Source organism: Vigna umbellata, chromosome 1 (assembly GCF_029865625.1).
Source record: "Vigna umbellata cultivar VRB3 chromosome 1, Vumbellata_1.0, whole genome shotgun sequence".
NCBI lineage: Eukaryota > Viridiplantae > Streptophyta > Magnoliopsida > Fabales > Fabaceae > Vigna > Vigna umbellata.
In genome coordinates, this window is record NC_142165.1 from 21291191 (window position 1) to 21350113 (window position 58923).

At 31.3% G+C, this 58923-nt stretch overlaps 5 protein-coding genes and 1 non-coding gene across 9 annotated transcripts; 3 read left to right on the forward strand and 3 right to left on the reverse strand.

The window, feature by feature from the left end:
* Positions 1 to 1464: 1464 nt before the first annotated feature.
* TRNAI-UAU (transfer RNA isoleucine (anticodon UAU)) lies at positions 1465 to 1538 on the forward strand. The gene has a single exon. It is a non-coding gene; the product is annotated as a tRNA-Ile (tRNA).
* Positions 1539 to 10805: 9267 nt separating this feature from the next.
* ASP5 (aspartate aminotransferase 5) lies at positions 10806 to 16058 on the forward strand. Its single transcript, XM_047297850.2, has 12 exons — positions 10806 to 11014; positions 11097 to 11178; positions 11253 to 11321; positions 12320 to 12514; positions 12903 to 12941; positions 13030 to 13119; positions 13221 to 13329; positions 13417 to 13526; positions 13893 to 14036; positions 14185 to 14351; positions 15203 to 15467; positions 15638 to 16058. Exons 2-12 carry the CDS (start codon positions 11101 to 11103, stop codon positions 15767 to 15769), a joined length of 1398 nt encoding a protein of 465 aa, XP_047153806.1. The 5' UTR covers positions 10806 to 11014; positions 11097 to 11100; the 3' UTR covers positions 15770 to 16058.
* A 501-nt stretch (positions 16059 to 16559) lies between these two features.
* LOC124825266 (putative receptor-like protein kinase At1g80640) lies at positions 16560 to 21451 on the reverse strand. Its single transcript, XM_047297851.2, has 10 exons — positions 21061 to 21451; positions 20461 to 20631; positions 19851 to 20101; positions 19644 to 19776; positions 19490 to 19553; positions 18707 to 18803; positions 18489 to 18591; positions 17517 to 17635; positions 17346 to 17435; positions 16560 to 17045 (listed from the first exon to the last, which is right to left on the reverse strand). Exons 1-10 carry the CDS (start codon positions 21209 to 21211, stop codon positions 16869 to 16871), a joined length of 1356 nt encoding a protein of 451 aa, XP_047153807.2. The 5' UTR covers positions 21212 to 21451; the 3' UTR covers positions 16560 to 16868.
* A 4528-nt stretch (positions 21452 to 25979) lies between these two features.
* ALF4 (aberrant root formation protein) lies at positions 25980 to 31986 on the reverse strand. Of its 3 annotated transcripts, XM_047297852.2 has the most exons (14): positions 31745 to 31986; positions 31325 to 31501; positions 30511 to 30660; positions 29930 to 30002; positions 28780 to 28952; positions 28614 to 28673; positions 28333 to 28483; positions 28183 to 28239; positions 27818 to 28089; positions 27622 to 27693; positions 27422 to 27499; positions 27123 to 27326; positions 26687 to 26738; positions 25980 to 26408 (listed from the first exon to the last, which is right to left on the reverse strand). In XM_047297852.2, the coding sequence occupies exons 1-14, from the start codon at positions 31832 to 31834 to the stop codon at positions 26188 to 26190; spliced, it is 1830 nt and encodes a 609-aa protein (XP_047153808.2). In that variant the 5' UTR covers positions 31835 to 31986; the 3' UTR covers positions 25980 to 26187. The 3 variants fall into 3 exon arrangements, with proteins under 3 accessions (XP_047153808.2, XP_087956210.1, XP_047153809.2); XM_088100084.1 differs by lacking the exon at positions 28183 to 28239; XM_047297853.2 differs by lacking the exon at positions 26687 to 26738 and having other exon boundaries at positions 26212 to 26408.
* An 84-nt stretch (positions 31987 to 32070) lies between these two features.
* On the forward strand, positions 32071 to 41196 carry TRS120 (transport protein TRS120). 2 transcript variants are annotated; one of them, XM_088100076.1, is made up of 10 exons: positions 32071 to 32627; positions 33417 to 33623; positions 33777 to 33959; positions 34842 to 34945; positions 35105 to 35164; positions 35524 to 35812; positions 36853 to 37148; positions 37779 to 38656; positions 39037 to 39978; positions 40649 to 40803. In XM_088100076.1, the coding sequence occupies exons 1-10, from the start codon at positions 32217 to 32219 to the stop codon at positions 40666 to 40668; spliced, it is 3390 nt and encodes a 1129-aa protein (XP_087956202.1). In that variant the 5' UTR covers positions 32071 to 32216; the 3' UTR covers positions 40669 to 40803. The 2 variants fall into 2 exon arrangements, with proteins under 2 accessions (XP_087956202.1, XP_047153810.2); XM_047297854.2 differs by having other exon boundaries at positions 32085 to 32627; positions 40660 to 41196.
* Positions 41197 to 51715: 10519 nt separating this feature from the next.
* On the reverse strand, positions 51716 to 52141 carry LOC124825263 (uncharacterized). Its single transcript, XM_047297847.2, has one exon. The coding sequence runs from the start codon at positions 52139 to 52141 to the stop codon at positions 51716 to 51718; it is 426 nt and encodes a 141-aa protein (XP_047153803.1).
* Between the last annotated feature and the right edge of the window lie 6782 nt (positions 52142 to 58923).

The window sequence follows — 58923 nt, forward strand, 5'->3', positions numbered from 1 at the left end:
TGAAATAAAAAGAATAGATAAAACAATAAAATTTCTGGGGAAACAAGAAGTTGAATCTGGCAGAGCCGGTTAGACAACTTCACATCCTTCCAAAAATACAATATAAAGATATAAAAAAAAAACAACAAAAGCTTTGGGGAAACAAGAAGTTGAATCTGGCAGAGCCGGTTAGACAACTTCTCGTCCTTCCAAAAATACAATATAAAGATATAAGAAACAACCAAAGTTTTGGGGAAACAAGAAGTTGAATCTGGCAGAGCCGGTTAGACAACTTCTCGTCCTTCCAAAAATACAAAAGAAACAAATAAATGTTCTCATTCAAAATTCAAGACCATACAGCAACAAAATACTACATATTCAAGATTTAGGATTAGAGAAAAGCAAAGTATAAGAGTGGCTTCCCTTACCTCTATTACAGACTTAATCTCCTCGCTCTCTGAAAACTTCCAGAATATCCCCTTTACAGTTAGAAATTCTTCCAACTCTCTTCTCTCAACATTTTTCTAAGTTCTTTGGTGTAAATTTTCAGCCTCCCCCCTTGGCTATTTATAGTAAAAAAATTTACTATTCATTTGTACTATTCATTTTTACTATTCATTTGTACTATTCATTTTTTTATTCATTTTACTATTACAAAAATAATTTTTTATTTGCAAATTGGTGAATTCTGATCTCAAAGCTACGTGTAACACTTATCCTTTCCAAAAATAATTTTATTTATTTATTTATTTTTTATTTATTTATTTATTTTTTTTTATCTAGTATCTAACTTACAAATATTTTCAAGGATCTTACACTCGATGGCTATAGATGAGGCTCGATTTGGGTTTCTTTAGGTCTCTATGGTTTCTTGCAGGTTTTGAAGGAGGAGATTGGTGGAGGAGCTCGCCTTTTTGTTTTTGAGTTTCTTTTTAAAGTCTGGCGGAGAAGATGATGGTGATTTTTTGGTTTCGTTGCAGTGGCAGATGAGGAGGAAAAAGAGGACAACTAATTAAGTTTTGGCCAAAGAGACAGTTGCACTGTTAAAATTATGACGTCGTAACTAAAAGAAATTAACTTGGTCTGATTTTTCATAAGTTAAGACTTTTTTAAAAAAGGTAAGACTACTTTGAATAATTTATCTCTTTCCGCGAGATCAAAAGAGGTATTAAGTATATAAATATGATTTTGTAATGAATGCACCAAATCCTCTTGCAACCTGTCATTAAGCGACTACGGGGATGAAAGTTTGGAATTAGGACTAACTAAATGCGATAATTAAGCAAAACAAATCTTGTGAAAAAACATATCTTTGTTTGTTGTGCACGGATAGATACGCGTCTTTTGTGCCGTGCGAGTCAAATTGTCACATATAATTATGAATAGTACTGTTTTTCTTTTATTAATTGTATTCATACTAAATATTTATCTTGATAACTTAATGTTGATAAAACAATTTTATTTTGAATTTGCAATGCACGTAATGGTTCCGTAGCTCAGTTGGTTAGAGCGTTGGTCTTATGAGCCGAAGGTCGCGGGTTCGAGCCCCGCCGGAACCATTGCCAAAATTGCTTCATGAACTTTTGATAAAAAAAGACTTGTAGTATGCTATTTTTCATAGTTACATTTTATTATCTATAATATTTAAATCTACAATTTTATTCAAAACTAAATTGTAAAGACTTTTTTCTTTAATGTATTGTGTAAATGAAAAACAACTTTGTCTTGTTTTAATTTAAAGGAAACGTGGGAAGTAATGAATTGACATTGAGAAGATGAAAAAAACAAGTTCAATTGAGAAAAAAAAGGAAATCCAGGATGTCTCTTGTTTAACATAAGCCACAAATAAACACTCAAAACACTACTATCTCTTCATTCTTTTAATTAAAAAGTTAAAATAATTTTTTTATATATATTATTTGAAGAACGGAAATATTAAGAATAATGTAGCTTTCAACATCTTCATGGATGTGTCAATTTTTACGAAGGCTTCTAAGTCACAATTTTTTCAGTTTTTGATTGATGAGATTCGTAAGAAGCTTGTTTCCTAAAAAAAGAATGTTGTTTAATATGATGAGAAGAATTCAACTAGTAAATTTAATAATTGTTAACTTGTGTTATAGCTTTCTGAGTTTATAAATAACCTATTAAACTTTTTTTATATGAAATAATAGATTCAAATTTTTGTTTGGTACAAAAATGAAAACTGCTCACGGTTAAATCTTTTATTTCGTGTGGTTCTAATGTGAATGATGGTTTACATATTACTATATTTAGTTAGAAAATAAAACATATCTGTTATGTTTAGCTTGAGAGTTTGGTTACGTAAAAATGACTTGAGCGGAACTCATGCATATTATATTTCTTAAGTCTATATATAAGAAATATATGTTATTTAACTCATTGTCAATTTAGCATGGTATTAAGGATGCATATAATGTTGTTCTTGAAAATACTTTTTTAACATTAGGTAAAGGTGATTGCATTAATCTTTAAAATGATTGTTGGTGTTTTGACATTTGCATATCTAAATCGGTTATAATTTTTTGTTTTGACAGAGTAAGGTTATACTATGTTATTAGCTTGACTTGAACATGTACTCATTGAAACTTTCCTTATTTTATATCAAGAATGAGATAAATTGGCCATTCAAAAATTGTTTGATTTGAAATTTTATGACAAAGGTTTTCTCAAAGCATATTGACCACGAGATATTCTTGGACCAAACATTTTAATGGACTAAAATTCAAAATGAACAGATTAAAATTCAAATAATGAGCCTTAATATTTTCACACAACAATTATATGCTGATTTGATTGATTTAATATTAAAAAATTATCCTAAATTTATTCAATATAGTGATTTGTTAATTGATTATACAATTGCATCAATTATGCTATGAAAGATACAACAAATTAGTTTTTTTGATGAAATCAACCAAGAATAATAAATTGTAGAAAGAATAAAATCAACACGCACAAATTTTATACTAGTTCACTCTAATTAAGCTACATTCAGTTAGTCAAGAAAATCTTAGCTTGACTTTTCACTAATTCAAGATATTACATTATCTTGACAATTGAACTTTTGAAAAAGAAACAATACATAAGACAAGTTTCTTAAATCACACAAGAAAAAATCAAAACACAACAAGAATCACTCTCCCAAACTTTGACTCACACTAGGAACACCACACAAACACAAGTAAAGACACAAGAAATATCAAACCTCAAGATTAACCCTCCCTAATTAATCAAAAACCTTCTTCTACTTGTCAAACAAGGAGCAATCATAGCTCCAACACATCTTGAATGATTAACAAACAACAACATAATATTTCTCTAAGAGAATGAGATTAAGCAAATTTTTAAAAGTGTTTTCACATTTTCCAAATCTCTTATAATCTCACATTAAAAAAAGAAGCTTATATAGTATGTAAAGTGACATATTGAATCAATTGAAAGCAATTCTCAATCAATTGATTTCACACACTTAAGTGAAATCAGCTGGTTGATTTGATATGTTATTCATATAACTATATGCACTAGCCACTTAACCTGTTAAATACCATTTTAACAAATAAAATAATTGTAAGACACACATTAAGACTTCTATCCTAAGTCAGATTTACGCATAAATTTTCAATCTTCATCAATCTTCAAGCTTCACAAAATTTTTATTCTTCAAGACTCTTTTTGCCAACAGATGATATTGGTGTGTCTTCTCAAAAAGTTTCTAAGAAGTATTATTCTTCTGGTATGAAATGGAGGGATTGGGGAAATTTGATTTTGTTGGATGTCATGCCACTAGCTAAAACTGTAATTCTTTGGAAGTTATTGTATGATTGTTTAACTATTAATTTTGAGGTTCAAAAGAGGTGTGATTTTATGTTCTATGTGTTCTTTATATGGAAATAACGTTGAATCTCTCTCTCTCTCTCATTCTTTTTTCACTTTCTATTGTTATGCGGTTTGAGGATAGTTGAAAAAAGTTTTTCAGTATTTGCAGTTTTCCTCTTTGGATTTGATTGTTCATTTTATGAAGTCTTCTTGTAGTCCTTTGCTTAAAGTGATTAACTTGACTTTCATTATTGTAGTTATTGAGATGGTTTAGAGGATGAGAAACTATAGTGGATTTCATGTTCCAATTGCTTTTACTTTTGTTATTTTTCTAATAAAAGCATATAAGTAATATTATTCCTAATATTTTGGCGTTGAAATTTTTTAATATTTAAACTAGGGAGGATATAGTGGTTTCAATAATGGATGTAATATAGAGAGTTCCATTTAGTTAAGGTGAATATTGATGGTACAACTAGTGGTTATTCTAGTTTAGCTACATGTGATGGTATTTTTAGGGAAATTTAGGGTGAATACATAGGTAGTTTTCAACTTTTTTAAGGGTACAAATTTTTATTTATGTTGAATTTATTGTACCATTTATGCTCTGGAATACAAGCTGAGAAGGAGGACTTTTAGAGGGTTAGAGAGTGATTCTACTTTAGTTTGTCACAATTTTTTAGATCAACGATTGACTTCTTGAAAGCCTTAGAGAGAGATGTGTCGATGTTTGCATTTTTGTGAGCATACATTGTTTAAAATTTCTCATATTTTTTATGAGAGAAATAATTGTGCTTATAAGTCAGTTAATTTGACTTTTATTTCTAAAATAACTATTTATTTACCTTTATCTATTTATTTAGTTTTTTTCATAATAGATGTAGTTTGTCTATATATTTTATGGTGTGTAATTTTTTTTGTCATGAATTTGGTGTGACCTCTCATGTTTTGTATTTTTTTTTTCTTTTTTCTTTTAGTAATATTTTAAGTAATGACAAATAATTGATGGAGGTACGATGACAAATGCATTATTTTGTTATCTTATTACGTGTGAAATGAAACTTCTTTATTTTGAAGAAGTGATATTGGAAAGATTAAACACTAATTAATCATGAAAAAAAATCAACATATTATACTCTACTTCCAAAAATTTGTGAAGCTTTTTTATTTCTTCTCAACGTATTCAACTTCATATTTAAATTTCTAACAGAGTCATTCATCAAGTATTTTAAAAAGACTAAAAAATTGAAAAATTATTTTTTATAGGAACAATTTATAGTGGTTTTAATAAAAAATTGAGACATTCTGAATTTTGTTTTATTTTTATTACATATTGTGTTAGATGAATTTAACTCTTGTTTTAATAGTTACGACAAAGTGGGTTAAGGATTGCGAACTAGCTCGCTAACCGTAAATGTTTTCAATTTATCAACACTTTTATCCGTCAACCTATTGTTTTTTAAAGTTAAAAATAATTTGAAAATTAACGTTTTTATATAAATAGAAACAACAATATTATAACGTAAATTATTAGCCTTTACAGATTAAATTTTAATTATGAATTATAATAAAATAATTTAACAAGAAAAGAAATAATCATTTTATTTTATTCATTAAAAATATTAATTAATTAATTAATAACTTAAAAAAATTTATAACATTAAATATTTATGTATGTATTAAAATAAAACATTTTGAGTCCATCTAATCATATCGGACGAGTTCCCCTCATCTCTGGAGGACCAACACCGGCCCAAACCAAAAGTTACCATAATCCTATATTTCAGTGTCCTACAATAGTGGGATTACATCACTTTCAAATGTGGTCTCCAATATCGTTTACAAGTCTAAAAACTATTAAAAGTTAAAGCTAAAAAGTACTAATTCATGCCTAATTTTAACAATTAAAGCTGCATTCTGACAATACATTTTTTTTTCAATTCAAATTATTGAAATCTTATTTGTTAATCAATTTAGTGTGTTTTTTAATTTAATTAGAAGTGCTATTTTTTTAGTTCAGTTTTTTTAACCTTGAAAAATATAACAATTTCTATTTGTTATAATTAATGATATAAAATGTATTTGTAATTCTTTATGTTAAAATTATTGTGTAGTTACTTTATATTTTCTTTCGCACACTACGTATTTTTCTCATTTTTTTATATGGGGAATGCATACCTCTATGCTAAATGCAAACATGTCTCCGTAGTATTTTCTTAATCAATAGAAATACATCTTGTATTTTTTGTCGAAAAAATAAACTAATAAGTAGGGTATACTTAAAAGAAAAGTTGGTGTATTTAATAATCCCCTCGATTAAAACACTTGCACTTATCCCTACTCTTCAATTAGTTTTAAGGCTTATTCTTTTTACACCCCTATAATTTTCCTTTATACCCAATGAAAGGTTTAGAAAATGAAAGTGCTCTTCAGAAAAAAAAAATGTCGTCGTCTATTGTTCTGTATCATTTGTCATTGTTGAATAAGTAAGCTTCTGAGCTTTTATGTAGTTTCCGTTTAAATATTATCAACAACTATTTTAGATTAAGTGTTTTGAACTGTGATATATTTCAAAACATATACTGAATTGAATAATGTAACATAAATAATATTATTATTAAAGTTTTAAATAAATATTGTGAAAGTGCATAATAGAAGTGATTTTATGTTGTATATGTTCTTTATTTAGAGCACAATTCGAGTCTAATCAATATTTTATTACAATTGATCCATTTAGCATAATTGACTTTTACTGTTTGGATGATATGAAAAAGACAGAATTATGACAGATTTCATGATATAATTTCTTTGCAAGCTGCGATGCAAAGTATAAAAAGCTATGTTCGACAAATTGGAAAGTATTCTAGGAAAAATATGAGTAATGATATAATGAAGTTTTATGTCTTGAAATCTTTTGACATTAATACTAGGTTGGGAAAGCACATTATTTACAAGTGTTGTAGATAAGATTTCCAAAAACATATTTCAAATAAAAAAAGTTGTGAACTTTATTTTGGTATTGATTTATCCTAATAAATGTATCTCTAGATCAATCAATTTGAAATGTATTTTGCGATTGAATAATCTTAAATGCTTTTTTACATTGGTATATTTTGAGTACTAGTTTACTTGTTGATGAGTATCTACTTTCACATTTATATATTTGAAGTCCTTTGTTAGTGCTTTCTTGTTTTAAATTGTTACACATACTTCGAACATTTCGAACAAATTTCTAATTTTACAAATACCAACACTTAATACAAACAAAAACACTTAATAAAAACAAAAGGATGTGAAAATTTGATAAAAAAAAGTTGAGAAGAGAGTAATTGGAGAAGTCAAAATGTCACTAGAAATAATCAAATTATAATATATAAACAATATTTTATTTTATAAGTTAATTTTATGAGATTAAATAAGATAATAAAAAAAATTCAAACTTTACTCCAACCATACAAGAGAAAAAAATAAAATTCAATTATGATGGTCTTTGTTCCATAAATAATTACGTCCTAAATTTAACAATTTCTAATTCATTGATGAAAATATAAGGTTAAAACAAATGTAAAAATAAAAGAGAGATGAAAATGTAAAATGAAAAATTGTTTGTCTAAGATTTCCTAATTGATTCATACTTACAAATTATTTTATCTTAAATGTAATGGAATATAAAAATCAAGGGCACAAAGATTTTTCTAAGTAGTGTATAATTTGTAAAAACTCCTTCATAAGTGGATCTTTTCTATGATCTTATTGGCTATGTCCTCGTGAAATAATTTCGAGTGATGATCATTCACTAAAAGTTTTATCAATCTCATACTCTAAAATTTGCAGTAATTAAAAATAATTTTTTGGTCACAATGTAAGGACCAAGTCATCTACAATAAAGATTATGAAAAAGATTTTTATTCAAAAATTGTAGAGAAACACTTTTTACACAATAAAGATTTCTTTCCAAAGAAAAATCTTATCATCATAATGAAGTTTATTTTTCCTTTGTACATGTAGAAGTTTGTATAAGCTTTTTCATTTGAATTTCTTTTGATTACTAAATTAGAGTTTTTTATATAACCTTACTTTCTTGAATAAAGGTTGCATTTCTTAGCTACCTAGTAAGTCATGTGCTCAATCTCCATCGGTAGATAATATGATTTACCAAAAGAAATCATATAGGAATACATCCACAGAAGAGTCTTATAGGAGTATATAGTAGGCCAATAGTGCATCTTCAATCCTCTCGCTTGAATCTTTTGTCATCACTCACTGAGTGTCATTGGGCATTAATCAGTACTGTTGGGCACCATAAAATAAAATTAAATCTTGAGAGCTTCAGGGGTCCTCTCGTTGGACGAACACTAAGCTTATTGGGCACCACCTAGTTGTAATTGAGCGCAACTTGTCCAAGATCTTCTCTGTTTGAGTTGTGCTATGTGATAATGACTAGCATTGGTTGGTAGTTGGGTGACTTTAAATATATTTTATAAACTTCATAATGATTTTGTTTGAGGTATATATATGTATAGATGCTTGTGTATCAATGTTATGAATGTTTGAAATCTGTTAAGTTATGGATTGAAAGGATGAATGGATTTTCAAGGGGAGAAGTCCTTGTGAAAGATGTGTTTCTTTAGGTTTGCATTAAAGTAGGGATTCAAAAATTGAAGTTATTCTTATACTCTACTAATCATTCAAACTCATGTAGAGGAGAATGAATTAAGAGTTGGGAGTAGTAGGATGTCCTAGTGTAAGGAAGAGACCTGTATAGGATTAACCTTGTCGGTGGAGTTTATCCATCATAAGTGCTAAACTTCCAAGTAGTTTGACATCAATACATTTATCCAGATGATTGAGTCTAAAAGAGTTATTATTGATGTGACTTGTGTTTTAAAACAGTTTAGATTATTTAGTTTGTCAATACTACATGTTTAATTGATATATATGATAATTCTTTTGTATATTAGCTTACCCTATTCTCGTTATTGGTATGTTTTGTGTTTGTATTCTTCTTTTACAATAATCACATTTATTGGTGTGAGCAGATGAGGAAATAGAAGTTAAACTACCTTTAGAGGGAGATAGTGATGCAATTGTGTAATTCTAGGACTGTAGTTCATGTTGTATAGGGCCTTTTTGAAAAACTTTCAATTATATGTATATTGTTCATAATTTCCTTGCGTTGTAGATATATCATATGTTGTTATAGTTATAGGGTTGGAATAATTGTAGTAGCATACTCTAGATTTTGGATTATATGTCTTTGGTTTATTAATTATGTATTGTTTCATTTAATAATTTATACTATTAAATGAGATGTTACAAATATAGTCACTTTACTAACAAAGGAATACCAATTTGACCCTTTGAACATATTCTATTTTCTCCAAATCACAGAAATTCATCTACTAATATTTGATGATACAGCCCCAAGCGATGGTAGGGTGGCACTGAGCGTTAGTTCAGTGTGCAGGATTGAGAGCATTTTAGCTCCAGGTCGTTGAGCAACATTTTGTACCGTTGAGTGTCCTAAAATGCAAAATGTTGTGCTGTTGAACAATAGTAGGGAACCACTGAGCGTCATCTCTCATTGTAGGTTTGGAGCAATTCATTTCCAAGACGCCGAGTGGTAGAAAGGTGTTATTGAGTGCGACTTTTTGCGAGAAGAAAAGCACTAAGCGCCATGACTAGCGTTGAGTGCCACATTTTGCTAGAAGTCTAGTGTTGAGTTCTACCTTTGAGTGTCAGTCTGTATATTTGATTTATTTTATTCTTTAGCTGTTTGAGATTGATTTAAATGAACTTTAAGTATGTTTATGAGTAATATGACTTTGTATTTAGATGAGGATTTTGTTGTAGATATGTTTGATATTGTTGTTGAAAGAATTTCAATGAGAACTTATGTGCGGTGATGATATTTAGTGTATGCATTGACATATGAGAGTTCACTAAAGAGATATCTTGATATTCTATCAATCATTCAACTCATATAAAGATGAATGATGGTGAAAAGAATTACATGGGGTATCTTGATATTTTACCAACCATTCAACTCTGTAGAGCATAAATACTACTACAAGTGCATGCCTACCGTGAAACTCTATGTCAAATGTATGTATCCAAATAATTGAGTCTAATATCCATTGGTTATGTATGTTTATATGATTGTATTGTATTTAATCCATGTTTGACTTATATTTATTATGATTTAATTGGTTTAAAATAATTATTTTGCACACTAGCTTACTTTATTATTTTTGTGTTTTTGTTATTCATTTGCGATGATTACTTTAAATACGAACAAATAATGATGTAACGGATTATATTCTTTTGGAAAACATAGATGCAATAATATATATATATATATATATATATATATATATATATATATATATATATTACGTTATTATGTTGGATAACTATGTTAATATCATGTTTCTAATTATTTTTAATTATTTATTTTGTGTTATCAAATTTTACAATGTTTTTTTAATAATTGTATGCTGTTAAATAAAATATTACAGTAAATATTTTGCAGAATTAATATTTTTAACTTAATACATATTTAAACTGATAATATACAAGGATTTTCAAATTTATGTCAACGCGTAATCATTGAAAATTATTTTTAATATGACTTTTAAAGTAAGAGAAGAATTATTATTGTTATTATAATGGTTGTTATTGTTGTAGTGAAAAATAATTAATATCTTCTAATGCTTAATATAAAATACTTTAAATAATTACCCATATCAATAAAAAAATTTAATTTAGTTAAATTTAAAAAATGTTGCTAATATACTAAATTAACCTATATTGGTTTTTAAAATTATTTTTTGACTATTTATTACTACAGCATAGAAAACTCATAATATTTTATAAAAGTTAAAATATAAATACTTGTAATAATAGTAAGGACAAAAAGAGTGTAAATTGATTAATTTTAACTATTTTTAAATCATACTTATCTAAACTGAATCCGATTGAAGTTCTCGTCGTGACAAACCAATAAGGGAAGAACTTTTCTCCCTTTCTCCACTTTCTTCTCTTTCTTCCCGTCACCCACTGTTTCCCTCAGTTCTATCTCTCTACACTTCTTCAACTGATTCACACACGCAAACGAATATACTTCATCTCATCACCATCGTCTTAACTACGCTATTCAACTTCCGCAGCACTCAAATCCATTCAATTGTTCATAGTTAGTGTAACTGTTTCTTCCACAATTTCGTATCGAAAATCGTTGCAAATCGTTGCAAATCGCTTAACATTTTCTGTTGCAGGTTGATGGCTTCTTCTGTTCTCTCCGCAGCTTCGCATTCTCTCTATGCCTCTTCTTCTCTCTCCCTGCGCCAAACCCACAAGGTACCTCTTTCTAATTGTTCCCACATTGGTTTTAATGATTACCCTTTTTGTGATTTAACGTTTCTGTCCAACAGGGGAAGCCCAAGATTGCAGACAACGCTTTGAGATTTAACAATGGAATCAACTCCTTCCCAAATGCAAGGGTATCTTCTAAAAACGAAAGCTTAGTGCTTCAGTTGTATTCATCTGTTTTTGTTTTTCTTTGGTCGGTTCATTTTTATTTCGTTATTGCTTTATGATCAATTGGGTGGAACTATTGGGAAACCAAGTTGGTTTTTGTACGTGATATCTCTCGTGGTCTGTCGGGTGTCGATGTCTGTAAACTGACGGAAAAATCGAATTAGTCTTGCATAGAGACACTTGAATGGACTCAAATGAAACTTCTTAAGTTTAGCAGATTAATGACAAGAGAGATCAAAGGAATATTTTAGCCACTTTGTGTTAGGTTCCTAATTCAAGAACCTAAGGTAAACGCACACTAAACACATCAGAAACTACTGTATAACTCTCGTTGTATAATTCACAAGCACGAATACAAGTTCGGGATACAGTTAGAGAGCTTAACCTCCCCCTACAGGATTCACGCTTCCTGTACAACTCACAAAACAACCGCCCCTCTCTAATCAATTATTCACTCTCTTATACTACACATCCTTCCTTTCCTAACTGTTATTGCAGTTAGGCTAACTAACTTCTACTTACTTCTCTTTCTCCTCTCATATACACGTAACTTCCTAACACTTTGTGTTTGTTAAATTAACCTCAGTGTTGAATTTTTTGTTAGAGTTTATTTTCTATACATCACTAGTATGGAACATCCTTTTGCAGACATTCAATTAGATTTTACTACTTTGCCATGTCATCCTGTTTACTAATGATGATGCGGTGAAAAGATGAATTCCAGCTGGATATCCGTGTAAGGATGTTTTACAGTGGGGTGTATAAATTAAACTTTTTTTGTAAAATAAAAATTCAATTTGTATTGTGATTAGTTATATTCCCATTCTCCATATCATACTTGTTGGAAGAACAGTTTTAAAGCTGTGTAAAAGTAGTGAGTGAGGATTAAGGAGTGTGAGGGCACAAAAACTGTGTGTGCAAGTGCGCTAATATAATATGATTTCTGTCAATTTTGTTTCAGTCTAGTGGTCGGGTCTCTATGACTGTTGCACTTAATGTTTCTCGGTTTGAGGGCATACCTATGGCTCCTCCTGACCCAATTCTTGGAGTTTCTGAGGCCTTTAAAGCGGATACAAGTGATGTAAAGCTCAATCTTGGAGTAGGGGCGTACAGAACAGAAGAACTACAGCCATATGTGCTTAATGTTGTTAAGAAGGTATCTGTTCCTTTATATGTGTACTGTTTGAATAGCCCTTTGCAACAATTCATGCTTTCTTCTTTTGGATTTTGCCATCTGGGTTATGCTTTATCTTGTACACCCATTTCACACCAATAGCTTTTTTGTCATTTGTCTTCTCAATCAGCTCCCGTGTTTTGTTCTTTTCAATTACTTCAAGTTCTTCTTGCACAGCCTTCCCCAAGCTTCTTCATTAATTGCCTCTTCAAAGCTTTCTGGTTCTACAACAAATAATTGCACCTTGTATAAATATCATAGTTTGCACAATTTTCCTGTCATATATTTTTTCATAATTTTTCTTCACGTTCACAAACCTAAGACTATTTTTTAATTGATGTTGATTTAGATGAACTTCTTTGTTTTTTAGGCAGAGAATCTTATGCTGGAGAGGGGGGATAACAAAGAGGTAACTTTGTTTACAGAATATGTGACTGTGTGTTGTGTGGAACCATTGGCCCTTAGGTGATTGACTGAGATTTAACTTGCAAGTGCAGTATCTCCCTATTGAGGGTTTGGCTGCCTTTAACAAGGCAACGGCAGAGTTGTTACTTGGAGCAGACAACCCAGCAATCAAACAACAAAGAGTATGTAGTTGTTTAGAAAATATAGAAGTATTGAAGGACATTGCAATTTCTTGGTTAGGATTTTTTTCCATTTCTTACTTACATTATTCGGTTGCATCTAGGTTGCCACTGTCCAAGGTCTTTCTGGAACTGGTTCTCTGAGGCTAGGTGCAGCTCTGATAGAAAGATATTTTGCTGGGTCTAAAGTTTTGATATCAGCTCCTACCTGGGGTGTGCTTTTCACTGCTTACTATGTTTATATTAGTTATATATTTGTTTGGGAGTTCATTCAACCTGGGTTATCCTATTATCTTGCAGGTAATCACAAGAATATTTTCAATGATGCTAGAGTGCCGTGGTCTGAGTACCGATATTATGACCCCAAGACTGTTGGCTTGGATTTTGAGGGCATGATTGAAGATATAAAGGTTACGTTCCTGATCCAGATCGTAGCAAGTCAAATGGACAATAAACAGTGTTATATTTAACTGCTTTGAATTGGAAATCAATGTTCAAGAATGTTCTATCTATTCACTTATCCCTTCTTAATCTTTGTTGTAAAAATACATGTTTTAGAAAATATCTTTTACTTAAAATACAACTAGTGTAATCGTTTTGATTAACATGCCATTACTGGGTAATGTATTTGATACTCAATTGATCTAGTAGTTGTAACTTGCCATCTTGTTATAGGAAGGCACAAGTAGAAACACAAATTCATATTTGATTTGAAGATTCCTCCTATCCAATATATGATTAAACTCACATAACTGTACATTCCTACATTTTTACAGTCAGCTCCTGAAGGATCTTTTGTGGTACTACATGGATGTGCTCATAACCCAACTGGTATTGATCCAACCCTTGAACAATGGGAAAAAATAGCTGATGTAATTCAAGAAAAGAACCACATTCCCTTTTTTGATGTTGCTTACCAGGTACCAATCTTGGGGTAAATTAACTAGTTCTTAATAAATTTCTCGATAGGACATGTCAAAAACCATTGACATATTCAGCATTCTGTCTAAATTTTTATGGAGACCTAGAACCTAATTTGCAACATGCTGAACCCCTTATTAATTTTAGGGCTTTGCCAGTGGAAGCCTTGATGAAGATGCAGCTTCTGTGAGACTGTTTGTTGCTCGTGGTATGGAGGTTCTTGTGGCTCAGTCATACAGTAAAAATCTTGGTCTTTATGCTGAAAGGATTGGAGCAATCAATGTTATTTCATCATCTCCAGAATCTGCAACTAGGTATGGTAAATTAAGTCTCCCATTCTTTCTCATATCTGAAGTTGAATGGAAATGTCTAGGAAAAAGATTGGATCTTTCTATTTCCATCCTGTTCAGTTCTATCCCTTTTCTAGTCCGATAAAGGGATCATTTTATCAATTAAGTAAAGGTAGTAAGAAGTAGCTGCAATCTAAAGCGATGTTTGGAAGAACTTATTTCCAGTTTATTTTAGGTTATGATATAAGCACTTACGTAAGTGTTTTGGGAGAGTTAATGAAACTAGCACATGCGATGTTCATAAGCGGTTTTCTGTTTATTTCAATATACTCTTCAGTGTAGATTATAAAAACAAATCACGATTTATATGAAAACAATTTAACCCTATTTTCTCTCAATTATAGATACATCTTATGTACAAGCGCTTATTTTGTAAGTGATCATTCAACAAGCTCTTAATTAAGTTCTTTACCCGAATGAACTAATACTTTCTTTACTGAAATTGTCACAAAAACGCTCCAGTTCTGTTTTAAGAAAGGCAACATCTTGGATTCAACATGATTGGGGCCTTGTATGCCTCAGTAAAAGTTCTGTTTTTGGGCATATAGTCTGAACTGTTAGTTGGTACGTGGTTAATAGTTAGTTTTTGATTTTTGGATTCACCTTGATTGGGGCAATGTATACCTCTTGTATTTTTGTTTTTTTGTATCTACAAATGTTTTTTGTAAGTGGAGAGACTCGAACCTACTACCTATCCCTTCAGTTCAAGCACTCTGTAAATACCTTTCTGTTATGCATAATGAAATTAAGCTCCCTTTTTACACTTGTCCAATCAGTATTATCTTGATGAACAATGTGGTAACTATGTATTGCAGGGTAAAGAGCCAGTTGAAAAGGCTAGCCCGACCTATGTACTCTAATCCACCTGTACATGGGGCTCGAATTGTTGCCGATGTTGTTGGAAATCCAGTTCTCTTTAATGAATGGAAAGCAGAAATGGAAATGATGGCGGGAAGAATCAAGAATGTTAGACAACAGCTATACAATAGTATTACATCAAAAGACAACAGTGGAAAAGATTGGTCATTTATACTTAAGCAGATAGGCATGTTCTCATTCACCGGCTTGAACAAAGAACAGGTAATTGACTCCCGTTATTATTACTTCTTGCCTGTGATCAATTTCTGTCTTTTATGCACCACTCTGAGTCCTATTGCGTTGAATCTTTCAAAAACAATATTGATCTGTAATTTAATTTTACGGTATTGTTATATATCCGTGTTCTTAAATAAGACACTGTGTTTTATCAGAGTGACAACATGACAAATAAGTGGCATGTATACATGACAAAGGATGGAAGGATTTCCCTGGCAGGATTGTCGTTGGCTAAATGTGAATACCTTGCAGATGCTATTATAGACTCGTATCATAATGTCAGCTGAAACTCAATCAAATATTTTTGGTAACTGTTGTATCCAATCGGAAAGATTGAGATACATTAAAATAATTTATGTATGCATTAATTGTCATGCATATGTACCTCCAAGTACCTTAGGAAATTTTGTAATCTCAAAACGACTCAGTATTGATGCATAACAAGTCGGATTATATCAGTACCGATGCATAACAAGTATTGACTTAAAGCTTGTTGAATCAGTACCGATGCATAGTGTATGTTTCTCATTTCATATGGGTGAGACTAAATAAATCATGATAGCAAAGTTTCATTGACTATAATGTCCTCTAGTCGTTAGTGGGTACCTTTTTTCTTTTGTTAAATTCTCCTTCCATTGTGATCGAATCATTTTCGTTGATAGAGATACCCTGAAATTTCACGCGTCAATTATTGTGAACGGTGATGAGGTATTTTGGAACCAAGAACGTAAATTGAATATATATGGTTTTCCTACTTGAACCAAAAATTTAAAGGCAAGAATGCCTTCGTCATCTGCATAGAATCTGGACAAGTTACCATGTTGAAATTCCTTTAAACAATGTTGTTGGAAGGAAATGCAGGGAAAAAAGGAGTAGGGGTTCTTAAAATTTATACCTCTCTTGATCAAATTTATAGAAGAATCCAATAATGTAACATTCTTTTATACTGTATTTTACTGTATCATTATCTTAAGTATTTTAGGAAATACAATAGCAGACAGAGTGAATTGAAGGACGTTGTTAGTAAGTAAGAATTATTTGTAGTCTGGTTTGCTGTTGATATGGCGAAAGAGGGAATAAAAACAATAAGAGTCTCTCTGAACAATTTAATGATCTGATCCTATATACACAAATATTTTCAGAAAAGTGAAACCAATTTGCTCGCATTTATCATTAACAATCCAATGCTCTCATACACTATTTAGGCCTGCTCTTTTCCTCGATCTATCTCTAGTTACACTCCTGGGCTGGGTTTATTACAAAATGAGTGTAGTTGTCATGGATGTTTCTGTAATATCAAGCCTTGATGAAGCCTCCCTATTTGGGTAGAGAATCACAAAACATGTCATTGAAGGATTATCAGTGAGTGATGCTGTCTCAAACTGATCATGGACTAGAATCCTCATGTGGGTTAGCAGGTAATACTTGCTGTGGCAGCTGTGCTACTTTAAGTGTTCCTCCAAGCTCTACAGGGACAAGAGGAATGAGTGAGTGGAGAACATCTGCAATTAGGGGACGGTAACTTGGCTCTGGTTGCACGCACAGCACGGCCACTGCAGCAACCTACAAAGTACAAAATGTTGTAGTTAAGCAAAGTCTATTTGATAAAGTTTTTCATACACACGTAAAAGAAAAAAAAATTGTTTTCTATAAATTAAAATTAATTTGACTTAATAGTTGTATATAATTTCTTTCTATTAATCTTATTTTCAAAATGAAGAAAACATCAATTTTTTTATTTTATTTTTTATGTTTTCATGATGTTAAGTATAGTTTTAATTCGAAACAATCTTCATAATGGCCAAAAAGGGTAGTAGTAATAAACTGGAAAATATGTGAGTTCTGTTTCCGAGGCACTCAAACCTGGTACAAGTGTTTGGGGTCCATTGTATCCTTAATTACAGGATCCACGATGTTTGGAAGCTTAGATCTGTCTGTGAGCTGTGGCATGGCCTGCAAACATCATAAATAGCTACATGTCATTTCCAATACCAACCACCCAGTTAAATTTCATGATCATCGAGCAAACAGTACCCATGTGACAATGGATTGGCATTGAGCTGGTGCTAGTTTTTCCACAGGCTTCTTTCCCAAAAGAAGCTCCAGCAGAACAACTCCAAAAGCATATACATCACTTTTATCAGTCAATTTACCTGAAATTCAAAATGAAACTTCCTTAATATATAAAAGTTCAAATTTTGCAATAACTGTTTCTCCGTATTCCAAGAACATTCCTGGAAAAGCGATCCAAGAACATCTCATTATTAACGTGTAGTAATTTGATTCACAGTATGATAATTAAAAATAAACTTGCCACATGATTAAAGTTTTCAACTGAATAAAAAAGGTATTATACTTTCGATGTTTCTCATCTTTAAGACAGGAATCAATTGAACTAGCTGAGAACAAATTTCAGTTCGCATCTTTAGGACATTTATTATTATCATTATTATTTTTTATCACGGACAAGAAGCAGCTGGAGCAAACTAGGCATATGGGACTGTAAGGTGTAACAGACAACATATTAATTTAATAATAATCTATATAACTTGCCAGATCAGATGGCACGTACATTCCCAAGAGAAGCACAAGGTACACACAACTAAAAGCTATTAAATGGCTCAGGACTATCATGTGTTCATACCTTCAATCAATCTTCATATCACACTTAATCAGGTTTTTTAATTTACGAAAATGAATTAACAAAAGAAAAACAATTTATACACAATATTAGTTTCATAACGGTTGTTCTGTAAGTAAATTTGACAGTCTATCTGCACAGTACGTAATCAAAAGAACTACACTATCAAAATCTATAAATTATGTAAGGATTTGCTTAGAATCATCCAATCATGTTTCTTGCACAGATCACACTTTCAAAGCCACCCTTTAGTGTCCAAAAATACAATTATCTTGGATCTGGTATGTTGAAAGTTTTAAACATTTAGCAACTTGTCAGACCATTTCATATGCTATGAAATTATGTCATATGAGTTCAGTTCATACCATCTAAAAGATACTCCGGGGCTACGTAACCCAACGTGCCTGAAAGCTTGATATTATTCTTGTTTTGGGTCCCATTGGTTATGGCAAGGCCAAAATCAGAAAGCTGAATGCACCAGTTACAACACGCAGAAAAGAAGCTTTTGTGAACACAATAAAAATGAATGGTACAAAAAAAGAATAATAAATGCAGCAAATTGAACATGGCCTTTTTGTTTTACCTTAGCATTGAACTTTGCATCTAAAAGAATATTAGAAGATTTCAGATCTCTATGGATCACTGCAGGATAACAGTGTTCATGCAGATATTTTAATCCCCTGGTTGGCATTAATCAAATACCATGTCAACAAAGACAAAATAAACCAGATAAAAAATTGCAAACAACACACTCACACACTTTTAACACACTTCATCATTAACAGAAAATTATTGAATGTAATTAAACTATACATACTCTTTCACTGTCATAGTTTTTTGTTGGAAACAATTTAACAAAACACCAGCATTCTAAAAAAGATTATCAGTGGTAGAAATGAAAAGAAGAAGTAATTATTATTATGGATCAGTTTGGTTACTCATAAAAGTGTTTGAAGTAAATAATTTTTAAAACAAATCACTTATTTAAGAAGAAGGTAGAATTTGCTTCTTTTAAAAACATGCATATTACTAATTATTTTTAAAATAAGCAATTTTTTTTTTTAAAAAAACACATCAATATGCTTATTTTATATATAAAATATTTAAGAAAAAAACACAAATAAACTCACCCTATATTAGAAAACTAAAATGACAGTAATTTTAGAATTTATTTTTTCTTTTAATACTACTACATTAGCAATGAGATGGAAGGAGTAAATAAGACCAATTGAATAAGATGGCTAATTATTTTGTGACTTCCAATAAATTTCAAGAATAATAAAAAAATGCATGGAAAACAGTGAAACTAGCATTGCTTCTAAGCAAATAGGATGATATAGATAAAGAATTGTTTAGGAAAGGTCACCTTGCTGTGTCAAGAGCAATCTTCATCCTCAAATGCCAAGTCAATGCTGAGCCATGAGAAGGTCCTTCAAATAATAATAATTTTACAGCCGACCTCATTATATCTTAATCATGTGTCTTATACTAGGTAATAAACCATATAAAAAATGTTTTACCATGTAATTGAGTTTCCAATGATCCATTGTGCATCAATTCATAGACAATAATCCTTGTAGCTTCATTACTGCTACATCCCAGCAGAGAAATTACATTTGGATGTTGAATTTTACTTAACAATTCCACCTCGTTCTGTAAATTCATAGAAGCACAACTATTCAATATAATAATGATGGAAAAATGAATAAATTATTAGCAAGGATTACCTCAAATTCTTGTTCAGCACACGGATTTTCACAGTGCAATTTCTTAACGGCAACTTCCAAATTGTCATCCAATTGTGCTTTGTAAACACATCCAAAACCTCCCTCACCTAAGATGTTACTTTCCTTGTAATTGCCGGTGGCTTTTTCTATTTGCTTATAATCAATTATTGGAACACACCCTTTCTTACCAACCAGCTTTATAGAGCTGAATTTACTCAGAGTTGGTGCTGAAGCTAGCCCTTTCTCGGCATCTTGGAATTCAAATTACAGAAAAAAAGGGAAAAAATTACAAACCTCAGACATTACCAAGAACGCAAATTAATGTCAAAAGTTCCTTGAAATCCCAAAAATAGTGATTTGTGAAGCGAAATAGAAACCTAAGAGATCTTTTGGTTTGAAAAAAGAAAAGCTTTTATTTTCTTAACTGTAGTTCTTGATTTTAAAGGTTTGCATTGAGAACAGTGAAAACAACTATTTATTGTTTTCTGTTTTCATTCTTCAGAAAATAGGAAACAAAGTAAAAACAGAAAAACGTAAAAAAAGAAAGTTTAACCAAACCACATTTCATGAGATTCTGAGAAATGGAATTGTGAAAAAAAGGGGAAAAAACCTGATCTTTGAACGTTTTTCCCTTTGGATTTTGAAGGATACTTGGTATGATAAATCCAGATGCACAACACACTCAAAATGACTGCACCAAGCGAAGTGCTGGCTATGGCAATGGCAATTACCATTTTCTTGTGCGAATCCATTTGCCGCTGTTCAGCCCCCATCACCATTCCTGACAAATATGCAGTATATAGCAGTGAGCATCAAATCAAATACATGGAAACAAAACATGTCCAATTCATTCAAATTTCAAACCATTAATGACAAGTTAATAGAGTTTAAGCAAAAGGGTAGTGCAGGATCCAAATCCACACAATAAAACGCACCAGTCAAGAAATGAATAAAAATTAGTTACTACAACCTATCAGCATTAAGTGCCTATCATGATTTTCAAATTCAAATTCGAAACTGTTGAATGCCACTCCATCAGAAGTGACACAGATTGTGACAGGACAACAAAATGGAACAGAAACATAAGTAATGAATCAGACACAGCAACAGACAAACATAAAATTGCAACAAGTATCTACATTTAGTATCTGAACATAATTGTCCCCGAATAACAAAGAAAAACACACACAGAGAAAAAGAGGGAAAGAACCTGGAGAGGAAGCAGACATTGAATTGGGAAATGGAGAAAAGAGTGGAACTTGAGGTGAGGGAGCAAAAGGGTATGGAGAGGCAAGAGTCCAAATGGGTTTGTGGAGCATAAGGAGGGGCATGAGAAGCAAAAGAAGAAGCTTCGTTTTCATTGTTTCTTTCTAAGAAAACATGAAGATAAAGATAGAATAGATGTGTGAGTGAAAGAAAAGAAAGAAAAGAAAGAAAAGAAAGAAAGAAAGAAAGGGTTGTTGTGTCACACAAACACAAACACAAAAAGCAACACCACCACACTCCCAGAGTGAGAGAAAGTGAGAGTGTGTTTTGAGATCTTTGAGGCTTGACCTCTTCTTTTAAACTTCCAAAAAAACATTTGCTTTATGTTATCTTTTTTAACCCTTTTTTTTTTTATTTGAGCATTCTCTGTCTCATCTTTCTCCTTTATCTCCTTCTTTAACTGTCTTTCTCATGCTTTCTCAATGGAAGAAAAAGGGACAACAATGAACTGATGAGGTTTAATTTTAAGGTGGGGGCAACTGCACGACAATCATGTGCACTCGTGCATTGTTTTCAATGTTTGAAACAAACACTCCTTTCACCCACAATCTTTAAGCCCAAACTTTAAAGAAGGATAAAGAAACTTGTGAGCATCACCCCAATTTTTTTAATAGATTTTATTCAAATCATCAAGGAAAAAAGATTAATGTTATTATCATTTACTTTTATTTCAATAAACTAATTTTTCGCTATTCAACTTTTAGCTGGTAGTTCATAAACTTAATTCATTAGCTAATATGGTCTAACCATAGCTTAAGTTGGATTTTTGGTTTTTTGGCAAAATTGCCTCCAACAAAACCTAAATCAATCAATTTGAATTTTTCCTTTTTTTTCTTTAATCTGACCCCATGTGACGAACCCTAATCATGTAACGTGGAAGATTGAACAAATCTACGTATATAATCTTTGTAAGTTTACGAAAATATGAATTTTTAAACATGTGTGAGTTAAATTTGATTGGTATTAACATACAATAACTATATTTAGATGGTTTGGTGTGAAAATATTTGTTCTAATTTAGGGTCATTTGAAAACGAAAATGCCATAATCAAAGGGAGTAAAAAAATATAACTAATTACGTTAATTGTTTAGTACCCTTTTCCTTGTTCATTTTGTAGGAAAGTCTAATATAGTTAATACTTACAATCACAAATGTCATTGTCACTGCTCATGGATAAGAAAAATCTTAAAAGCATAGTCGAATCATTGGTACCTAAAGGAAAATTATTGGTTAAAAATAATTGTTAAATCAAATTAAACCATATTTTTCTAACTCTGAACCTATTATTGTTTTTAGTACGAGCAATCATTACACTGAGATTTTTTTCATAAATATTTATGGTAGTTATATACTTAAACTTTGGAAGTATTATTCAAATTGAAATAATTCCGTAAATCTACAAGCTTTATGGTCCTATACAATTTTTTTAATAAATTTCGAGATAACATTAATAAAAAATAATATTTTTTTCCAAGTTAAAATTAGGTTATGTATATATGTGTTAAAAATAAGTTTTTGGGGATTTTTTTTATAAATTAGTTTGTATAAACTAATTTTAGTTTTTCTTAAAAAAAATTAATTACCTTTTTGGTTCCTCGGGTATTATAATTGTGTGTTATTATCCTTATATATATATATATATATATATATATATATATATATATATATATATATATTATAAATAGTAATACAAAAAAAGAATAAGAAAAATATATTATGTTATTATTTAAAAACGATATTAATTTTGATTAATAGTAAGTTAAGTGAATTCTCATTAATAAATTGTGTTAAAAGCTTGTTAGATACATTTTCTTGAAAGAATATTTTCCTCTTTTAGCTATTGCTGGGTTGGTCGTTGAGGTTTGGTTTGTTATTGAAGAACTTGTTGGTTCATATTTGAGCTTTGTATAAACAAGTTATTAATGAATGAGTGATTATTATTAGGGTTCCTTTATTCTTAATCATGCTATATCATTACAAACATTAGAGACAATTTTTTTTTTCTTAATAGTATTTGAGTCTCTTGTCTCTGAGAAATAATTAACATGCACAATACTAACAAATCATAAATCATTAAGTTTTATGATAAGAAAAAGAGAAAAGGACATACATATAGTATATATAATCTTATGTATATGTATAGTTGATTAATAGTAGGTAACGTGCATCTTCACCAAAATTCCACCCATAATCGACCTAACACGTGAGGATTATTTTTCTAGTAATATATGTATTCAAAAGTTCAAAGATTTTGTCCTTTAGTTATGTGGATCCATTAACTTTTCTTGTTAGGGTTGTTTTATAATAAATAAATGAAGAAAATGAGAAAGTACAAGTTTATATACATAATATTTTTATGAGTGTTATAAATAATTGTTTCCAACATCTTCAGTAATGCTTGTTTGCATAAACTTAAATTTCTTTTATTTAAAGACCAAGTTCTTTTTTTCTTCTTCTTGTAGTGATTGTTTATGAGAAAAAAAAAGAAAACTCCGAATTTGTATTTTTTATTTGTATTATTTTTATGTTATGTCTTTAAAATGCATCGATTTGATATTTTATAAATTTTGATCAGAGATAATTAAAATATTTTAAATTTTAAGATAAATAAGTTAATTGTATAAAAGAATTATCATTATTTATTGTGGTGTTTGAGTAATGAAAGTAATGAAATTCTCACTGATTGATAAAAATAATAGCCATGAAGTAAAAATTAAGAATAGAAAATTCGTAAAGATACCATATTATTATAATGGAAAAGATACATGAAAAAGATAAAGACAACTAAATAATACTATTCAATATAGGTAAGAAATATTCAAAAGTTTATAGAGTAAAACAGAAAACTTAGCATACAAATTTTAGTTTGGGACTTGTTGGTCAATGTGTAAAAATAGGTATTGAAAGAAAATGGATGATTATAAACTAATTTTAGGTTATTTTTCTTAATGGTTATAAAGAAACTCTTCCCAAATATTAAATAATATTCAAAGAGATATGAAAATAAATACTAGAAACGGTTATATTATTATTATTATTATTATTATTATTATTATTATTATTATTATTATTATTATTCCATTCTAAGTATTTAAATAGCTAGTAAAAGGTTGAAGTTGAATTTGGGTGCAAATCTTTAAATGGGTCCAGTAGCATTCAAATTCCTTTGTCGCTTCAATGGTACAATAATTGGTGTGAACATCTTTTATAATCGTGTTAGTACAATAAAGTTTTAGAAAAAAGAGTTATTTATCGTCGAAAAGATTAAAAGAAAGAAAGAAAAAGGTAATAATATAAAGACAAAAGTTAGTGCTGTAAAAAGTATATATTTTACGAATAATATAATTTTTTGGGAATGTCAAACATGGGCAATGCATATACTTCACTCATAAAATTTCACCCTTTTAAGATTTTGAAACTATTTTGTAAACAAAATCTGGCTACTGATGCAAATTGTCATAAAAGTAAGAAATATAGATCAACTATGGTTACTTTTTTATTTGTTAGAATAAACTAAAATTAATTTGACTTATTGAATGTTTTTATTTCATATATTTAAATGAAGAAACTTTAGCAGATACTATATTTACAAAGACAATTTAAAATGTTATTGTAATATAATTTGAAAAGTTAAATTTTAAAAATTTATACAAATAATTTATTACTTAAAAAATTTCCAATTTTCATAAGTAAGATTTGAAAATTTTCTTACTCTTTTATCTCTTGTATTAATCTTTTCTCATATTCTCTCCATGACTCATTAGGTTCAAATTATTTTAATTAAAGTCTTTTGTAATGATATTTTGAAATATAGACCGGTTTTATCCGATCACCAGGATGAATAGTGAATTTTGTGAATCTGGATATTAGTTATATGTTTTTTGAGGAGATATGTCAAATAGGATTGATATTAATAAATAATGTACATATTTATATAAATTTATATAAGAGATCAAAATATTATCTTCAATAAAAAAACTTAAAATAATATATTTGTGAATTTATCTCCCTTGTCTTTACTGAAACTTTCAATCCATTTTAAGTTCTTAAAAATTTCCACTAATATGTTAGCTTCTTTTAGTTGACATAAATAAATATTGTTGATATATTATTTATCCATGATGTAAATTATAATCAAATTTTTTTCGACCAATATCAACAAATTATTTTCCGATAACATAATTTTGGTAAAAGTCTAATGATTACTTTTTCTTTATCGATATCAATTTTTTCCCAACATGCACCGTTTAGAACTTCTTCCAATGCATAAAAAATATCAATAATGACTAGAATTTTTCTGATTTATATAAATAAAATTAACTTTCTTAACCAACATCGATTAAAAAATTAAAACTAACCTCAATAAAAGAGTTCCAAAAAAAATAACTCATTAATATCAATCAAAATAATTATAATTATAGTTATTATGATCAATGCTAAGTAAAAATAATCTTAATAAAAATATTCTTATTAACATCAATTGAATATTTTTTTAAAGTCGATTGAAAAATAATTTCACCCAACATAAATTGAAAAACATCATCATCTAATAATCTTAAATTACTAAGTATTAGAATAATTTTTATATTTATTGATAATCAAGATATTCTATCTAAACAAAAAAAAAATTAATACACTTAAATCATTACACATACAAAACTTAAAAAAAAAATTAAACAAATGAAAGGAATTCAATTTTAATGTATTTTAGTTTCCTGAAAATGATTAGTTTTAAGGTTATTGTATAGTGATACCACCCAAAGTATAAAAATACTTTTGCTGGTTTCCTTTTCTATGTCAAATTCTCTGGTGGATAAAAGGAGGAAGATTTTAACATCTAAGATCAATTCAAGCCAAACACAGAACCCTGATCAACATCCAAGTAACTTCCATTTTTTTTTTCACATCAAGAATCCGAAATTTCAAACATGGTAGAAATTGCATTGCATCTGAAAGGATGATTTACAATTTCAATTGCATCCAATAGCCTTACTTTAGATGTTTAAATCGTAAATGTTTCAAAAATAACATGCACTAAAAAATTTTTCAAAAATCCTTGCCAAGGGCACCCTATGTGGATTGCTTTAGCTTCTCTTCTACAAGTTCAATGCACCGGTACAACACCAACTCAAGTGGATTTAAGGTGCATACAGTGTCAACTGCAAAGTCATCATGGTCACTCTTGCTCTCTGCCATTATACCTGTCACTAGGGTACGCAAAGGAAGCAGCCATTCATTGTAAGCCTTCAGTAAACTGTTCTTTGACAGCACTCCAGTGCAGTTTGTCTTTTCTGTTACCAATGAAATAGAAAATCCTTCCAAATTAGACTTAACTTTTAGATTAGATAAATACTACCAACACACTCTATTATTAGTTGAAATCTGTTGAAAATCCCAATTTTGAAAGTCTCATTTCATATTTAACAAGTGTTAGTGATTATTTTGAAATTTTCTACAACTCAAAAACTTGTAACTCATTAACCACTGCTTCAAATAGTATAATTTTTTAATCAAGACTTCTTGTCAGTAATTTTTTTTCCATAAGTGATAATTAATTGATGCTACATACCAGCAGATTCTATCATCAATACAAATCGGTATAGGTTGAGGGCTGACAACACCTGTGGATCATAATATTACATAAGGCCATTACTTAAAGGCTTTTCATATCAGTTCATATTCATAGCTAAAAAATAAATGACAATTACGCCAAATGCTTCTTCTAAAAAATGCATTTCAAGAAACCAGGATTACACAAAGGTTTCGTAAATCATTAGGTCTCTTTACCCGCACTGACTTTTCATTTTAGTTCCTATACCTAAAATCTTCTGGCAGTGTAAAATTACTACAAGGCACACAAATTATGACAAAAAAATGCTTGTACAAAAAGTATGGGTTTTAAATATAAGAACTAAAATGAAAAGTTGGTGTAGGTAAGTATAGAGACCGAATGACCAATTAAACCTAACATAAGTTACAAAGAACGCAAAAAATAGGAAGAATACCGCATCACTCTGCTCAGGTAGGAAAGGAGGTCCACCCTGTGGAGGTCTTAGAACCAACTCGACCAACTCTATGACCCCAGGGTTCCAAAACGGGGTATCTGGAAATGCTTTGTTTTCTATCTGTGGGGCATCTTTTACTATTGATCTACTATTGCAGATTGCTGTGTGCATTTCCTTCCGGATAAGATCGATGAAAATGGCAATCTTCAAAAGGGTGCAAGATCACCGTGAGATGATTTAACTATTAATTGAAAATAAAGAAAAATGCAAAACAAATCATAATTTAGGTAGAGCATTACCATTGAGGAAGAGTCAGTATTTGTAATCAGTGCTTTCAAAATGTCTAATCTTTGAGAAATTGGAATATCGTCAAGTACCTAGTTTGAGTAAACATTAGCACAGTACCATAAAAATCTTAAGAAAAATTTGCCCAAGATATTAAGCAGTTCAACAAGCATTTATAACTATAAAAGAGGTGCCTCTAGTATTAGAAACTCACTCCTTTTAGCACAGCAAAGGATTTTTTTCTAAGTTCTGGCTCTGGGGCATGCATGATAACCATTTTTACAGCCTGAAAGGTTAAATGTGTAAACATAATAGAAACATATATCATATCAGCATTCTCCATCTTCATTTGAGAAAGTAAAAGATTCAACAATGATAAACAAAAAGTCACAAATTGCAGTGAACACAACCTGCAAAGCTGAAAAAAGACTAGGCATATAAGATGACCATTCAGAATGCTCCTCATTGCAGTTTCTAGAGATTCTTCCATCTGTGATGCAAAGCAAGAAGTCGATAGCATGTTTCTTTAATTCCCATGGTAGATTTACAAAGGAAAGTACTTGCTTTAATGTTCCTATTGCTTGCCACCTTTTTGTTTGGTTATTACAAAGTTCGTCCTTGATCGCAGTCAAATTCTCTTTTGCAGTATAAGCAACCTCCTCTGAGACAAGTCCCCAAATTACTTTAAAAAAAAGAGTTTGATGGGTTAGTGAAAGGGAAAGGAAAAACAGAAAAGGCATGGATTCAATTACAGAGTAATTATTCAAACACAAACCTGAAAGAGCAGCACCATGTTTGACATGAAATAAGAAACCCATACAGAGATCTTTATCTTCAGGAAAATTGAGGAGGTTAACAAAAATATAGTGATGTTTAGTGCTTACTTTTAAATAATTAATGGAAACAAGGTGAACAAGTGCACTACCTCCAAAAATGGAGCTTGCCACAGTCTCAACTTCGTAAGTTGTTAGTAGACTGAGATATGATAAGCCACAGTATGAAGATATTTGTGACAGTTGTAATACAAACGAATGACATCTGGAAGCTTTATACCCTAAACTAGCAGAAATGAGAGCCTGGAAAGTGCGTGGTAACATGCCAAATCATTATAACATCAATAAAATCATATCTCCCTTTTACTAAGAACTAGTTAGGAAGAAATACAAATTAAAAAAATTAGTTTTAGTGCAGTACAGAAACATGTACCATGCATTGCAGGACATACAGACCAAGAACAGATTGGAGCTTCGGCTTTGCATCCCCCTCCTTGGTAAAAGAGGAAAGAGAAAAATATCAGCAAAAAGAATTGAAAATAAATCAGACATTTAAGTTTTTCAACAAAGAAAAGATCATGGTTTTAAAATTGACTGACCAATTTATTGCAAACTTCACATATAGAATTTGCAATCCCAACAGCTCTGTCAAATACATCCTCAAGTTCTTCTTCTTCTTCTGACTCCAAAGACACGACTTTCAGTACATTAAGTATTATAGGAACAGCTTCTTTTACTTGCTCAAACTGACGCCTCTTAATGGAAATAATGACTGAAAAGGCAAATAAGTATGAGAAAAAACTTCAAATAGTGTGGCTTAAAATCATTGACAGAACAGAGTGAGCCAAAGCTAGAATTAAAGTTTTGCGTTTCATCAACAAAAATACTTTCCAAGTTTAAATATTTGCTTAAGTAGCACGACAAATTCTCCCTTGATCATCTTGCCGAATAAAATGAATCCAATAAAAACTGCATGCAATTGACAGCTAACAGGACAAGTGATGTAGTATCAAGCTGAAGCTTAGGACCTTGAGAATATTTATTTTAATTAAATTTTATTTGAGATTAGATATAAAAGTTCAGTGATAAAATATATGATGCACTTCACCCAAACAAATAATGTGTCAGATTTGATTGTCATTAGTCCTGTTAAACTCTGCATTCAAGTAGCTATGTTCAACCCAAAAGATTTTGCCACACAAGAATGCTGAACCAAAAGCATACTGTCCTGAAAGGAACTGATTTTCTGGTTTCATCCTTCATAAATTTACCAAAACTCAATAGACAGCATCCATACCTTTTAAATCATCTCTTTTAAATTGATCCTACCACTTTCTTCAAAAGTAATGAAAGAAAATAAATAATTTATTAATAACTACAATTGATCTCAACAAACCATATAATATAAAATTAATATTGTATTCAATTTTCCCAATATAAACATAATATAGCCATAATTTTGATGCAACTCAGGCTGTGAGCAAAAGATCGAGCCTGGATTATAAATGTAAAGGTCAGAGTGGCTAGTGACTAAGGAGTTGGTTGTCTTCATACAAGCCCAGAGCAACTTATAATCAACAAAACCAAAACCAAAAAATAACTTCATGAAAGGAATCCAGTGTCAAGTTATTCACATGCTCTACATTGCAAGAAAATTAACAAGGTAATTGCTTCCATATTTCATTCCTTGAACAGAGATTACAGTTCTATATTCTATCCATTAATTAAAAAGGTCAATGCAACAATTACCCTTTGAGATCCCTGATAAAGGAGGGACAATGTAACTGGCAGCCTTGGTGATCTTACTTGAGTAACCTAATGTCTGTTCAATTACATTAACAGAAGCATATGATCAAAATATTAATAAAAAATAGATCAATTAAATGTCACACTGCACTGACATGTAGTTCTTTGCATGAAAACTATGACGTAATTATGAGAAAATTTGAGTTTTCTTTTTGATAGAAGATCGTTAGATAGAAAGTGAATATTTCAAACTGAGTAAGGACAAAGGTCTAGCAGGATGTGAGCAATACAAGTGAGTAGAAGGTGTGAGGGTTAAGTGATGGGGTGTCACAAAGAGGGAAGGAATGAATCTCAAGCCAAACGATACATCATGTGGAATGAGATGTAGGAATATCAGAATATGTGGAGGTTTTGATGGTAACTGTGTCTTCCGCATTATTGATTAATTGGTGTTCTCCATTGAAATTTGTTCAACAAAATATCCAATAGCTAATAGTATTGTTAACTAGCAAGGGAGTATTAAAGTGAAATTGTGTGTCTTGGAAGTGGTAATATGCATTTACTAACAATAAAAACAAACTCACATTACAGAGAATTGAGAGCATATCCCTTGGACCACATTTCACTATAAACTGATCGATGATGCTAGTTGCAATGTCCAAAAATCTACTTGAAATCCCCACAAACTTTGAAACAGCCTTTGGAAGTTCAAAGGAAAGGGCATCAACAACTTCCTGTCACATCAGCAAACAATCACATCACATTCTTAGTTTTACAATAAACTGTGAGCTCCAAAGACTGTATGATACAAAAAATGACATGTTTTCCATAGAATCATTAATCTCTCATTTCTAGTCCCATAAAAGGGTTCTTGAATAAAAGTATAACTAGATGCCTCCCATGGTGCCAGCTTCAGTGCAGCCAGCTTTTCCACATAGCCAGTGTAAAGAAATCATTGGATGGAAATTGAATGACTCAAATCTGGAATGGATGTTTTAGGTCCGATATATCAAATTTAAATACGAGTCATCCGACCTTCATCTAATGATTCCAAGTTGCTTTTCATGTCTCTAAATTTTTCCCTTTTTTCTTTATTTTTCCTAAGGACGTAATTGAATAAATCTTTCCACACACACCTATATAAAACAAGAAGATAACATGAATTAAGTTTCTCACATAAGATAAAATCAACTTATGTACTTACCCTTCATGGAAGCTCATTTAATTTAACTTCTCTAAAAGCTAAAGTGAAATAGTTGTAGCTTAAAAAAATTAACGCATTTTTTCTTTTCTTCTCCTACAACTGATAAAGAAATTCGTCGGCTGAGGCTGATATAGAACTAGAAAACATAAAAAGACCGAATGCGAAACATGATTGAAGTGTTGAAGTTCACCCACCTGGTCAAGGGAAGGAGAACAAATATATCTGTGGATCTCAGATATAGCTTCAAAAGCTTCATTCTCAGCGCGTTCACTATCTGGATCAGACACAGCAGCATCATAGACAGAATCAAGATACTCGATAAGCTCCGAAACCGTGTTTTCAGAGTCATGAAAATCTCCAGCCTCAACCAACTACCAAGTATAAAATACCACGACAGTCATCATCACCATGTTAGTAAACAAGTATCCTTTCAACTCTAAACATCACAAACATAAGCATTCATTTTAAAAGTTTGAAGCTTTCATTAGAAAAATTTACAGCAAAAACAATAATTCCATACCAATAATATTTGCAAGCGTTATTATACACAAACAGAAATAAATAAATTTCACAAAATCAAATTTTCCGGAAAAAAAAAGAGTGAGTGATCATACTTTAGAGCATGACTCGAGAACTCTTCGAAGATTATTTCGAATCTCAGAATCCCGAAACGACGCAATTTCGCGCTCTACAGAGACCGACATGAGAGTGAAATTTAAAGGAAAACAAACTTCGACACTACAACGAAAAACCCCTTAAAGAACAAGATGAGGGCAAAACAGTCATTAACTTCGAAGGTGAGGAACACTAAGTATAGAAAAATTAAAAATACAAAAACTTAAAATCGTCTATTTTAATTTTCTAGTACGTTCCGCTTTTTTATTCAATTAACAAGCATATAACTATTCTAATATTTTAATTTATTATAAACTCTTGATATTAAGGCTCTTTACTTATTAATTTTCATTGTAAGGAATATTGGAAAATTTAAGAGGATATAGAAGTAATTTCAAGTTTTCTGAGATGTTGTTAGTTATGGTATAAGCTTGGTTTGGAAAGAGGAAGTAGCCAAGCACCACCACAGCAATGGAGCCGGAAGTGAGCATCGAAGGATCGGCGATGATTCAGGTGGCAGTTGTTCCGGTAGGAACGGTGCCGTCGAACGTGCTGCGGGACTACTACACCATGCTGCTCCCGCTGCACACGATCCCGCTCTCCGCCATTAGCTCCTTCTACACAGAGCACCAGAAGTCCCCCTTCGCAGTCCAGCCCTGGGACTCCGGATCCCTCCGCTTCAAGTTTGTCCTCGGCGGCGCGCCGCCCAGTCCCTGGGAGGACTTTCAGTCGAACCGCAAAACTCTCGGCGTCGTCGGCATCGTCCACTGTCCTTCCTCCTCCGATCTCGACGCTGCCGTCGACCTTTTCACCAATGTCTGCAAGTCCTTCCCCTCTTCCCTTGTTGATCGCTGTTTCGCCTTCTGCCCTAACGATTCGCAGGTCGTGCTTCGCTTTCTTGTTCAATTTCTTATTTTCGTGTCGATTTGGTGAAGAAATGGGTAAAATACGAAATAATAACGTAATATTTCTTTGGTTTAATTTCCCACTGAGGGAATGGATCAGAAGAAATGAACTGTCTTACCGGATTTTATAACTTTAATTTCATTTATTTTGGCAATTCGATAAACAAGATGAAACAATGTTATAGGTTTTTTCGTAATTTTCTCTGTTTTTGGTGATATAGTAAAGAACTGGATCGGAACAAAACTGTTACGTTTTTTCTTTTTACTTTAATCTCCCCTGTGGTGCCAATTTAGTAAAGAAATGGATCAAAGAAGATGAAGGTTCTGTAGGTTTTTTCTCTATATTTCCGCTGTTTTTTGCAATTTAATGAAGAAACAGACCAAAGAAAAAGTTATGTAGTTTATATTTCTCTTTTGTCAATTTTTACTGAAGAAATGGATTGAAGAGAAGTCTTGTATGTTTTTGTCTTGCATTTCCTCTGTTTTATTTTTTTTGTAGTTTAGTGAAGGAATGGATCTAAAAGTAGTAGTCCTATAGTTTTATTTCTCTATTTTTGACATTTTTATTTAAGGAATGGACTGAATAATGGTTCTGTAGGTTTTTTCCGGTTTTAGCAATTTAGTGAATAAATGGTTTGAAAAGAAACAATCTTATAGTTTTGTGTTTTCCTTAATTTCACTGAGTTTTGCTATTTAGCGAAGAAAGCGATCAAAATGAAATTGTCTAATAGTTTTTTTGTTTTTTTTTTCATTTTTGGTTTTGTAGCTTGAGGAAGGAAGTAAGAAAGGGGGAAATTTGAGGTTGTTTCCTCCTGCAGATCGTCCTACATTGGAGTTCCACTTGAACACTATGATGCAAGAGATTGCTGCGTCACTGCTTATGGAGTTTGAGAAATGGGTGCTTCAGGCAGAATCTTCCGGAACCATTCTCAAGACGCCTTTAGATTCTCAAGCTAGTCTCAGCTCAGAGGAGGTGTTCATGTTTAGGTGTCCTGATTTTATTTTATTTTTTTTTTTCATTTTTAGTGGTGTTGTGTGAAAACTATTTGCTTTTGTTTTAGATTGATTGTTTCTGCTGTGGTTTAGTTTGGTTAGGTTCATGCTCGAGTGTGTTGTTGGAATGCAGGTTATCAAGGCCAAAAAGAGAAGGCTTGGGCGTGCCCAGAAGACCATTGGTGATTACTGTTTGCTGGCAGGGTCCCCTGTCGATGCCAATGCTCATTATTCTACTGCATTGGAACTTTCCAGGTTAACTGGTGATTACTTCTGGTATGCTGGAGCATTGGAGGGTAGTGTCTGTGCCTTGCTGGTATTTTCTCATCTTCTCCTTTCATTATTGTTTTATTTGATATTAAACGTTATGGCCTGTATGGTCATGCAATCTATGTGCTGTGTATTTTTTTGGGACTTTATGTATCACTGAGAATGTATGGACTTTGTGCGCTTTGTTTTGTTGATTGTATATGTCATCTGTCTGAAAATTAAAACTTCGTTTTATGATTAGTTTTTATTTTGAAAACTGATTGAAGATCATGCACTTTGGCAATCGTATATTATTGATCTACCTACTTGAAAAATTAACTACTTGTTACTAGTGCTTTATTTCTTATGCAGTTGCATGCAATGTTAGAAGAACAGAAGTATTCATCTTGTAACTGTCTAAGTAATTATAAAGTCTCAACTAGTTAGTCGGCCATAGTGCCAAAGAAAAGACACTAATGACTAAAATATCTTTGTCCTCATTGGCACTCAAATTAAATAAGGTATTTATCTGAATCCTTGAAACAGAAGAATGAGATGTGCGGAAGACAATCATATGAATCTTTCTGACATTTGTTTTCTCTGGATTATGGATATATATTATAAGGGTGAGGTTAAAGGTCAAAATTAGTTGAACTTGGAAATGATGTGCGTCTGATATAATTTGGTTATTGATTTATTATTTAGACACTTTCAGTTCTAATGAATCTAAAGGTAAACTTAGGCACTACTGTTTTTTCTGGAGCTATTATGGCATAGCATGCATAGTAGCTATTCATATTTTAATAGTTTTATAAAATGAGGTAGTGACAATGCAAGGTAAAGAACAGGATGGTGGATATATGGTGACCATGACTTATCCTGATGAGCAGTGTGACTTTTGCCTGCATTCACATCTCTATCTTTTAATTAATTTATTTCATTGTACCAGATTGACCGAATGGGCCAAAAAGATTCAGCACTGGAAGAAGAAGTTAGATATCGTTATAATAGTGTGATAGTGAATTACAAGAAGTCACAAGATAATGCTCAGCGGTAAAAGGCTCTGCTTTGAGCGTTCATTAACTGATCTCTTAGTACACTCCATAATTGTCCTTTATCTAATTATATTAATCTTTTGTATTTATACCTCTCGCTGTTTATTTCAAATACCACTGGTTGTCAATCTTAATTGTTTTTAATCTATTCATGCAGAGTTTCTCCCCTAACTTTTGAACTTGAAGCTACTTTGAAATTAGCAAGGTTTCTTTGCAGGTACATTCTTTTCTGAGCTTTTACTATGCAATAACTGAACTATGTTGATGTGTTATGAATATTAAGTACAGCTTAGAGTATTTTTAAAGAAAGATTATGCACCATGTTCATTCTGACATAAATTTTGCTGTTCGTTTCTTTGGCTTTTACAAGTTAGATCAACATATCTGCCTGTGCTTCGCAAATTAAATTTGCAAAAGCAATGAGTCCGATTAACCAAAACAGTTGACATTATAATCTGATTATCTTTCCCATTGTATACACAAAGTTTAAAGGAATTTGAGGTGCTGTTTTTCATAAAGCAATATTCTTGTTTTCATCATTTGACTTCAATTTATCTAAATTCTCTCAATTAAAAGGAGAGAGCTGGCCAAGGAGGTGGTGGAGTTGTTGACCACAGCTGCAGATGGTGCTAAATCTTTAATTGACGCAAGTGATAGACTCATATTGTATATTGAAATAGCTCGTCTGTATGGAAGTCTGGGATACCATAGAAAAGCTGCATTTTTCTCAAGGCAGGTTGCACAGTTATATCTGCAGCAAGAAAATAGATTGGCTGCAATTAGTGCTATGCAAGTTTTGGCAATGACCACCAAAGCTTATCATGTTCAAAGTAGATCATCAATCTCTGATCATTCTTTGCACAGTGTGAGTTACCAAGCCTAACCACTCAGAGCACCAAATTTTGTTTTACAATTGGTATGCTTGAAATATATGCCTGCTATATAATTAATTTATGCATTGGGCAGAAAGTTAGGATTGGTTTGGCATATTTGCACTGAAACAGGACATTAGTAGTTGCTATGGTGGTATTGCATTACCAGTGCTAATATCTGATTTTGGTTTTTTCTTGCTTATATTTGGAAAACCCCAAGTCCATATTGTCTAGTAATAGTGTCAAAATACAGTATATAAGTGATGATAATCCTCACCTTACAAGCTAGTTTTGTAATATTGAGTTGAATCTAGATCACTTTGTATTAGGAAAAACCCAAGCCTCACATCTAGTATAGATAGTACCAAAATACAATATATGATGGTTGCAATCTTCACCTGTGAGCTAGTTTTCTAATGTTGAATTAGGCTTAAACCATTTTGTAAGAGCTTAAACTGTTGCCAGCTCTGTTATCTAGTTGCTTTGACTAACCTGACCCCTAGTCTAGGTTGTTACTGCTCATAAATATTTTCTTGTATTGCTCTGATGTTGGTTAGGAACGAAAAAAAATTTGAAGTCAGGATAATAATAGAAAAGCATTTTGAGCATTGATCTATCTCATTAGTTGTCAAAAAATACGGTGCTTTATTTTGTGGAATTTATTATTAGAAGAGTAAAAGTCCATCATCACAATGGAAACATATGCAAAGATGTTATAATGTTTGGTCTTGAAAGGATTTATATGATTTTGAATTATTTATATCTTATGTAGCTAGTTCGTGAACTATATGGCATTAGCGTTTTTTATTTGAATATCTGTGCTTCCATATAACTTGTGCACACTGAGTTTGCCTATTAGCATCTAGTATTTAGATTTTTTAGTGGATGGCACAAATTATCCAAAGTTTTAAGTTTAGTATAAAAACATTTACTAAAATCAGAGCTCAAACAAATTTGATAGTTGAAATGACTTTTATTATTGACCAGCACATGCATTTATAGATTTAGAACTTAAGTTGTTACTTCTTTGCAGAATGGAATTGTATCAAATCATGCTGATAGTGGGAAAGCAAACCACCAATCAGCAGTCTCACTATTTGAGTCTCAATGGAGTACCCTCCAGATGGTTGTATTAAGAGAAATTCTACTTTCTGCTGTCCGTGCTGGTGATCCTCTTACTGCATGGAGTGCAGCAGCACGACTCCTTAGATCCTACTATCCTCTAATAACACCTGCTGGGCAAAATGGCCTTGCTAATGCACTTTCAAATTCAGCTGACAGGCTGCCACCAGGGACTCGTTGTGCTGATCCTGCTTTACCCTTTGTGAGGTATTTACTTGGTTAAAGATTTCTTTTCCTACAACTCATATCATGTTAAAGTCATACCACAATGACGACAACAATTTTGACAACAACCACCACCAAGTCATTTAGCATTTGTTGGGGTATATCATGACTAAATCGTAGTGTCATAATCCTTTCAATGCCAGCTCATTTGTACTTATGCAAAATGAAGCTAGAGTTAATGATGACTGACATTTATTAGAATAGCAGCTTATAACTACGTTTTTCTGAATAGTCCCTATCAAAACTTGAACTTCATTCCATTTTACTGTATTTTGACTCATCCGATATATGGAGTTGAATATTCCTGTATAGTTGTTTTAATATTTTTCTGTTTATGTTGTCATATCAAATAGGTATTTTTGAGAACCAAAGACAATGATTGAAGTGTTCTCTTGAATGAAATAACTAAATAGTTTGTGATAGCATTAGAAAAAATGTATCTCTATAATTGGGTTTTCAGAATCCTGAGATATTTAATTTTGTCCTGTGGGAAATCCTTATCATTTTTTTCTCTGCTTTGGCATCATTATTAAGTTTTTCAAATGCTTATTTCTTGAGTCACAAATTCGGAAAACTAACAAAAATAGAAACTTGATTATGAATTGCTTCTAGGCTGCATTCCTTTCCTCTCCATCCAACACAAATAGACATAATAAAGCGCAGTTCTGCTAGAGAAGATTGGTGGGCTGGTGCTGCTCCTTCTGGACCTTTCATTTATACACCATTCAGTAAAGGAGAGTCTAATAATACCAAGAAGCATGAGCTTATTTGGATTGTTGGAGAACCTGTTGAGGTCTTGGTGGAATTAGCAAACCCATGTGGCTTTGATTTAAGGGTTGATAGCATCTATTTATCCGTGCATTCTGGGAATTTTGATGCTTTCCCCGTAAGTGTAAGCCTTCTACCAAATTCTTCAAAAGTGATCACCTTATCTGGTATTCCAACATCAGTGGGGCCAGTTTCAATTCCTGGATGCATTGTTCACTGTTTTGGTGTTATTACTGAACATCTGTTTAAAGAGGTTGATAATCTACTCCTTGGGGCCTCACAAGGGCTGGTCCTTTCTGACCCTTTTCGATGCTGTGGATCTCCAAAGTTGAAAAATGTCTCTGTTCCTAATATTTCTGTAGTACCACCACTTCCATTATTGGTATCACATGTTGTTGGAGGTGATGGAGCCATCATTTTATATGAAGGTGAAATTCGGGATGTGTGGATTCGCCTGGCTAATGCCGGTACTGTTCCAATTGAACAGGCCCATATTTCATTGTCCGGGAAAAATCAAGATTCTGTAATTTCATATTCTTCTGAAACATTGAAATCTTGCCTCCCTCTGAGACCTGGAGCAGAAGTTACATTCCCTGTGACCTTGAGAGCCTGGCAGGTTGGCTTGGTGGATGCAGATGCTGGTGCAGGGAAGACTGTCTCAGGGAACAATATGAGGCATTCCAAAGATGGAAGCAGCCCATCGCTGTTGATCCACTATGCCGGTATTGTCTTCAATTACAATCAGTAGTATTTCTTGTTTTCCTCTGGATTAACTTATCTGTTCAATCTGCAGTCTTTAAGATCAACCCCTTTTTATTTCTGGATTCTGATATTTAATCAAATTTGATCCCCTTTTTTATTTTCTGTCTTCACCCTTTTCCCTTTTGTTTTACCAATATAATTGTTCACTTGCATGCTATTCTGTAATTATCAATAGCTCCCATCTCATGGCGCACTGGGATTAAGTATTGAGCACATACATGCTTTTTAATGATTTTTATGGTGTCATTTTCTCATTTTGTAGCTTCATGTGTTGTCGGGACCATTATTGTCCTGTGTGAAATCCTTTATATATGCAACCAGTGCTGTTTATCTATTTCAGGTCCGATGCAAACCTCTGAAGAAACTCCAACAAATGGATCTACTCTGCCCCCTGGCAGAAGGCTTGTTGTTCCTCTGCAGATTTGTGTTTTGCAGGGCTTGTCCTTTGTGAAGGCTCAGCTTCTTTCAATGGAGTTTCCTGCTCATGTTGGTGAAAGTCTTCCGAAGTTGGATGATGTAAATAATAAGTCTATTGATGAACATGTTAACTCAGAGACAAAAATGGACAGATTGGTGAAAATAGATCCTTTCAGAGGAAGTTGGGGGCTTCGATTCCTTGAACTTGAGTTATCTAATCCGACTGATGTTGTGTTTGAAATCAATGTCTCTGTCAAACTGGAGAACTCAAGCAGTGAGAACAACCATTTTTCTGATCAGGGTGCAACTGAATATGTCTATCCTAAAACAAGAATTGATAGAGATTGCTCCGCGAGGGTTCTAGTGCCTCTTGAGCATTTTAAATTACCTGTTCTTGACGATTCCTTTTTTATGAAGGATACCCAGTTAGATGGGAATGGAGGAAGAAATGCATCCTTCTCAGAGAAGAACACCAAAGCTGAACTAAATGCTTGCATCAAGAACCTTATATCTAGGATTAAGGTTCGATGGCAATCAGGACGGAATAGCTCTGGGGAGTTAAATATTAAAGAAGCTATCCAGGCTGCTCTCCAAACATCAGTCATGGATATTTTACTTCCAGATCCATTGACGTTTGGCTTCAGGCTTGTTAGAGATGGTTCTGAATCAACAACAGCTGATCCGGATAAAGAATCTGCATCTGCTGCTTCCAAAGGTTCCGTGATTGCACATGAAATGACCGCAATGGAAGTTCTGGTTCGTAATAATACTAAAGATATGCTCAAAATGAGTCTTAATATTACATGCAGAGATGTAGCCGGGGAAAATTGTGTAGATGGTACCAAAGCGACTGTTCTATGGACGGGTAATTCCTTCTTTATTAAGTTTTTAGTCCCTAATCTTTTTTAAAATTCTAATTTTAGTCCCTGAACAAAAAATTGACTGTTCTTTGTCCATGAACTTTTCTACCATTAACATTTTAGTTCCCGTCGGTAGTATTAGTGTTAAGTGATGACATGATAGTCACGGTATCAACCATGTCAGGTGCCATCTCATCAATTTTTTTTACGTGACACATACATATTTTAGGTAAATTATATTTCAGTCTCTAATTTTTCAAAAAATTCGCCTTTAATCTTTTTCTGAAATTCACTTTTATTCATTCAACAATTTTTTTACCAATCTTATTCCCTAACTTAGATGGTAGGAAATCCAAAATCAATGATAAATATAGTTGAGACTAAGACTGTGCAGTAAAATTTAATTTCATGAAGAGATAAGGAACCAAAATTGGTCAACAAAAAGTTAATGGACTAAAGTTAAATTATTTAAAAAGATGAAGGACTACAAACATAATTTATCCAAAAAATATTAGCAGCTGTCACGTTATCACTTAACACTAAATCAGGACTAAAATTAGAATTTGAAAAATTTGTTGGGACTTAATAAGTATTAAACCTTTTCTAAGTTAATGATTGTCTTTTCTAATCAGCATGCATTTGAATTGGTCTCATTGTACATGCTTGCCTGAATAGCTCTTTTTCAGGTGTTCTGAGTGACATTGCTATGGAAATTCCCCCACTTCAACAAATTAGACACTCGTTCTGCCTTCATTTTCTTGTCCCTGGAGAGTATACACTACTTGCTGCAGCAGTGATTGATGATGCAAATGACATTCTTCGTGCTCGTGCGAAGACAACCTCGGCTTCTGAGCCAATTTTCTGTCGTGGACCACCCTATCACGTTCGTGTCCTTGGAACTGCATGAAATTTTTCCGTAGATCAAATTTGAAACTGCAAATTTCATTCACAATTTACACTCAGAATGAGGTTATCTAAATGTTGCTCAAGTTGCAGAAGGTGACGCATGTGGGGTTCTTCTGCTTGAGATTTCTTTGATATGAACTTTCCAAATTAAGAGTTCATGGGAAGACATGTATTATGATAAGATAGAGGGTTTGGGAATTTTGTTTATTTTTCCAAATACTGATACTTGTTTCATTTTCTTAGACATCTCTTTCGATTGTTGTACGAATTCTTAACACAGCTTTGGTAGATAATTTACTTCATTATTTTACACACCATATGAAGCTCTCATTGTTAACAAATTGATATTCTTCTTCATAAAAAATATTAAAAAGTTAAATAAATACACTTCATAAGATGTTCTAAAAGCTTTAACGTTTTTTACATAAGAAATAAATAACTTTCTTCAAGAATAATGAAAATATTGAGAATAAGTCAGTCCATTTTAAATATTGAGAAAAATTTTAAGTTTATTTAAAATATATTTATAGAGTTAATATGAAAATTATATCAAACTAATCATAATTTAAGAAATAACTATGTAACAATCCTGAGGCCTGACTAGTCTATACATCAGTAATTAGTCAATACATCATTCATTATTAGTAACCGGCGGTGAAAAGCATGCAATTATTCACATTTATCCAATAATTTATTTATGATCTTCCATAAAAATATACTAAGAGAAGATAGAAACAATACATTTTCAAAAGACTTACATATGATAGATACATATAAGCAATCCATTATTTTTTGTAAAGAGTCTCAATCTCATTGTGCTTATCCTTTTCAAGATCTACTTAACTCTACTCAAATATAGTACATACACGATTAGTGTAAGTTGAAACCACGACCACAAAAATATAAGAATAAACTAGTAAAAATTTAACAAGTTAAAACTCAAATAATATATTCAACATCAATATATTACATAAGATCATGCTCATAAAAGTTTATAATATTTACCTATAATGACTCCAGTCCAATTCAAAATTTATATCAAGAATCCAATGTTTATCACACAACACAACCTTCATGACTAAATAACATAACACAATCCCTTGGCTTAAGCATAATGTACCGTACCTATTTCGATTGTACTTCTAAAAGACTACTGTATTGAGCAATTTAGAGACTTTATACCTGTCATAACCAATTCTTGTTGCTTGAGAGCTATAACTATAGACTTTACACGGAGATTGTAATCCCTCTAGAGTATTACATTGGTTAGTTTCCCAATCTACTAGATTCGATCTTATTTCATATTGAACCTCAAAACGGGTCAAAACCTCTTATGACTCTCATAACTAAATCTCTTCCTCTATGTGAGTCCACTACTAATAGAGTTGGGATAGTCTCTTCAAAGTCCTTCTCAATATAGTGTCTAACACCACTCAACATCTTTGTACTCCTTCCGTAGGAGTTATTACATTCATAACATTCACACCATTAATTTACATATCACATACCATATGAATTATTACACCTCAATATACATAGTTATCTTTCCTTAATTCAACTCATCATATATCATTAACCATGTATTGTTTATTTCAATTTAAATACTAAAAATTTATCATTAAATTTCCTTTTTAACATTTAAGTAGCCTTAACTCAAGTTATCAAATACCTAACTCATATTTTTCTTCTCATTTACAAATCCCATTTTCATACATCATAGTAACTATCAATGGCAATTTATACTGAACACAACATTCTATACATGCAATCTATTATTCAAACAAACATATTTCATGAATCAAGGTCATTCAATCATGTAATTTCTAACTTCTAATTTTTCCTTTTTTTCACACTAATCATCCATAACAAAATAATTTTGCTATTATTACTTAAGATTACGAGATAAATTTTTCTAAGCATAAACATCTATTTCACAATCACAACAGTCAAATTGAAGATACATATTTTATGATCTATATATTAAAATTCATATCGATCAAATATTAAATAAAGTAGATATCATGGTTTTATCAAGACAACACAAAAACATAGAAACAATGTGGCACTCAAATCTCTCTTGAAACTTTCAAACTGGTTCCTCTAACAACAAACATTTATATGACAATACCAACTATCAAAGTAAAGAACCATGTTTTAGAAATTATATATTAAAGTTTAAGTCTGATCTAACGGTTAACTAATTTATAATTAAGGTTTTACACATACAACTCAATTAGAAATAGGGTAGTGTTCAACTCTCTCAAATATGCGAAACTAATTCTTCTAAATACAAATATCAAACAATAATCCTAACTGTCAAAATGAAGATATATGTGTTAGGAACTACATATCAAAATTTCAGTATGATTTAACGGTTAACGAGGTTTTACATAGATAACTAAAAAACATAAATAGGATAGTGTTTATCTCTCTCAAATAAGAGAAAATAATTTTTCTAAATACAAACATCAAACCAATAAATCCAACAGTAAAAATGAAGATATATCTTTTAGGAACTAGATATCAAAATGTTAACTTAATTTAACAGTTGACAAAGTGAGAAATTAAATTTGACTAAAACAGTTCAAAAGACATAAAACAGGGGAAATCATAAACATGGAAACAAGACAATACCAAATATAGGTATATGCAATCAAAGCACATAAGAGAGACCAGATTTATATTGTGGTAGTCCAATAAGGAAAAAAAGATATATGAAAATATAAAAACTTAAAAATCTAAAACATAACATATCATACCAAATAAACATAAACATGCATAAAATATTATTTCTAATTTTCCTTACAACTATCATTATAACACAAAACCCAAAAGTTTAACAGCATATTAATTATAAATTAACTCAACATAGCACTCCAATAATCATGCCATCAAAATCAAGTTATCAAATTCAAAACAAGACAATTAGTAAATTAAACTAGCATCCCTCACTTGGATTTCTAATTGGTGCAAAATACTCCTAAGCACTTTAACTACTCAATATGTTACCAACTTCTAGAAAATTTGAGAGTATAAAAAAATAAGGCTTAAATGCGTTTAGTATCCGGTTTTAAAAATGAAGACATTCCCTATGTTATGAAAAGTATATGAATAAGGTCCACAAAGAAAGAACAAGTTCAACAAATCATCAAAGAAAAAGCTGAACAAGAGAGAGAAAAAGTTGGACAACAGAAGAGAGAAGAGAAAAAGTACGGCCACATCAGGATGAACTTAAAGATGTTGTTGTCAACTTAACAGACAAGACCTTATTCATACACTTTTCATAACATAGGGACCAATGTCTTCATTTTTAAAATCGGATACTAAACAAAAATTGACCTCTTAACATATGAAGAAGAAGTAAGCAATTAAGCCAAAAAATAAAGACGAAATAAACATTTAAGCCAAAAAATAAAGGAATGGTGTTATGTGGAAGAGTAGATGAAAACCCTTCCCTCTCTTTTATTTATACTTCTCAACACACTTTATTACATTATTATAATACATCATTATTTACTAGATTACTATTTTATTATTATGTAACCTTGTATGGTAGAATGGAATAGCTGAAGATATTAAAATATGAGACCGTTATGTGCATCAATATCATTATTACTGATTTTATTTTATTTTATTTATTTCAATTACTTTTTCTTTACTTTACACAATTCACACTTTATTACATTATTATAATATATCATTATTTACCTAGATTCTTATGGATCATTATGTGGTGGAACGAGGAAGGTTAAGATATAAAAAAATGAGACCACTACGTGTGTCACTATCTTTATTACTAATTTTATTTATTACAATTTCTCTTTATTTTACTCCTTTTAATAATGAATTTAAAGTAAATATTAGTAAAGTGTTCTATAATAAACTCTTTTTTAGTACTTTGATGCAAACAAACAGGGCATCCCTTTACTAAGATGGGTCAGAATGTATATCTAATCTATGCAAAATAGGTGCTCTGTTTAGCAATTCAGGATGTACTTGCATATCTTCTTGAAGTATTTTATTCTTAATAGTTCATATGTTGGAAGCAAAAATGTTTTTGAATTAGAGCATGAATTATATTTTTTAAATATTTGTATTATTTATAGGTATTTTAGTAAGTTTAAATTTGTACTTTGTATGGATATAAGCTTTGTACAACTCTTTTATGGGTTTGTAGTACATTTGATAGTTTATATTTTAAGGTGTTACATTTATAGTATTAGAACAAGTTGAACATGATTTATGGTAAGTGAGGTATAGTGTTTTTGTTGTGTTAGTTATATGTTCAGCTTAATGATAATATAGTTTAGGAGTTAATATTTGATCATCTTTAAGATGACTTAAGGGTTGTGGTATTGTTGTGTTTCATTTTTGTGTTTAAGTGTTTAAGCCTAGATTGTAAATATGGTTTGGGAAAGTAAAAGGATTAAGAAAAGAAGAATCTTGGTGGAATGAAGAGGGTGCACACTTGTGATTAAATTTGAAATGGTTTCTTGTCTTAATTCTAAATGTTTTTACTTGTGGGGTTTTGTATAACATTTTTTTAACTATAAGTGTTTTTTTGTTGTTTAGGACAGAAATTCTAAATAAATTTGAGATGTTGAACTTTGAAGGATCTAAATATCACCTTCCAGATGGATTGACTCTGTGTTAATTTCATTCTTATAGTTAATGATGGATATAAGACAATAACCTTAGATCAGAAGGGTGTAAAATTAGTGGTTACATAGGGAGTTTGAAATTAGTTACTGGTTAAAATAGACTCTTTCATGATTAGGTTGTTGATTGATAAGTGTACAATATGAGTTAATTTTGATATTAATGTGACTGTTGTCTTGTTTTTATTTTGTTAACTATTTGTAGCAATCATCCAAATTTTACTTGTTTTATAGATTTTGATGAACATAGAGAGTCAAAGGACAAAAGTACAGAAAATAGAGGAATTCTAAGCAATTTCTAACAAATTGACTTTGGTGTGGCTAAAGCGTGACATTTGTGGCCAAAGCCATATAAAGAAATTTATCTTGGAGGGAAACCTTAAGCACTGGACCTAAGGCTGAAGCCACAAAGAATTCTTCTCCTAGAAGTTATCTCAAGGGCTCCAACATAAAAGCACGAGGCCTGAGCCACAGAGAAAATCCACCTTGGTAGGAAACCTTGCAGTTGGAGCCATGATGTAACCGTTGAAGCCACCCTCAGGAATGTTTATAAAAACATAATTGCTCCTCTATTTTATAGGACTTTTGGATGGATTTAGAAAGTCTTCTCACATACATCCTTTATACTTTAAACAACATTTGGATGAACTTATCATTCATCTTATTTTACCGGCTTGGGATTGAATGAGAATTGGTTCCAAGTGTGGTCCAATCAATCATCTTGTTGTTTTGAAATGCTAGAAATAGATCTAAGACTTTAGCTAGCTATAGAATTAAGTGATTCATTCAAGCAGTCACTTACGAATCATACTGAAGTGAAGTGATTTAGGTTCTAAGTATCAATAATAAACTTAGAATTACATTCAAAGAGAACTTTTATAACATGATTACTTGTAGTTTCATATTTAATAACAGAACTACTATAAGAGAAGAACAAAGTCTGTTTCAATGGTATCACACACAATAACACACACACACACACACACGCGCGCGCGCGCGCACACGCACACACACACGCACACACACTCACACGCACACGCACACGCACATACTCACGCACACGCACACCCACACCCACCCACACCCACCCACACACCCCCACACACACCCCCACCCACCCCACATCCACACACCCCCACCCGCACACGCACACCCCCACGCACACGCACATGCATACACCCACCCCCCACACACACACGCCCACCCACCCCCACCCATGCCCACCCACGCACACACACACGCACACCCAAACCCACACCCACCCACACACCCACACACTCCCACCCACCCACACACTCCCACCCACCCACACCCCCCCCCCCCAACACACACACATCCACACCCATACCCACCCACCCACACACCCCCCCCCACACACACAAACACACACACACACACCCACACACACACACACCCACATACACACACATGCGCACAAACACACACCCACACACACACACCCACCCACACACACACACACCCACACGCACACACACACACCCACACACACCCACACACACACACACTCACGCGCACACACGCACACACACACGCATGCAATCACGCACACGCGCGCACATGCACACACACGCGCACACACACGCACCCCCCACCCGCCCCGTGCGCACGCCGCCACACGCACGCACCCGCACACACGCACCCAAACGCACTCACGATACTTGTATACTCTTTTGACAAGGAAGCTATATTGACAATTGGAGAAAGATTTCTCCTCAAAATTCGAATTGTTGTAGGAAGCTAATCTCATGTTAATTTTGGAGCTAGTTACCTTTTAACTTTCTTAAAATATATAAATAAAAAAGGTAATCAATGTTAGTATTAACACATTTTTATATTGAAAATGGTAAAATTGTATTACAATAACTTTAATTATGTTAATTTTGTTTAAATCTTATCAATAGTTGATATAATTAAGTATGTATTTGATTTTTAACAATTTTTTTATATATTTTTATTAAAATTTTTTAATGTTAATACATTTAACTTTAAGAAACAACTAAACATTTTAAAATTTCTAAAACGAAAAAAAAACAGTAAAAGTTTATCTTAAATTTTTAATAAACATACGTTATAATGATAAATATTAAATATACGCTTAATTACTTTAATTATTAATTGAATTAAAAAAATAACGAAATATTTATTGTATAAATAAATTATTGTATAAAATAAATTACACTTAAATACTATAATAAAATATAAAAATATTTATTGTATAAATAAATTATTTATTCTATGAAAAATAAGTATTCTATGGATTGTCATTTTCATCACGTATGTTCATGTACATTTTGAGATATAAAAATGAAGTGGTCTTCTTAAGGAATGAGGATTTATTCTTCTTTGCCAAACTTTTTGACCATCTTTTTAAATTTACACCAACAACATTTGGTCGAGGACATAAATGTTTAATACTATTTTGTCTTCTGATTCTTTTTTTTTCTCACATAACGTTCGTTCTTTTCGATTGTGCTTTTTGCTGCAGCATCATACTTGAAATTCAATCACTACTAAGATCCTATACTACAACTTATAAGAAATTTGATTATAATTAATTTATAATCATGTTGTATGTTTATCATTAGCAAATAAGTCTCTAAAATTTTTGGAGACAATTAATAGACCAATTAAAAAGAGAAATGAAAAGAAAAAACGTATTTAAATACATCACAAACTAATGATAATCAATGAAGAAAATTATTTATTTGATAAAATTTAAAACAAATTAACTTCTTAAGAACGGTAAATTTATTTATATCGTACATATAAAGAAAACACAGACAAAAATAATCTCAGGATGAAAAGATCCTAATGAATGAATGGTTTATTTTATATTGCCATACACTTTTTAAGCCAGTTTTTCATGATGTCTTTTTCAATCAATAAAAATATTATTTTCAGATGAAAGTCCAACGGCAAAAGTAAAATAAAAGTGCTCGAAGCATCAACGGTCTTTATTTTGCAAATTTCATTAGTTATTATAATTAAATAGTTATTTTTTTATACTTTAATCTAGTTTATGTAAGATGATCATTATAAAAAATTATTGACGAATATAATTTTTCGATAATAACAAGAAAAAATGTGAATAGTTTGATTTTATCAATATATGATTAATGGTAAAAAAATTATCTTGTTGATAGATAAACAAATTTTTGCGATTTGTAATAATCACTCACTATCATAAATTTGTTAGTAAATATATGTTGATAACATATTTGTTAATAATTACTAATAGATTTTAATCACAGATTAAAATGATGACTGAGTATTTAAATTTATGAATAGATTTATTTTTATCAATAAAAATGTATAGTAATAACAAAAGCTCTTACCGTATGTTTATTTTGTATCATAATTAAAAAATGTTATATAAAATATATAGTATAAAATGGGTGAAAAAAAATGAATGAAAGTAAAAAACAAAGTCTCCAATTGTAAGGATTCAGAAATTCAGAGTGGAAGACAAGTGCACGTAGTTGATTGGACCGATCGGTTTTGATGATAGTATATAAAAGAACTTTTCAAAATTTCGTGCCACTCTTCTCTGCATGCACTTCTTATATCCAAGTTTCTGAGTTTCATTTTCTCTTCTTTCTCTCTACAAATTCTCTCTAGAAAATTTTCACTTTTCTTCCTCTGATCATTAATCAGGTCATGCCTGAGCTTTCTTGGTGACAGAAGCTTCTTTCTTCAGCAATCAAAAACAGTCTTTGAATTGGTAAGTTCATCCTCTTCTCAGAAATTCTGGTTTCTGTTACATGCAATCCAAGTCTCGAGTTGCATGTGTTCATCAGATTTCTTTTCCGGTTTCTAACTTCATTTTTGGTCCTATGTTTGGTCTTTTCTCACCAAACAGTGATCTATAGGTGTTCATAGAGTTTCTTTCGGTGCAAGATTCAAGTTGGGAGTTTTGGGATTAAGCTGTTCAGAATTTCTAAGGTAAGAGAAGCTAGTTAATTTATTTGTTTGATTGATGATGTATGAAAATGTGGTTTGATGGTTTTGCATGTGGGAGAAGTTGAATGTTTGAGTGATCGACTTGTTTTGTTTGACATGTTAAATGTTGTGATTGTTGACTTGTAGATTATATCTATCTCGGAAAGAATTCTGGGTTGAAAAACATTCAGTTTTGGTAATTTCTAGAGTGTATTTCATTCTGCAGAATTATGCAGAATGTTGAGCATTCATTGTTGACCGCTCGGTCAAGTTTAGGTATTCAGTCTTAACAATATTCATTTTCATAGTAGTATTCGGTCTTAGGATCGTTCGGCGTCGTACTAATGTTCATTTTCGGCCTTCGTAGTATTTGATTTGATAATAGCGTTCGAGTTAGTATTACTAGGTTTTGTAATATGGTTATGTTTTGTATTTTCGTTCGGTCTTAATAGTGTTTGGTGTTGTATTCGTGTTCCATTTGTGTAGGAGTCAGGGTTATATTAACGTTCGGTTTTAGTAGTATTCGGTTTAGTTATAAGTTCGTTTCGTACTAGTATACGATTTATCTATAAAATTTGTTCTCTCACTAGTGTTTGGCCTCGCGCTATTGTTCAACATTGTACCGGTGTTCGGTATTAACTATGATTGTCATCCTATGGGTCTTACCTCTTAATGACCATTCGGTTACGTTTTAGTGATTGGTTTTATCTGAGTATTCGGTCTAAGTTCTTAGTTTTCGATTTAAGTTTTATGTGTTCGATCTAAGCTAATTATTCTAGCTTTTGACTTTTCAATTGTTTTAGGATAATATTCGAGTATTTCTTGTTAAAGGACTGTTCGGTCATGATTACATGTTGTGAGTGTTATTCTGTTCGGTCATATTCCTAGGTTATGTTGAGTTTTCCGTTCGGTCGTACTCAAAGGTTGCATGTTGTCGGTTCAGTTCTATGAAATGTTATTCGGTCTTTACTGTTGATTTCATTGGTTGGTTCGGTTCAATTATTAGAGTTGCTTTGATGTATCTTGTATGAGCTATTGTATTGGAATTCAAATAAAGTATGATGTTTAAAATGGTGTGAAAAGAGAATTCTAAGGAGGAATGTCTCAATGATTGGATAAGCAAGAGTGGTGGTATAGTATGAATATAGATAGTGAAATCTACGGCGTTCATCCTAACATTCTGATGATTACCAAGTCTTAAGTAGAGAGGAGTAAGTCATGTCGTGAGAATAGCAGGAGGTCCTAGCCGAGGAGGGGGTCCTACGATGAGTAATAACGGGTTAACCTCGTGTGGCAGTTGATGGGTTTCCAGTTACTACACCCACGAGTGCACGAACGGCCAAAGCTACATATTCATACTAGTTTGGACGATCGATTAAAGTGGTCTGTCAATATGTGTTATATGTTTGTCTACTTGTGTTTAATTATTTTATCTGTTTGGTGTGTTTTGAATTGTATGATAATATGATTTTATTATTACATTAGCTTACCCTTACTTTTTGTTTTGTTATGTCGCCGTTCGATATTTTCTTTTGTGCAATGATCATCCGGTGGATGTGAGCAGAGGATTGTGAAGTTTCGGTGGAGCAGAGGTTGAACGGAGAGGATCCAACTGTGTAGATTAGGATCGATCGGTCATGAAAAGAGTTGATAATAGTTTTTGGTTGTTAGGCGTTTTCTGTAAAGTTTTAATTCTATGGTTATTTTGGATAACTGTACTGTTAATACATTAATTCATTAGTAGTTGATTAATCTATTGTATCATTTTATGTGACAGTATTTTTGTTATTTTAGTAATCCCTCCAAAAAATTTCTCTCAAAAATCTACCAATTCAATATTATATCTACCTAAAATTTTCAACCTCGATCGGTGTTTACCCTAATCAAATTTAAAGGAAGCAATAAACACGAATTGCATAAAAAAGAAGAAAAAGAGTGATTTGTTGAAATGAATAAAAACGTTAGTGAGTAATTATTACAAGATGAGAAGTTGATTTAAAAGCTGTAAAATAATTATATATAAGAATAAATGTCTTGTATACAAGGGGAAGTAGTCTCCACCCATATTTCGCCACACAACACCACAACCTTCACAATTCACCACATAACCATTTACATTTTCCGTTTTCATTCCAACCTTTACCTCGCTAATCCCCGCGCCACCCTTAAATTCAACAATCGATTAATTAATCAATCAATCACAACATTAAATCATTAATCAGTGGCCGGAATATTCCACCGGCGGAGACGGCGGCAACCGGGAGCTGAAGTTTCTGAACGGAAACTCTTCGGGGCTTTCGCTCTCGAAGTTGAGGGCGTAGCTGGAAGGGTCGTAGCTAAAGTCCGCGGACTGTGACTGACGGTTATGGAGGAGCTTCCGACTCATGCGGGACTTCAGACTCCGTCCCCTCACACGTGAATGCGGGTCATTCCCGAAATCAGTGGTTGTGGGTGACTTTAGTTTGAACCACGAAAAAGATGAGGTGGAGCCAGCCGGAGAAATTGGCGTCCTAGGTATATGAAATTTGCTGTAAAACCCTTCTCCGTGTTCTAGGGAATCATTGTGCGATGTTCCTGAGAAACAACATATGGAAGATTTGAACTTCTCCCTCAGAGAATGTTGCCGGTTAATTCCACTTTGCATTATTGTTGCTTTGTTAACAATAACAATAGCAACAAGATTATGGTGAAACACAAATAGAAGATAGTTTTTTTAAGAAAAGGGAAATTCTTTTTGGTTTTTGCTTTGGAATGGAAAGAGGTATATATGTGTTGGGGGGTTTTGATTTTTGAGATTGTTTCGGTATATATATCTTCGGAATTGTTTGTGTTCGGAAACTCCGAAGAATCCGTGGGATGAACGTGGTTCCTATTTTTTTGTTCAAACCTTTTTTTCTTTTCGTTTTCTTCTTTTATTTTTTTTTACTATATTTAGTAAATGTGTGCCAATCTATGCCCTCACGATTTTAACCTTTTTTTTCGTAAAACTAAAAGATGTGGTGTTGAGTTTCTGTTCAATAATCAACGGGGATCCTTAAGCTGGTGAAAGATTTCGTTGTATCTTAACAGCTCTGTGTTTTTCTTTTTTTACTTTCTCATTAACTGTCTCCTTCCTACTATCCTTTCTTCTATCACTCTAACTGTAAGCTTAAATTTTACATTAAATCAAAATCATAAATTAAATCTAAATTTTAGTTAAAAGTAATGTTAATTTTTTTATATAAATTGGACTCGGATTAATGTAATTTTTTTCTAACAAAATTCTTATTTTATGTTAATAGTTTTTATTCTTTGTAAATAAATAGAATGAAACAAAAAAACAAGTGATTCATGTAATTTAATTACGTAGTTAGGTAGCCTAAAACCAAACATTAGATTCATCATTACAGCTTGCAAAAGATTTGACTTCGGTACAATTTTTCTAATGGTTCTCTCTCAAACATAAATAACTTCTTCTATGTAAATATTGCCCCTTTTCTCTCCTCTAACCTTTCCCTCTTTTTCTTCCTTTTTCATTTCAATCAAAAATAAAAGCATGTCATTATCTCGTGTACTCTTTTTCTCTCCAAAATCATTTCACAGTGTTTTGGTGATATTTCGAGAAACTATAAAGAGAATTAGCAAAAGGGTATATGATTAAGAAAAAAATAAACAAAGTAATTTAAATTATAAATTAAAAAAAAAATTACATTTATTTTTACTAAAATTCATCCTATTGATTTAACTTATACTAATATATCTCTTGGGTGTGATTCATTAATGATCTTAATAATTCTGAGTTTTTTATGGTTTAGTTGAAAGTATTTTTCAGTAAGAAAATCTAGAAATGAATATAAAAAATTAACTTCTCGGACAAAATTTAATTTATTCATAAGCTCGTTTATAAAATTTATTTATATAATTTTTTCAAGTTTTTTATTTTAATTTGAACATAAATTAATTTATATTTATAATTTTGTAAACTATAATTTTTTATTTTATAGTTTCTCTCATATGATATAATTTGTATCTTGAAAAGTTTTCATATAATATATTTCTTAATTAATTTTGTAGCTTTCTTAGTCAATTTGGTAAACATAATTTTACTCTCCCGTTGTGATTAAGGTTTGACCGACAACGTCACACATGTTTTAATGTTGTAAGTAAATAAAATAGAACAACCCTTGTATTAGGAATATATATATATATATATATATATATATATATATATATATATATATATATATATATGTTAATTAATCATGCTTTGCAGGATCTAATCACAAATTAACAAAACATTTTAAATGAATTTCGTGATGATTACAGTAAAAATTATATGGTTTGTGACGGAAGCACACGTGATTCAGAAATTATGTTTTTTGTTGTGAGATATGAGATCATGTTTCTCTATGGTGATAAAAGAAATGAAACATAAGATGGTTTCTTTCAAATAGATGAAATCAGTGGTCAATGCAAAGAGGGAAAGAAGTAGAATGGAAGAGACGAAGGTTCCCAACGTCCAAATCAGTGTGCATTTTGCGGAAAAATGAGATGTAATAGGTTTTTAAACCTTTTAATAAACTCTAGATATCCTATTAAATTAAATAATGATACACGACACACTTTTATATTTATTTAACATACAGTACAACAAGAATAAAATATTCACAAAAAGTAAATTTTTATATTTAAAAAAAATAAAAAATAAGAAAGAATAGTGTCATGTGAATATGAATGTAAAAGATTTATATGAATGTAAAAGATTTATGTATATGAAAGTATTATTTTTCTTATTAAATAAGAATCAGAGAAATAATAATAAAAAGAATAATTTGAAATGTAAATTTTAGATAGTTCTGACATGTTGACACACAAAGCTGATAGGATTTTTTTCTCTTCACAATCCAGTGCTGTAGAATGGGAGAAACTTATTTGGTTGGATGTTATTCTCCCATACAAGACTTCAGTGTTGTGGAAAGTTTTACATCACGCATGGAAAGTCTCTAACTCATTTATTTTTTTAATGTGTTCTAGCAATATTGTAAGTTTGGACTTGGCTACAACAACTTTTTCAATATCTTCATATTAAATCTACTTCGTCTATTATTCACTTTTTAAACCATCAAAGTAGTCCTTCGCTTAAAGTTGTTAAAGTTACAACTATTTTTTAATGATTTGGATGATTTGATGTATGAGAAACTAATACAAATTTCAATCTTCCATTAATTTTAGTATGACAATATGTAAAATTAAAGAATTGGTTAGATTGATCGGTAATAATTATAAAATATAAGATTTCTATTTTGAAGGAAATTTTGTCAGTTTGAAAGCCTAAGTGGATAATGATAAACATTGATGGAGTTATCCAAAACTTCTATTTTTTAGTTGTTGGGTCTTCTTGTAAAAGTGGTTCAAGTTGGTCTTTTTTTACTGATGACATTAAAAACGCTAATGGTGTAATGTCTACCTTAACTAATAGTAAATAACTTGTCCAGTTATTCATTATCCAGCAACCTCAGGTGAATTAATGTGGCAAGATTAAAAGTTAAAGTTAAATTTAAGTTGGGTTAGGTTTTTAAGTTTCTTGTGCTTCTTACGATGAAGGACAAAATTGTCTCGAGGTGTAGAAGACGAACATGATGGAGTGATGGTGCGATTTGAGATTTTGGAAATTAGAGGTTTTTTGATTTAGGATTTTAGGATTTTCTATGCAGGTTGCGTGATTGAGGTTGAAGAAGGAGGAGATTGAGGTCGCGATTCGTGACGAAGGCGAAGAGGAGCAATGCATTCCACAGTGGTGGCGTTGTTGTGGCTTTGTTGCTATTCGCTAGAAGAGGATGATCACGATTAGAGTTTCACATACTCAATTTGGAGTTTTGTAGTGGTTTCTTGCAGGTTGAATCGTAGCCATGGAAGCTAACTAGCAAGTTTTGTTGTTGTTAATGTTTTGTTAACTTGTATTGCATTCTTGATTTGATTATAAATTTATAAATTGGTATGTGAATTATGTTGAATGTGTGTTTGTTTTGTTCTAGAATTTGTGGTATAACATATTGTATTATATGGTAATTGCCTGTTAAATAATTTTAAGGTTGGTGGTATGAGTATGTGCAAATTAGGACTTAGTTAACTATTAGTCTTGCTTGGTTTTGGTTTAAAAGTGATGGTTTGACAGGTGAATTTCAGTAAGGAGTGTTGTTTGAGTGAATTGAATGTTAATGGCCTTTCTAAGTGGTATTTAGAACTTAGGTAGCTTCTTAGTTCACTAAAATGTGATATGTTACATGTGAAATATGCATGTATAAGTTTTGAGTTGTTAGTTTGGTCTGTTGAACCTTGTTCCTGAACGATTGAGCAAATTGGTACTCAATTTGAGTTATAAAATATTTTTGAAACAATTCTAGTATTAAGGATATCAATTGGGTCATTTGGATATAGATTTTGAGTGCATCTAAATCAAGTTTCTAAGTTTATGTCTTTTGGTATGGCACTCAACAACATAAAGGTGGCGCTTAAGCACCAACTTTGTGAAAAGAATGGTTATCAATGGCAAGGATGTGTCATTGAACGTCATGAGCCTCTGCCAAGTTTCTCTTTTTACAATTCTTCTTGCTTCTATGGTCTTTCAATATTTGATTTGGCACATAAGTTTATTGTAAATGATTTAGATATACCAAGAAGTGGGAATTAGTTATTAAAATTAAATCAAAACAACTCAAGATGTTTCCTACACTCTTTATTGTATGTTTGTTTAAGATGTTATGTATAGTGTGTAATAAATTATGAATGTCCTTGAATGGTAATAGTGTAATTGCTTATTTGAGTGGATTGGTTATTATGATATGATGTATATTTGTTTATGCTTATAAATATGTTCATGACATATGATAATGGATGTTATGTGTAGTTTTTGATAATTATGAATGTTGTGAATGATAATGATGAATGTGTATTCATTTTAAGTATATGGTAAAAGAAATTTCATGGGAAAAAGTTTGGTGTTGTGCTTGAGCATAATGTATTGAAGTAAGGGCTTCATGGTTATGTTATGAGGAGTAGCAAGATGTCCTTAGCCTAAGGTCAGTTTGACCATAGGTGTTTGACGGACTAACCTTGAGTGTAGTTTGGATGGTAGGTTGGTTCACCACACATGCACAAGTCTCCCATGAATCTGATATCAATACATGTATCCAGATGATCAAATCTAGAACGAAGAATTGTATGACTTAGGATTAATTGTTTTATCTATGTTATATGTCTAATTCTATAAAAGTGATATATAATGATTTTTGGTACATTAACTTACCATTTCTTTTCTGTGTTAGTTTGTCTGTTTTGTTCTTTTCTTGTTTGTGATGATTACCTTGGTAGAAGCAAAGGAGGATGTTTCTGGTAAGCATATGCTAGGAGAAGGAGCTGAGATATAGTATAGGAAGTTTTGTTAGATTTTCTTTGGTTAAATATTTATTACACTCTTTGTTAAGTGTAGTATCTTTTAATAATAATTTTCTATTATAAGTTATATATGAATATCTATAATACCATCTTATATATATTTTTTGAATTAACTTCTTTGTATTATTAAAAATGTGATATATAATAAAAAAATAGTATGAAAATTGGGAGGTTACTATTTCCAACCTAAACTCTAAACAAAAGTTGAAGGAATAAGCTAAATGAATAAAAAATTCCATTAGCGGAGAACGATAACGGAGAGTGGCAGCAAAATCAAAACCCGATTCAGATTCTACAGCCAAATGGTAACCTGCATTGGATAAATAATAAGAGTACGAAAACATGATTATGAAAAAGAACAAGAAACTTGAAATAAAAACGCTTAAAAGAATCAAAATCCTAAATTTATAAATTTTTTGTTGAAATGAAAAGACTAAGTAAGAGGGGAATGCTGAAATGTAATAATGAGAATAGAAAGCTGAAAGGACTTAATTTCGGAGATTTTTTTTTGGAAACTAAAAAACCTTGGGAAATATTATTTATAGAATTTATTAAAAAAATGACAATTATTGTCATATGTAGCAAAATATGACGATTTAAAAAATAACAGTGAAAATAGTCATATTTTACCTAAAAATATAATAATTAAAAAATTATCATATTACTATATAGAAAAATAACGATTTTAAATAATTGTTATAATTTAAAAGATTTTTTTAGTAAATATAAACAAACAAACATCATAAAAATTCATTGAAAATAAATAGAAATTGATTTTTGAATTAAATTTTTTTGTACAAACTTTTATTGTTGCATATTTATTGTATATTACATGTATTTACTACAAATTTTGTTTTGACAAAATTTGATAGAAAAAAAAAACTTAAAGTGATTATAATTTTTGTTGTAGACATCAGATGAAGAAGTTTTCAGTTAAAAAGTTGTTAAAAACTGTGTTTCTCTTTTAACTTAAATTTGAATTTGGACTTTGAATTAAAACTGGATTTGTAATTCTAAATTTTATTTGAATTTTGAATTAAATTTCGTTAGCAGAGTGTTAACATTAAATTACAATTTTAGTGGCAATTGAATGCCTTATAATTCCAAGTCTTATAATTTAAAGTACATTTTTCGTCTCAAATTACAATTTGGTTGAAATTAATTATGTATTATATTCAGATGTCATTGAAAAGTGAAATGTGCAGGTTACTTTTGGTACACCCAACCTACTAAAAATATAACGTATTTTGAAAATTTATTTTACAATACATAATCCAAAATTATATTCTGAATTTCATAATTCAAAATTGATAATTATATTTGTTTGAGGTTACTTTTAGAAGTGACTTTGGTTTCTGTTAGGAGTCTAGACACCTATTTAAGTATTTATTTATCGTTCAATTCAAGTCTTCTTTTTTTTACGTATTTATTGTTAAATTTTAGAAATAAAATAGAAAAACTGAAACTAAAATGATCATAGAATTTTTTAAAACATATAAGAATTAGATTAATTTTTTAAAAAATAAATGGAGAAAAGATATTGAATGTAAATATTATTTAAATGTAAAGATATCCATATCATACGAGAAAAAGACTTGTTAATTATGATAGCATAAATATGTTTAATCTTTCTTTGAAGTGACGTGACAGAGTATGTAAGTCAACGGAGCTCATTGTTGAAAAACAAGGATAACAATAATAATCGTATTAAATGATGGTAAAGTCACAAATTCTATTACAAAGAATAAAAGTTACTTGTTTTTGCCGTTACGCTACCGTAACATTTTTTTCTTTTTATCTTCAAGGAAAAGTAAAAATAAAAGAAAATGTAAGAGAAAAAAATGAAAAAAGATAAATAAAAATATGAATATTTTTTTGGAAGAAAATAACATGAAAATAAAACAAACGTTATTTTAAAAAAATTAATTAAAATTATATAGTTACATAATTATCACGTTATTCATTTAATTAGTATTGATGAGGATGAGAGAA

Bases quoted from the DNA above. Each gene is read 5' to 3' on its own strand.
- ASP5 (XM_047297850.2), top strand. From the start codon at position 11,101: ATGGCTTCTTCTGTTCTCTCCGCAGCTTCGCATTCTCTCTATGCCTCT. The intron at 13,120-13,220 runs GTATGTAGTTGT...GGTTGCATCTAG, and splicing joins CAGCAATCAAACAACAAAGA to GTTGCCACTGTCCAAGGTCT. The intron at 14,352-15,202 runs GTATGGTAAATT...TATGTATTGCAG, and splicing joins TCTCCAGAATCTGCAACTAG to GGTAAAGAGCCAGTTGAAAA.
- LOC124825266 (XM_047297851.2), bottom strand. From the start codon at position 21,211: ATGAAAACGAAGCTTCTTCTTTTGCTTCTCATGCCCCTCCTTATGCTC. The intron at 17,636-18,488 runs GTATGAACTGAA...TTTGAATTTCAG, and splicing joins CCCGGAGTATCTTTTAGATG to GTAAATTGACTGATAAAAGT. The intron at 17,046-17,345 runs GTTTGAGTGCCT...TGTACTTTGTAG, and splicing joins ACCCCAAACACTTGTACCAG to GTTGCTGCAGTGGCCGTGCT.
- ALF4 (XM_047297852.2), bottom strand. From the start codon at position 31,834: ATGTCGGTCTCTGTAGAGCGCGAAATTGCGTCGTTTCGGGATTCTGAG. The intron at 30,003-30,510 runs GTGAGTTTGTTT...GTAATTGAACAG, and splicing joins TGCTCTCAATTCTCTGTAAT to ACATTAGGTTACTCAAGTAA. The intron at 28,090-28,182 runs GTTTGTGTTTGA...TTTTTTTTAAAG, and splicing joins ACATGGTGCTGCTCTTTCAG to TAATTTGGGGACTTGTCTCA.
- TRS120 (XM_047297854.2), top strand. From the start codon at position 32,217: ATGGAGCCGGAAGTGAGCATCGAAGGATCGGCGATGATTCAGGTGGCA. The intron at 32,628-33,416 runs GTCGTGCTTCGC...TTGGTTTTGTAG, and splicing joins TCTGCCCTAACGATTCGCAG to CTTGAGGAAGGAAGTAAGAA. The intron at 39,979-40,659 runs GTAATTCCTTCT...GCTCTTTTTCAG, and splicing joins AGCGACTGTTCTATGGACGG to GTGTTCTGAGTGACATTGCT.
- LOC124825263 (XM_047297847.2), bottom strand. From the start codon at position 52,141: ATGCAAAGTGGAATTAACCGGCAACATTCTCTGAGGGAGAAGTTCAAA.